The sequence below is a fragment of the Pyrus communis genome, chromosome 2, assembly GCF_963583255.1.
Source record: "Pyrus communis chromosome 2, drPyrComm1.1, whole genome shotgun sequence".
Taxonomy (NCBI): domain Eukaryota; kingdom Viridiplantae; phylum Streptophyta; class Magnoliopsida; order Rosales; family Rosaceae; genus Pyrus; species Pyrus communis.
The window spans coordinates 31256402-31328130 of NC_084804.1; the positions used below are offsets into that span (position 1 = coordinate 31256402).

Below are 71729 nucleotides of genomic sequence, written 5' to 3' on the forward strand. Positions count from 1 at the left end.
TTGTTTAATATCAACAAAGAGGGTATGATTTTTATATGTTAAAACATAAGGCTAATTATAACCAAAAAAAAAAAAGGAAAAAAGAAAAGAGCTTAGTTTTAATATGGTAAAACAAGGCAAAATATAAGGGTATTTTTATTCTTTCAGTTAAAAAAAAAAAAAAAAAAAACTAAATACTAGCAAATCTTGAACCATGGCCACTTGGAATTGCAAAATCCCACTAACCAATGAGTCATATGCTCATTTTTGCAAAAACTTGTAGAAAGTATGTACAAACGACTAATATTCCAAGATAGGTCTGGGCCAATAGCAGATTCTACGTGGACCACTTTGACGAAGCTTGGTGTTACATTTAAATGGAGAAGTTGTGAATGTTGATGTGCGTAATGAAAAACTACCATTGACTTGCTTCATGTGTGGTATGATGAACCATATTGAGGAACAAAGTGAGAAGTAAGTTCAAAGGAAAAAACAATGATGATCGTTCGAAACCATATGGTAGGTGGTTTCAAGATGATCTTTTGGTCTCGGATTACAAGAAACCTCTGGGATGAAGGTTTGGCCTTGGAATTAAGAAAGTGCAGTCCATAAGGGCTCATTGTCCTGAGAATGCTGATGAAGTGATGATGGACTTTGAATTGGAGGTACATGGGTGGAATGCGGAGGACCACATGTAGTCACTAACGTTCGAAGGAGATTTAGTAGACATAAATGGTATAACTGAGCAGATTCAAGGAATGTTGGATTAGTGTGGGTCACAGCCTGATCTTCCAGACTTTAATGAGGCACCGTCATTAAATGATACAATTAAGAATCATTTAGCAATTATTTCTTTTGGGGAAGTGAATGGGTTCACTGAAAGTCTTGACAAAGTTAATTCTAGTGGATCATTATGTGTAGAGCACAACTAGGAGTTGAAACTGTTTGGTGCATCAATCTTGGTGAAAAAATCTTAGGCACCATACGAGGGGTATCAAGAATAGTGGCTTGGAGGTGAGGGTAGCATCCAGGATTCAACCCTTGCTATTTTTGGGTGGGTCAGGGCATACAAAGCAAGTTGGCGGGCCTAACGAGAAATTTGATTTCAAGGCCAACATATAGGATGGCGCCAGAGCTATCAATGAGTTCTAATCCGTTTAATTTACCACCATTTATCTACGGAAATAATGGGTAAAGGGAAGTAGAAAGCAGTATGGAAGTAGCACTCGAAGGAAAAAAGAAAGTAAACAACGGGGTTTCTCAAAGTTCGGCAAGCGATTTGTGCATGAGAAGGATGAAGGGTGGGATATACATGCATCCAAAAAAAGGTTTGTATCCCATGCTTCTATTAATTTTACAACGGTGGTGGTTGACGAGTCTCAGCCTCGTCGTCAACAATGAGTTGCATCAGTTGGAATTTATGGGGCCATGGGAACCTCTAGGCAATTCATGCCCTAAAAAGACTAGTTTTCGCAAATGACTAGTTGTAGTTTCAATTTATGTTTAAAGTACCAAGTAGGGGGCGTTAAGGTGGTTTGCGTGTGATGTGGAAATATGACGCCAACTTAGCTCTAAGATCTTACTCCCAGATTCATATTAATCTGGAGGTAGGAGGCTTTGGAGTTTGTTACATTAGAGGTTGACTTTTTTTCTATGGTTATGGAAGTTCATCAACATAAGTCTTGCAATTGTTGGAGTTACTGAGTGCCAATTCAACTTTGCCTTAGTGTTGTATTGGGAACTTTACATAAGGTTTTAAGCATATGAACAAGGAAGAGATATACGTGGTGAGCGGCAGATAATGAATTTTCACAATGCAGTGATGCCTTGTCAATTAAAAGATATGGAAGTAGGGGAATAAGTTTACATGCGCAACAACACTTGATGGGGAGTTAAATTGAAGTTAGTTCATGCCTTAGGTACTCAAGCATGACTCGATTTATTTCCAGGGTTCAAAGTGATTCATTTGAACCCTATTTTCTCCGATTAGATTCTGTATTGATTGAATGGGCAACAACAAAAAGAGAAAAGAGAAAGAAAATGTTCAGATATGAGTAAGGGTGGGCACTTGAAATCGAAAACCGAAACCGAAACCGAAACACAAACCAAATCAGACCGCACCAAACGGTTTGGTTTTGCGATTTTGAAACGGTTACGGTTTTGAAACTGAACCGTAGTGTAGGAAACAATTTGGTTTTGGTTTTGACTTTTGAAAACCGTACTGAAACCGAAACCGCACCTTAAATTAGATGTCATGTTTTAATTGGTTATTTGTTAGAGTTCATACATTTAGTATGAACTCAACCACACTAGAATGTCATCCATTTCCACCCCTATTCGACAAACTTTCAAATTATCCCTCAATCGTCATCGGTTTTTCTCTCTCTCTCTCTCTCTTAAAACTCATTTGAGATTCGACAACCTCAGTGCAATGCTCTCGCTCGCTGCTTTTATCCTTCTCGGTCTCATATGAAACTCTGAATATCCTTCCCCTTCACGGAAGCTCTGCAACACCCAAACCCTAACATACATAATGCTAAATTATGTCAATACATCAGCTTTCTGTAGAAACTAGAAAGCTGATTCGTTTAATGAGGATACATTTATATATATGTACATGTGGATTATTTTTCCCAAGTTATAACACTCATCAAGCTTGGCATCTTCAATCTTTCAAATAATATGCCACAACACTCTATTTGGGTGCTTTTTCCTGCTCACAAAGTCTATCATTTGGGCAATTAGCTAGCTAGGCTAAGCTAGTTGATTATATACCATTCTCCCATACCATTTTCTTGCTGTGATCAAATGTACATGAGAGAGTGGGGAGAGTAATAAAGAAAAGAATTCTCATGTGGGTTGGTTAGTTAATGTATTGTGTGAAAAATAAGACTGTCTTATGCATAAATTGGTGTAAATTTTAAATTATACATTTTTTTCACAAAAATTGAACCGCAACCGTTTGAAACCGCACTGAACCGAACCAAATGATTTGGTTTCATTTTGGTTTTGGCTTCAAAACCGCACCTCAAAAAGTTTCAGTTTCGGTTGTGGTTTCACTCAAAACTGAACCGAACCAAACCATGCCTACCCCTAGATATGAGTGTTGAATAGCGAAAGAGGTTGCTTAAATCCCACGAGGAGGAGACGAGGTAAGGTATGTCAGGGTTCTCCTATGTACCAGGTTACTAAAAATATCAAGTTTACCCGTGTTCAGTTATTAGACTGGGCAAATCGACAACGAGAGCACACTCAAGGGAAATTTGTGACTACGGAAGATAAGTTGAAAAGTTCATCTAGGCAACTATTCACTAATATAGTTATTGCTCAGGGGCAAGAATTATACACACAGATCCATTTCATGCTTGCTCAGGAAAAAGTACTTTTGAGACAATGATCTTAGGAGAATTGGTTATGTCTTAGGGATCAAAACACCAAATATTTTCACCAAAAAGCAAATAGACAGCAACGAGAGAATTACCTTCATGGGTTGTTCGATGAGAATAGAGATATCATGACGACAAACCAGGTATGGAGAAAATTATTGTGGATTATTTCACTAAGTTATTTGACTCACATGGATCAATTGTGATGACAGAGATGATTGAGATTGTAAGCCCAAGGGTTACAACATAAATAAATAAAGAGCTTATGGTACCGTTTATAGACGAGGAAATCAAGCATGCGCTCTTTCAGATGTATCCTACGAAGGCTCTAAACCCTGATGACATGTTTATAAGGTTTTACCAAAAACACTAGGGGATTGTTGGTGATGAAGTTTGCAATGGTGCGCATTCTTTGCCTTCATCAGGGGTTATGTTACAAACAATTAACTACACCCTTGTGACCCTTATTTCGAAGGCAAAAGATCCTACAACTATGACCCAACTCCGACCAATTAGTTTGTGCAATGTAATATAAAATATATGTTCAAAGGTTTTAACAAAGAAATCGAAGCTCGTGCTACCGAAGATAATTTCACATATACAAAGTGCTTTTGTTCCAGACAGGTTAATTTCTGATAATAGTCTAGTTGATTTGGAGATTGTTCACTTCATGCACAAGAATAATGGATGGAATAGTGTTTTGAGAAAAATGACTTTTGTGGTGGATGGATAAATGTGACCATATTGTGTATAACTATTGTCACACACTCATTTAAATTGAATGGTGATCATGGGGGCTATGTTCATCCAAAAAGAGGTATAACATAGAGGGACTCATTCTCACTGTATTTGTTTGTGCTATGTGCAAAGGAAGACTCCAAGTGCAAATCATCTTCTTTTTGCGGACAATAGCCTTATATTTGAGAGAATATGCTTTAAAAGTGTATCCAGGTTGAACTCTTATTGAAAACCTATAAGGAGGCATCGGGTCAAGCAATAAATTTTGCAAAAAGTTGTGTGGCATTTAGCGAGAATCTCGTTGTGTTTGACAAATAACTGCTTGCGAATTGTTTAGGCATGACAAGAGTGAAGTACTATGATCGCTACTTGGGTTTACTGGTTTTGTGAGGAAAGCGAAGAAAGTATCTTTCTCAGGACTGTTTATGGAAGAAATTGCACGATGAAGAGGAAACCTTTTGAGTAGTGCCGGAAAGGAATTGCTCATCAAGACGGTGGCTCAACCGGTCCCTAACTATATTAGGCACATGTTTTTGTTGCGTAAGACTTTCTGTGAAGAGTTAAATCAGATGGTAGCCCAATATTGGTGGCGAAATGACCTGGCAAGAAAACAATTTATTGGACTAACTGGCGAAAATTATGTAAACCTAAAGGTGAGGGAGGATTGGGATTCAAGGATTTATATGTACTCAATTTAGCTTTACTTGCTAAACAAGGGTGGAGATTATTACAAACGCCTAACTCATTAGTCTTTCAAATTTTTAAAGCTAAGTATTACCCCACGACTGATTTTTATGAATGCTCTAGTTAAGCCAAATTCCTCGTTCTGTTGGAAAAATGTTGCGGAGGCACGCAAGATCATTCGTAAAGGCGCAAGATAGCGTGTTGGAGTTGGTTTGTTGATTAAGGTGTATGGTGATAGATAACTGCCTAGTCAAATTTTCTTAAAAGTTCTCAGTCCTATTCCTTCATATTTGAATAGAACCATACAGTAATCAATTTAATTGTTCAGGGGGTAATCAACTCAATTGATTCAAAGCATTCCGTTAAGCTTCCTCCAATCACCTGATGAGTTGATTTGGCATACAGAAAGAAATGATAAATTTTTAACTAAGAGTGCTTACCATCTAGCTCGTGCTTGTTGATAGGATTTTATCACATGTGCAAAAGGGTTAAAAACATCTATGATACTTGTAAGAATAACAAGGATATCGTAATATAAATGGTTATCATAAGGTTGTTCTCCACAAGGATTATTAAATAATTCGTATCAAACAAAATCTCAATTATTTATTTAAAGGCAAATATTTGGGATGATTGAATTTATGACCTAATTAAATAAAGCGAATTTAATTAAAAAAAAAGTAGAAAAATCTGCAATATTAAAGATGAGGAGAAAGAAACAATTTTTTAGAAATCAAATTGAGAAAGCACTAGGGTTTCGCCGTCATCTTAACAAGCCTATATAATTCTCCCAATTACTTATGACCTATACATGCATATTTTGAACATTATGTCTTCCTAATATATGCCTACTTGGACCCCTAATATAGAGTGTATATCAAACATGCAATCCGTCTGTGATATTCAGATCAACTCTAAATATGCATGACTCATTACGTTTTGTGAAAACCCTCTGAAAAACCATGCAACCCTTAAGACGTGGTATTCATCCTAAGTGAAGTTGCACATATTAACCACAAGAAGCTTTCGTCATTTTCTGGGATTGGCCTCCGACCAAAATTGCATCTAAATATCCTAATTGTTTTAAATCATCAAGATATTTAGATAGTTTAAACCGGTAATTAATAATTCAAAAATATGCATGCATATTATCATAAGCAAATTGAAAAGAAACTACATATTCTTGCTAAGACTCATGGCCTCACCCTAGCAAAAGAGATTAGTTACGCACATTCATAATTAAAATCAAAAGGAATTATATTGAAATAATAAAAGATCAAAAACACCTTGAATGTAAAACTTTGAAAATCTCTACGCTTGGCCAATTTCCTCTCTTAGATATCGCATAGAGAAGAAGGAAAAATAGGGTTGGCCAAACTTATTTAAATTGCTATAATTCAATTCTCCTAAAAAAAGGTCTTCCAATCAGACTAGGAAACCAAATAAACCAAAAATAAATTAGGAAACATAACCCTAAATTAAATAGGAAAATTTGCCCAAAATATGCACAACCACGTTTTGGACCCATATTTGCTCCAAAACTGGCCCAAACTAGCTCAATTTAAAGCTTGGAATATTCTAAACACTTTTCCAGGAGGCAATGAAAGCAAAGTATCAAAATTCTACCAAAATAATTACCAAAACATACTAAAAATAGGGTAAAATATACAATATGAAATTGACTCATCACTTGTGGGGATGAGAATGACAATGTATTAAGTGGATCATTGTTGGGGGTTGATATCATTTTTTTGCGGAAAGCTTTATGGATAGCTTGTGTGTCAGGTAAGGCTAAGGTTTGTTTATGGCAAAGTTGTTGGAATGCAACGCCAACATGAGTAACTTTGATAAAGAGGAAAATCCCCAATGATATTGCTTGTTTGTTCTATGACATGGCAGACAAAACAGTTGAACACACATTGAAAGATTGTCGAAGGGCAGCTACAATCTGATTATTGAGCTCGTTGAGATTTGAGTGAATAAAGCACGACACCATAGTTGGATGGATTAGATTGCAAGGCTGGCAAAGTCTCTGTTAAGGGACAATTTTGATCTTGTAATGATTCTTATATAGAGCATTTGAAAAGACAAAAATGACTTTTGCTGGAATGACACTGTCATAAATCCGATGAACATTAATTACAAATCATAAACATGGCTGCAAGAGTTTAAAATATGGCATGGGTGGGAAAAAAAATCACACATCATGTAGTTGTGTAAAATGGGAAGAAGTCGGAGTTTGAGTGGTTGAAATGCAATTTTGATAGAGCTTGGGTTGAGCATGGTTGTGTATGAGGAGTAGGTGTGGTAATACGAGATGAAACTGGGACGTTTGTGGTTGTGATGGCGTTGAAGATGGCTAGGATTTCATCACCATTCCATGCTGAGATGGAAACAATGAGAACGGTGGTACTATTTGTACGGGAAGTCATTACAGAGTTGGTGGAATTCGAAGGTGATGCGCAAGTGGTACTTACTAGGCATGCTAAGATGGAAACAATGAGAATGGTGGTGCTATTTGCACAGGAAGTGACTGCAAGGTCGGTGGAATTCGAAGGTAATGCACAAGTGGTACTTGTTGCGTCAAAGATGGATGAGGCCAATGATACTTATCTGCTGGGACATATGATGAATAACGCTAGTCATTTCTTGCATACTTTGAATCAAATTAAGCACACTTATATGATAAGGCAGGCAAATAAGGTGATTTACAAAGTAGTAAGATTGTGATTGTCGTTAGAGCAACAGTTAGTTTGGTTTGAGAAGTCACCTGATGTAATCATTAATCTCATATTTGAGGATAGTACTTTTTTGTAATATTTGGTGGCAGACACTTTTTTTCCTTCGGTCATGTTGAAATCCTTGGCAAGGCGTATTTGTTTCATCATATCAATGAATATAGTAGTTATTCTATATATATATATATATATATATATATATATATATATATATATATATATAATTGTTCTCATCAGTTATTTAGCCTTATGAGTTTCCATTTTCGGGAGGTTGCAATTTTTGTCTAATTGATATTTTTTTTGTGGACAATATTTCCACTTGTGGAATTTATTGTTATAAGAACATCTTTAATAGGCTCTCTAAATGAACTCCTAACTAGAATTTAGGGAGAATTAAAAAAAAAAAAAAAATCAACTTCAATCATGCTTCTTATCCACCAAAGATCCCCTCAATGTAGGGAATGAGAAAGTATAATTATTTTAATATTGTTTAAACAATTAATTAAATTAATTGGCTAATTATTGACATATACGGTTCGTTTGTAAGTGCTTTTAGTGAAAATGTTTTTAAACCAATCTCTAGTAAAATCCAAGTTGATCCTGAAAAAACACTTTAAGTGTTTCCTATAAGAAATACATATCTGATATGCTTAAGTACTTTTGGAATCCAAAATTAATTTCACCAAAAACGTTTTTAGTTATTTTAAAAGCATTTCCAAACGAATCATAGTCACTATGACTCTTTAATGTAGGAGAAATTTCCTAGTATGCCTGAAACACAAGCACATACACCATATATCATCATACAAGTAGAGGGACACTTGAAAGAAAAAAAAAATCTTTGCACTTGAATAATGACATATTGTGTACCCCTCGTGTTCTGGTTACAATTAAAAATCTCTCATAAAGTAGGGAAGTATGATTGAAGTACAACTTTTAGAGAGCTCCTAAAATAGATTTTTGATTTTGTCTTTTGACATAAAATAACTTTTTGATAGTTTTAACTAAAACATTGTTATAAAATAGAGAGCATGATTGAAAATGTTATAAGCAATAAACTTTTGTTTCGCAACCTACTTCATAACATTCATCTAATTGCATAGTTTATTGTAATCTAACCGCTTTATGAAATTATAATAACATTAATGAAGAAAAGGAGATTTAAGAAAGATGAAGAAATAAGCCAACTCCATAATATTCAAATTCAGCTTTAATGTTACCCTTGCTACTGCTTGCAAACTTTTGATTCCTATTGTTAGGGGAAAGTGTATTTTATTAAAGCTTAGTTTTAGCTAATCTCGCTGAAACTCGATTTTGATCCAATTTTGCCTTTTGAAACTCAAAAGTCGTCATTTTGCCTTTGATACTCGGCTTTTGTTCCCACTTTGCCCTTGAAAATCTAACGTCACCACTTTGCTCCTTGCAAATCGATTTCAATCTCGCTTTATCCCCTGAAACTCAAAAGTCGCTATTTTACTCCTTGAAACTCAATGTTCACTCCACTTTGGCTTGTTTCTATGTATTTTTTTAAATAACCGCTAAGTTACATCTGTGGCAATTATGGACAACCTATGACCGACGTAGCACAAGTATAAAGCTCACATATCCAATCAAATGGTGACACATAGATTGAAACAAAAATAAAACAAAAGAAAGAAGGATTAATTTTAAAACATTGTCTAGCGTATTAAAAAGAGGAAAAGTAAGAAAACTAGCAACAAACAATATGTTCTTACTAGAGGTGACTGGTGAAGAGTAGCTGGGTTTTTTTTTTTTTTTTTTTTTTTTTTTTTTTTTTTTTTTTTTGTTCCTTCTTATTATTCATTTATTTCAGGGGAAATTTGGCATATTACCAATTATAAGTTTTAAGTGAATGCTTATTTTAAAAACATAAACAAGGCGCTATAAAAGGAATTTTAAGTTTTAAGGACTAAAGTAGCGAGTTTTAACGTTCAGGGAACAAAGTGGGATCAAAATTGAGTTTTAAGGAGTAAAGTCTCAACTTTTGAGTTTTAGGAGGTAAAGTGGAATCAAAATTGATGTCCAAGGAGTAAAGTGACGATTTTTTTGTTTCAGGGGGCTAAATGAGATCGAAATCGAGTTGCAGAGAACGTAGCTAAAATAAGCCTTTTATTAAACAGTCAAATAGACAATCAAAGGTTGGCACAAATGCAAAGAGTCAAGAACCCACAAGCATAAGAACAAACACATTAGCCTACAACAAAATACACAAACCCACTAAGTTGAACCAACTAAAAAAGCCCAATAGTTCAAGATACCCTAGCATCAACAATCTCAAAACCAAAACAATCATCATCGCTGTCCTTGAGGACTCCACCATTAATGAAACAACATAAACGAAATGTCAAAATACACTCGAGAAGGTGGTCATGTAAGGATGTGGACGTCGCCATGCGCATCCTGAATTGACCAATTGGAGACATAGTCATCAAGACACCACAACCCACCAAGACGTTTCATGGGGTAAAGTGTCGACTTTTGAGTTTTAGAGGGCAAAGTGGATTCAAAATTGAGTTCCAAGGAGTAAAGTGACGACTTTTGAGTTTCAAGGGGCTAAGTGGGATTGAAATTGAATTTCAAATAGTGTAGCTAAAAATATCCTTTTATTAAACAATCCAAATGGACAGTCAAAGGTTGGCACAAATGCAAAGAATCAAGAACCCATAAGCATAAGAACAAACACATTAACCCAAAACAAAATAGACAAACCCATTAAGTTGAACCAACTAAAAAAGTCCAAAAGTACAAGATACCCTAGCATCAACAATCTCAAAACCAAAACAATCATCAACACTGTCCTTGAGGACTCCACCACTAAAGAACCAACATGAAAGAAGTGTCAAAATACACTCGAGAAGGTGGTCATGCGAGGATGGGGACGTTGCCATGCGCATCCTCAGTCGACCAATTGGAGACATAATCATCAAGACACCATAACCCAACAAGGCGTTTCAAGGAGTAAAGTGTCGACTTTTGAGTTTCAGAGGGCAAAATAGAATCAAAATTAAGTTTCAAGAACTAAAGTGATGACTTTTGAGTTTCAGATGGCTAAGCGGGGTCGAAGCCGAGTTTTAAAGAGTATAGCTAAAATAAGCCTTTTATTCAACATTTTTATTAAACATTTAAAGGCTGGCACAAATGCAAAGAGTCAAGAACCCACAAACATAATAACAAACACATTAGCTTAAAGCAAAATACACAAACTCATTAAGTTGAACCAACTAAAAAAGCCCATAAGTACAAGATACCCTATCATCAACAATCTTAAAACCAAAACAATTGTCACCAATGTCCCTAAGAACTCCACCACTAAAGAACCAACATAAATGAAGTGTCAAAATACACTCGAGAAAGTGGTTATGCAAGGATGAGGACATCAACATGCGCATCCTCAATCAATCAATTAGAGATATAGTCATCAAGGCACCATAGTCCACCAAAGCATTTCAAGGAGTAAAGTGTCGACTTTTGAGTTTTAGAGGGCAAAGTCAAATCAAAATTGAGTTCCAAGAGCAAAGTGACGACTTTTGAGTTTCAAGGGGATGAAATTGAGTTTCAGATAATACAGCTAAAAATAGCCTTTTATCAAATAGTCCAACTGGACAGTCAAAGGTTGGCACAACTGCAAAGAGTCAAGATCCACAAGCATAAGAACAAACACATTAACCCAAACAACTGTTGTTGTCGTCCCTGAGGACTCCACCACAAAAACCAATATAAAAAAGTGTCAAAAGACATGCAAGGATGGGGATGTTGCCATGCACATCATCAATCGACCAATTGAAGGCATAGTCACCAAGACACCCTAGTGATGCAAAATATATTAAGCACACAAATTAAACCCTCTTCTGACAATTGTAGCAAAGTATGTAAGTAGGGATCGTTCAAAACCGGGGATTAGGAGGGATTGCTAAACTCTTGAAAACTGACCTAAGAAGTCCAAAACAAAGTTAAAAACACTAATTTGGACTCAAAGAATGAAAAACCAAAGTTAAAACACTAAAACAAAACAAAAACTCAAAACAACAACTAGAAGACTCAAAACTGCCTAAAAACCACTTTCTGGGCAGTTTTGAGCACCTACACTAATTTGGACGAAATTGGTTGAAAACATGACTCAAAACACTTAAAAACATGAACCAAAACAATTTCTAACTAAATTGAGACTTCAAAGTAAAGGGGGATTTGATTTGGACGAAATTAAAGTTGAGAAAACAGATTGCAAAGTAAAACTGATCTTGAAACGTTTTTGGGGTTTTTAATGGATGATGGACTAGTTAGGGGTTCTTTCTCCACACATGACAAGTATGCAAATGACTCGATTTCCAGTTATTCCTTCATAGAATTATGAATGACAATGCCCCAAATTAACCGTGACATCACTAGTTAATTCTCAAGTTTTCCTTGTATTATTGAATTGGATGACATCATACGACAACCCAAAGCATTCTTCAAAAGTTCCTTACATGACATCATAATAAAGATACAATCAAAGATCATTACGTTCAATGAAAACTATAAGCATTAACAAAGCACTTGTGACTATGACATCATGACACTTATGCTAGGAATTGAACTTAACGCGATTGTGACTAGCAATCTTCACTACTTGTGCATATAAGTGTGTGACAATTATGTGAAACAAACTTATATTCTAGCATCATATTCATGCAAGCCAATTAAGTGTCGACCCCTAATTAACAAACACAAATACGTTATTACTCGCACAGTTAAGCCAATTGCATTCACGATTCAAGAACTCATAACTGGAATTTATCAAATCAACTTGCACACATAGTTATGGCTTCGAAATCACCCCTAACCAATAGGGGTTTAGCCACTCATGTTCATAGCAAAATGAAAGGAAAATAAATTAAACATTGAAATCATAAAACGAATTACACCTAGAATGCACCAACGACGAAGCTTGAGCATCCAAGAGTCCTTCCTTCTTTCTCCTTGCTACGGCACAAAGGTGGATGGGATGGTTGGGATGTGTTTTAGGATCAGGGATTATGGAATTGGATGGAGGATAGGCACGGCAAGGTGTAGTGTTTGGTTGGAATTGTGTTTCTAGGATTTTAGGATGTGGAGAGTGGTGTGGCTAGATGAATGGACGAAAATTGGGTGAATGAGTGATTCCCCTAGTGCCTTGCTGCAAACCCTTATTTATAGGGCTAGGAAAGGTTTTGAAACACTTAAAGGATATATGTGTGTAGCTTGGACAAGGTAGGACGGCTAGTGACAAGCTAGGAAGGCTAGGAGACAAGGTAGGACGGCTAGGAGACAAGCTAGGACGGCTAGTGACAAGCTAGGACGGCTAGTGACAAGCTAGGACGGCTAGTGACAAGCTAGGACGGCTAGGAGACAAGCTAGGACGGCTAGTGACAAGCTAGGACGGCTAGGAGACAAGGTAGGACGGCTAGGAGACAAGCTAGGACGGCTAGTGACAAGCTAGGACGGCTAGGAGACAAGCTAGGACGGCTAGTGACAAGCTAGGACGGCTAGTTCTTCCAATACAGAAATTAGGCACCATGTGTGAATAGATAAAGCCTTCTAGAAATAAGGTTTTTAGGCCCCCTTGCAGCTCCCTAACTGAATTCAAGCCTTCAAATTCGTCCATCCTCATGCCTCCATGCTTGCACTATCCAATCTTGGCCCAAAAATGCTCTAGAATGCTCCAAATTGCTTCTTTTTGCATACTTTGACACTAAAACCTGAAATTGCACGAAAATGACTTTAAACACTAAACTAACTAAGGAAAAACAACATAAATGCATGAGAACAAGCCAATTAAGTCACATAAAAATGCTCCTATCAAATTCCCCCACACTTAGCTTTTGCTAGTCCTCGAGCAAAACAAAGAAATAAAACAAGACAAAACAAACAAACATAATCTAAACCTTCCAACGTTTGCCTCAGGGATTTCCAATGCACATGACATGTTAAAGATTATCATTCCCACAGATTTGAGTCAATTTAACACTTAAGCACATGCTTAATCATAGTCACTACTTACTAGTTCACAATTAACCAATTAAAACAATGTTTTGAATGTAGTAACATGCCTTAGAGAATTCCCTCAATCCTTAATAGATTTGCACTCTATTTTCACTCAGATTTTCTAACTACACACCCTATACTAGTTATATGTGAGAGAATTGATGTAGATATAAAAACGAATGCTCACATATATGTATCACAAAGAACGCAATTTCCGGACTTAATAGGCATGTTTAGATATGATCTCATGAATGGAATGCTACTACTTAGATGCGAGAACCAGTGACACCATATGCTCATACCAAATTCAAACTCAACAAATTGAAACACATAACACTCAAGATAGAAGTTTAAGGGTTGCAACGGGGCTTGGGGTATTGGTTAACAAAGAAAGGATAGGGAAAACAAACGTTCTTCAAGCATTAGTAAGCAAAGTAATGAAGTTAAGACTTAGAATTCACTTAGTTTGCAGAAATTAACTTAAAAATACAAGGGGAAGACTTTAAACAACTTCTTGGGGCCGAATTCAACTTTTTGGACCCTTTCTTCAACAAACAACACCTTGGAACTTTTTTTCTCATATTGTTCAACTCTTTTCATACTTTATTTATTTATTTTTTTTTCACGAATTTTTCTTTTCTTTTCTTTCTACCCGTGCTTATGGCACATAATTCTCAAAATAAAAACTTCCCCCACACTTGGTTTCTGTCATAAAGGAATTCCATTTGAATCATGCTTACTATACTTTAAGAACGAGGGTATGGATAGTCCTAATCTAGGCTAGGTGAGGGTAATGTGGGTTAACAAAGAAAAGGCTAAACAAGGCTCAATGGGGTTAACACCTAAACATATAATGGAGTAGGGCACACGGCTTTTTGGCTAAAGTGGTGGTCACTACACAACTTCATCTTGAATATGTGTTATGCTAATCAATACCATGCTTTGAATGAAATGGGCATGACTTCTAGTGTTTGGAACTAAATGATGAAACGCCTTCTAAGTAGCAACCAAGCAAAGAATAATGAGATCATGCAACGATTTTAGAAAACAAAGAATGCACAGATTTGAACTCTCCAAATAAACGTTTAGGTTCAAGTCTCACAAGGTTGTAACGTTAATTTGAGTTCCTTCCTTCAAGCATGTTACAAAAACTGATTTTTTTTTTTTATTTTTTTTTTATTTTTTATGATTGCATGTGAATTCATAAGTTATAACCACAACCAAGCATAAACATAGAGTAAATCAAACTTTCATCCATGTTAATCACTCTCTTTAACAGCCATGTATTTAAAAACCAAATCCTCATCATTGTGTTGGAAGGTACCCTAAGACACAAACAAACACACAAAAACAACTCTTTTTTGGGTTTTTTAAAACAAATTTTTCAAATTTTTCTTTGATTTTCGGATTTTTACTTCAAAACATACTAAAACACACCAAAACTGCTTAAAAACACTTAAAAACAGCAAGGAACAAGTTTTGAAATAATGGGTGATAAAATCCCACGAATTTGAATGAAAAACACTTAGTTACCCCCCCACACTTAAATCAAACATTGTCCTCAATGTTTTAAGCATAGAATCACACAAAGAAACACACAAACAGCAAGTAAAACAACTAAATAGGCAGATTAGAAGGAATCAACAAAGAGAAGGGTTTAGGAACGCAAATCTGGAATTGGAGTGCTTTCTAGGTCTTCCTTTGTTGAATGGCATGGGTTGCCTCCCAAGTAGCGCTTTCTTTAACGTCTTGCAGCCGGACGAAGAACACGTTCAGGCACCATTGGTGCCCACGGCATGGAGTGAGATCTCCTCCACAACCTGCCCCATGGCATTCTCATAGTATGGCTTCAATCTATGTCCGTTGACCTTGAATTCCACCCCATTCCTTAAGCTTTGGACTTGAACTGCACCATGTGGGAAAACATTAGTAACAACAAAAGGTCCAATCCATTTAGAACGTAACTTTCCGGGAAATAAACGTAAACGAGAATTAAAAAGTAAAACTTTCTGCCCAATTGTGAAGGTTTTGCCCCTAATCATCTTGTCATGAAACGCCTTCGTCTTTTCCTTGTAAATACGGGCATTCTCGTAGGCTTCATTCCTTAGTTCCTCAAGCTCATTCAATTGGAGCTTCCGATGCATTCCAGCAGCATCTAAGTCCAAATTGAACGTTTTGATGGCCCAATGTGCCTTATGCTCTAGCTCCACGGGTAAGTGACAAGGTTTTCCATAAACTAGCCGAAATGGAGACATCCCTAGGGGTGTTTTGTAGGCAGTGCGATATGCCCATAGTGCATCGTCTAAACGCATGCTCCAATCCTTCCGAGGCCCCACGGTCTTCTCCAAGATTTGCTTGACCTCTCTATTTGATACTTCGGCTTGGCCACTTGTTTGTGGGTGATAAGGTGTTGAAACCTTATGCTTGACATTGTACTTCTTGAAGAGTGCCTCAATGGTCCTATTGCAGAAATGTGAACCTCCATCACTTATAAATACCCGCGGCATCCCAAATCTAGAGAAAATGTTAGTCTTGATGAAATCTGAAACCACTCTAGAATCGTTAGTACGGGTAGCTTTTGCTTCTACCCATTTAGAAACATAATCAACCGCAAGCAAAATATAAGTGAAACCAAATGAAGAAGGAAAAGGACCCATGAAATCAATACCCCAAACATCAAAGATTTCAACATTGAAGATGGGTGTTTGCGGCATTTGGTCTTTTGCACCAATAGAACCTGTTCTTTGACATCTATCACATGTTAAGCAAAACATTCTAGCATCTTTGAACAATGTAGGCCAATAAAAACCAGATTCTAACACTTTACGAGCTGTCCTTTGGGTACCAAAATGGCCTCCACATGCATAAGAATGACAAAATGCTAGAATTGAGTTAAAATCAGAAGTTGGCACACATCTTCTAATAATCTGATCTGGGCAATATTTCCATAGATATGGATCATCCCACACATAAAATCTTGCATCATGTATCAATTTATCACGTTGGACCTTGCTTAGGGTGTTAGGAACTTGCTTAGTCACCAAGAAATTGACCAAATCGGCATACCAAGGGGTACTTACCTCAATGGACAGAAGTTGTTCATCCGGAAACATCTCAGAAATGGGGAGGGACTCTTCTTCACGCACCAATCTACTCAAGTGGTCAGCCACCACGTTTTCACAACCTTTCTTGTCCCTAATTTCAATATCGAACTCTTGAAGTAGGAGCATCCAACGAATGAGCCTTGGTTTGGCCTCCTTTTTGGTGAAAAGATACTTCAAGGCTGCATGGTCAGTGAAAACAATTACTTTAGTGCCAATAAGATATGATCTAAACTTATCTAAAGCAAATACAACCGCCAAGAGTTCTTTTTCGGTTGTAGAATAATTCAATTGAGCATCATTTAAAGTGCGGGAAGCATAATAAATAACATGTGACTGTTTATTTTTCCTTTGACCCAAAACAGCCCCAAGTGCATAATCCGAGGCATCACACATCAATTCAAATGGAATGGACCAATCCGGGGGAGTTATGATGGGTGCCGTGGTTAGGAGCTCTTTGAGATGCTTGAATGACTTCTCGCATGCCTCGTTGAACTCAAAAGACACATCTTTTTGGAGGAGGCGGCATAGGGGTTGTGCAATCTTGGAAAAGTCCTTGATAAATCGTCTATAGAATCCTGCATGACCAAGAAAAGAACGAACCTCTCTAACCGAAGTAGGAGAGGGTAAGTAGCGTACAAGATCTACTTTAGACTTATCAACTTCAATTCCTTTTTCAGAGATTATATGACCCAAAACAATACCTTGTTTAACCATAAAATGGCATTTTTCCCAATTTAAAACAAGGTTTGTTTCAACACAACGTTTCAAGATTAACGTGAGATTATCCAAGCATTTATCAAAAGAATCACCAAAAACACTAAAGTCATCCATGAATATTTCAATAATCCTTTCAACATAATCAGAAAATATGCTTACCATACACCTTTGAAACGTGGCAGGGGCATTGCACAAACCAAATGGCATGCGTCGATATGCAAATGTTCCAAAGGGACAAGTAAAAGTGGTCTTTTCTTGATCATCCGGGGCAATGACAATTTGATTATAACCTGAATATCCATCAAGAAAGCAATAAAAAGAATGACCCGCTAACCTTTCCAACATTTGATCTAGGAACGGCAATGGGAAGTGGTCCTTCCTTGTGGTGGCATTTATCTTCCTATAATCGATGCATACACGCCAACCGGTTTGGATTCTCATGGGTACAAGCTCATTCTCGGCATTCTCCACAACCGTCACTCCGGATTTCTTAGGCACACATTGGATAGGTGAAACCCAACGACTATCGGAGATAGGATAAATGACTCCACAATCAAGAAGTTTGATTATCTCTTTTTTCACAACTTCCATCATTGGAGGGTTAAGACGGCGTTGAGCCTCTCTAGTTGGTTTGGTCCCCTCCTCAAGAAATATGTGATGCATACAAGTTGTGGGGCTTATACCTTTGATATCGGCCAATGTCCATCCTAGGGCAGATTTGTACTCCTTCAACACATGCATGAGTTTTTCCTCCTCTTGTGCCGTGAGGGATGATGATATGATGGCAGGCAGTGTCTCATTTTTTCCCAAGAAAATGTACTTCAAATGGCTTGGCAAAGGTTTGAGTTCAAGGATAGGTGCCTGAATTATGGATGGAAGCAACTTGTTAGTCGAAATGGGAATGGACTCTTTGTTAGGAAACTTACCATCATGTATTGGTGATGACTCAAGGGCAGCAACTACTTCAAGAAAATCCTCACTAGGAGGCACGGCATAGGATAGTGTATTTGTGCCGTGGGGTTGCATGGATGTTGCTCCCTTGGTTTTGACTTCTACACCACTTGTAATGACTTTTTCAAGCATATCATCATTCAAATCTTCAAGGTATCCCTGCGCCAAAGAGTCAACAGTATCAATAGAGAAACATGAATGATCTTCACTAGGATACTTAATAGAATCGGAAAGATTGAAATTAACAACTTCCCCATCAAATTCCATGGACAAAGTTCCATTAAACACGTCAATCTTAGTCCGGGCCGTTTTCATGAATGGCCTTCCAAGTAGAATGGGCAGCGAGGTTGCATGATCCGATTCATCCATCTCAAGGACATAGAAATCCGCCGGAAAGATCAAATGATTAACCTGCACCAAAACATCTTCCAAAACTCCTTTTGGATAGGCATTAGATCTATCGGCCAATTGTATGATAACACCATCCTTTTTCAATGCTCCTAGGTTCATAGATGCATATATGGAATATGGCATAACATTTATAGAAGCACCTAAGTCAAGCATGGCAGATTCAAATCTAGTGTTACCTATGACACAAGGAATGGTGAAACTACCCGGATCTTTGCATTTGGGAGGTAGTTTGCGTTGCAAGATGGCGGACACATTCTCACCTACTTTTACCACTTCCTTGGTCGACATCCTCTTCCTAGTGGTGCACAACTCCTTCAAAAACTTGGCGTATCTAGGGACTTGCTTGATTGCATCCAACAAGGGTATGTTCACTTGAACTTTCCTAAATGTCTCAAGGATGTCCTTTTCAGCTTCTTCCTTCCTTGTTTGCATAAACCTACTAGGAAAAGGAGCATTCGAAGGAAAAGCATTAGTAGAAACTGAATTTGACACATTCTTACCCTTTTTGGCCGAATTAGACAGTTTTGGGGCACTAGGAACTTGCGGCAAAGACTCTCCCACCTTTGTCGTGGGTTTGCTTGATTCTTCCTCTTCAATTTGCAAGTTTTCATCACCTTTAGGACCTGATTGTGATGGTGTAGGATCTGCCCCAATCTCTTCTCCACTTCTCAAGGTTATGGCCTTTGCACTTTCGAAGCTTCCCTTTGGATTTGGAACGGTGGAACTAGGGAGCTTTCCTTGTTCACGAAACTGCCCCATAAACTCGGCAATTTGCCCCATTTGTTTCTCCAATTGATCCACCCTTTTGTCTTGGTTTTGCATAGCCTTAGCTTGATCGTCCTGCCCATTAGACAACTTAGTTAGTATCTTAAGAAGTGCATCATTGTCAAGGGACGTACCTGAGGCACTTGGGCCGGATTGGGCTTGATTTTGGGGTGGGCCGTAGGTTTTGGGAAAGAACCCAGGGGGTTGTTGCCTAAAGCCTCCTTGGTTTTGAGATTGTTGGGGCTCCCTCCATTTGAAATTTGGGTGGTCTCTCCAACCGGGATTATATGTGTTGGAATAAGGATCGTTCCTTGGTTGGTTTTGGCCTTGAAACCCAATTGCATTGGCGCTTTCCCATCCACCATTTTCAATCAACTGTGGACATTTTTCAGAGGCATGTCCATGCATAGAACATACGCCACATACAATTGGTCCTTGCATCTTCATGCCCTCGGCCAACTGAGACACAATAGAAGTAAGATTAGCCAATTGTGAATTAATGTCAGAAGTAGAACTTACCTCATGAACATGTTGTCGTGGGGGTCCTCTTTGGCCTACTCCTTCGTATTGTTGATCGTTCAACGCTCGATTAGAAATCAAGGTCTTGGCAGCCATAGGTGTTTTGTCCACTAATGCTCCACCTGCCGAGGCATCGAGCATTTGACGTTCTAATGGTAGGAGGCCCTCGTAGAAGTATTGCAAAAGTAGCTCCTCCTTCATCTGATGCTGTGGACAAGAAGCAACAAGTGATTTAAAACGTTCATAGTATGCAGGAAAAGACTCACCTTCATCTTGTTGAATTCCACTTATTTTTTTACGAAGAAGAATGATGCGAGAAGTTGGGAAAAACTTCTCCAAAAACGCTCTTTTCATACTCTCCCATGAAGTGACAGTGCCAGGAGCCAACTCGTATAACCAATCCTTAGCTTTATCCATTAAAGAGAACGGAAAAGCTTTCATCTTCAAAATACTTCCGTCAACATTGACGGGAGTCATGCTTGAACAAACTACTTCAAACTCTTTAAGATGCTTGTTTGGATCTTCCATGGAAAGCCCATGGTATTTAGGAATGTGGTGCAATAAGCTTGACTTCAACTCGAATTCATCGGTCTTGCCTTGGGCAGCCGCGGGGTATTGAATGCATAATGGTGCGGCATTGGCCAACCCTGAGGCCGAAAGCTCTTTAATGGTCCGATTGTCCGCTGCCATAACTTCTTCTTCCACTTCTTCAAACTCAGATTCGGCCTCTGAACTTGAACTAGGTTCACTATGTTTGGGATGCCTCCTCTTTCTTCTCAAATCACGTTCAAAATCGTCGTTAAAGTCTAAGATATGTGCATGCACAGTTTGAGAACTCCGCGTCATGCACTAGTACCTAAAAAAAAACAAGAAACAAAAATAGGTCAGAAACTAAAACAAAATCAGAAACAAAGTGAAATAAATGAAACAAAAACAATCCAAGGGATTTAGCAAAGTTGCTAATCCCCGGCAACGGCGCCAAAAATTTGATGCAAAATATATTAAGCACACAAATTAAACCCTCTTCTGACAATTGTAGCAAAGTATGTAAGTAGGGATCGTTCAAAACCGGGGATTAGGAGGGATTGCTAAACTCTTGAAAACTGACCTAAGAAGTCCAAAACAAAGTTAAAAACACTAATTTGGACTCAAAGAATGAAAAACCAAAGTTAAAACACTAAAACAAAACAAAAACTCAAAACAACAACTAGAAGACTCAAAACTGCCTAAAAACCACTTTCTGGGCAGTTTTGAGCACCTACACTAATTTGGACGAAATTGGTTGAAAACATGACTCAAAACACTTAAAAACATGAACCAAAACAATTTCTAACTAAATTGAGACTTCAAAGTAAAGGGGGATTTGATTTGGACGAAATTAAAGTTGAGAAAACAGATTGCAAAGTAAAACTGATCTTGAAACGTTTTTGGGGTTTTTAATGGATGATGGACTAGTTAGGGGTTCTTTCTCCACACATGACAAGTATGCAAATGACTCGATTTCCAGTTATTCCTTCATAGAATTATGAATGACAATGCCCCAAATTAACCGTGACATCACTAGTTAATTCTCAAGTTTTCCTTGTATTATTGAATTGGATGACATCATACGACAACCCAAAGCATTCTTCAAAAGTTCCTTACATGACATCATAATAAAGATACAATCAAAGATCATTACGTTCAATGAAAACTATAAGCATTAACAAAGCACTTGTGACTATGACATCATGACACTTATGCTAGGAATTGAACTTAACGCGATTGTGACTAGCAATCTTCACTACTTGTGCATATAAGTGTGTGACAATTATGTGAAACAAACTTATATTCTAGCATCATATTCATGCAAGCCAATTAAGTGTCGACCCCTAATTAACAAACACAAATACGTTATTACTCGCACAGTTAAGCCAATTGCATTCACGATTCAAGAACTCATAACTGGAATTTATCAAATCAACTTGCACACATAGTTATGGCTTCGAAATCACCCCTAACCAATAGGGGTTTAGCCACTCATGTTCATAGCAAAATGAAAGGAAAATAAATTAAACATTGAAATCATAAAACGAATTACACCTAGAATGCACCAACGACGAAGCTTGAGCATCCAAGAGTCCTTCCTTCTTTCTCCTTGCTACGGCACAAAGGTGGATGGGATGGTTGGGATGTGTTTTAGGATCAGGGATTATGGAATTGGATGGAGGATAGGCACGGCAAGGTGTAGTGTTTGGTTGGAATTGTGTTTCTAGGATTTTAGGATGTGGAGAGTGGTGTGGTTAGATGAATGGACGAAAATTGGGTGAATGAGTGATTCCCCTAGTGCCTTGCTGCAAACCCTTATTTATAGGGCTAGGAAAGGTTTTGAAACACTTAAAGGATATATGTGTGTAGCTTGGACAAGGTAGGACGGCTAGTGACAAGCTAGGAAGGCTAGGAGACAAGGTAGGACGGCTAGGAGACAAGCTAGGACGGCTAGTGACAAGCTAGGACGGCTAGTGACAAGCTAGGACGGCTAGGAGACAAGCTAGGACGGCTAGTGACAAGCTAGGACGGCTAGGAGACAAGCTAGGACGGCTAGGAGACAAGGTAGGACGGCTAGGAGACAAGCTAGGACGGCTAGTGACAAGCTAGGACGGCTAGGAGACAAGCTAGGACGGCTAGTGACAAGCTAGGACGGCTAGTTCTTCCAATACAGAAATTAGGCACCATGTGTGAATAGATAAAGCCTTCTAGAAATAAGGTTTTTAGGCCCCCTTGCAGCTCCCTAACTGAATTCAAGCCTTCAAATTCGTCCATCCTCATGCCTCCATGCTTGCACTATCCAATCTTGGCCCAAAAATGCTCTAGAATGCTCCAAATTGCTTCTTTTTGCATACTTTGACACTAAAACCTGAAATTGCACGAAAATGACTTTAAACACTAAACTAACTAAGGAAAAACAACATAAATGCATGAGAACAAGCCAATTAAGTCACATAAAAATGCTCCTATCACCTAGCCCACCAAGGCGTGTCTTGGAGAGTTGAGGAGAAGGAAATCGTAATGAGAATCCAACAACAAAAGAGGAATTTGATGCAAGGGTAAGATATTTGGGGCAAAAGATAGACATAAAATCCAAATTTGAGACGAAAGCTTAAAACAACTGAGATAAAAGTTTAGAAGAACTAAAACAAAAGGCTTAGAAAAGAGAACAAAGAAAACGAAATTAAGGACAAAAGAGATGAAAAAGACCAAAAATAAAGGGCTACCACTAACCCTAATCAAAATTAGGGTCAATGGCTAGAGGAGAAGGTTGGGTTATTTGTCACAAAGGTGAGAGAAAATAAGGCTAAGTAAAATTTGAGCAGTTGTTGATAAGACTTTTTCAGCAGCTTTTATTTTATTAGTTGTTGTATTACTAAATAATTGAGATGTGTTGTCACAAAATTCAGTTGTAAATCTCTACATATAATGAAAAGGTACATGGTGATCTTTGTTTCTAGCAAAGCAATAGTCCTAAGCTTATAAAGTAAATTTAAACTAGAATAAGTTATCATCTAAGTGCTATGTAAACTACACACTATTAAAGAAAATTTATGTGTGCACTGTGTAAGTATCGTCTATGACATTGAGTCACCATCTATTCTTATTCTATATATTTTTCTTTGAGTTGAAATTTCCAATATTATCTCCTAACTGATGCAAAAGTGGTAATGATAGGTTGTTTAATATTTAGAAAAGTTGATATCAACTTAACGTTATTAGAATATTTTAGGAAAGCTATACACATTCTTTGATTATATTTTCATGATAAAAAACTTACCATAGTAAGATGATAATGTCAATTAATAGCAAGGGTTTTCATATGTCACTTTGTTTCATGCCTTTTATATCCTCTATAATTTTATTTTATTTTGCCAACCATCATTTTTCTAATTTAATGTTATTTATGTGGAACAAATTAATTTTTGGCTAAAAAAAAATTGCATATTCGAATCTTATTCATAGATAATGAGGATGAGTATGACACCGAATGTGTAGGTATATGTGGATGAATTTGACACTGAATGTGTAAGTAATGTTGATATATAAGTTTTGATACGTATTGCGTAGGTGGTGTAGATATAATTAGCTTACCTATTGATAATGTTTCAATTGACAAGCCTAAGCGTCCATGTGTTGATGATTTTTGGGTTTTGTTTTTTGTTTTGTTTAAGTGACATTTTATTCTACCTCAACAATATGTTTATGACTGACAAGTTACTTCTTATGGATCCAAGCTTTCAAACATTAAAATCTACAATTTGATCAAATAATGGATTTAGTCAAGATTTTAAAATTGTTTTTTGTGCGACCATGACATGTAGAACTTCAGGTGGCAAGAATGATCGGAATGACAATAACCCATGATGCGTAGTCCAACAACCTTGGTCCAACAGGCTAGGCTTAAGCCCATTGAATATATTACTTATCTCCCAAGTAAGGAAGCCCTAATTCTAGTGAAATTATGATATCTGGGGGATTATGCATCGTAAGCATAATCTTAGGAGAATTGGATATCTTATCCTAGGTTCTCTCTAAGATAATATGTCGATTTAATTGGAATTACTCTTCCTACAAGGACTCTCAATGTCTCTATAAGTACTACAGCTGGATGTTTATCAGATGACCTCTTCTACACTCTTCTCTGGATTCTCTAATTGATCACAATTGAAGATACATCTATCCTCTTATATATTCTTTATGCCTAATAGGAGCTCATCCTGCACACACGCTGTTGTTGACGAATAGGCACGTCCATGGAGAACCCATCTCCTTAACGCCTAGCCATAGCTTATTCGCCAAAAATGATTCACAATATATTGCACATCACACCATTATTTCTTAGAACTACACTTGTGGCTTGATTCTTCTTCCCAGAGATATGTAGGCAATCTGATCTGGATTTAACCAGACCCCCTATCAACCTCATTCTCCTCTTGCAGAGATCATGGGTAATTCAAATGGAACTCGCTTCTGTTCTTGGATGTGCGTGAATCTGGTTTCAACATTTTCCTTATTTATCTAAAAAAGTAAATTCATCACTAAAATCATTCAACCCTAACATAATAAAATCGATAAACAGTAATAAACTAAACATTTAATTTGAGTTTTCTCTAAACTATGAGGTGTTGACTGGGTCTAAATCAAAGACCCCTTTAACATTTATTGTTCTGTGACGTGTATACACTGCATTTATTGATACCATATTATGTTGTCCATTATGTAACTTCCGAACTCATTCTCCCGTTAGTGTAAAATATATCGTTGTATTAAAAAAAAAATGTATTTAGGGGGAGCCAAAACATTTTTTGGGAGTCCTAACATTTTTGGGATTAGATTAGCCCTTCATTGAAAATGACGGTCTTATAATTACATACTTGGTCAAAGAAAATAAATATAGAAAAAATGATCCAAATAAAAGGAGGAAAAATAATATATAAATATAATTCTCGTACATCCATCTCTACTGTGTTGACTGACTCCTTACATAAGATGATGACTTAAACAAACTTTTATTGTCTGTAGTTTGAATCAATTTGTGCTCAGCTCAGCTTCCTTGGCTTCAACCGGTCTTCCCATGGCGGAAAGTGGATCGTACCCTCAGGGCCCTCGATTAGGTCAGATTTCCAACCCTTAATTATCTCGAATTTCAATTCCTATGCGATCAGTTTCTGATTGGTTTGATTTCGTTCGTGTTTTGCAGACTTTCAGCAATTACTTGTTGAAGCCCAACACCGATGGCTGCGCCCTGCTGAAATCTGTGAAATTCTTAGCAATTTTGGGAAGTTCCAAATCTCATCGGAGCCTCCGAACAAACCACCTAGTATGGTTAATTGGTTATTGACTTTATAATTAATTAACTAAATATTTGTTTAATTTCATGTTTTGCTCATGTTTGCGTCATTTCCTCTTAATGGGTTTATTTAAAAAAAAAAAGATTACCAATTTGTTTAGGGCTTTTACAGATCAGCTATCTGTAGACCCCGGCATAGTCAAGTTGGCTAAAAAAGCGAGCTTGCCCCTCTGCACCTAAGTTCGAATCCCCATTTCCAAGTTTAAATTAAATTAGCGAAAAGCATATTGAGTGCCCCCTGAAGTCTCTGGATATCATTTTCGTATCTTTTCTATTGAACCCTTTGATCATGTTAGGCAAAGTCCGATGTAGCTTTTTATGTACTCTTTATGTACATAAAATGTGATTATGATTGTTGTCTCAGTTGTAGTATTTACACATAGAGAACATTCTGGTGTGGAACTTTTTCCACCATGCCAGGTGGTTCTCTTTATCTTTTTGACAGGAAGGTTCTGAGATACTTTAGAAAGGATGGACATAACTGGAGGAAGAAACGAGACGGCAAGACTGTGAAGGAGGCCCATGAGAAGCTAAAGGTAAGCTAAAGGTATCTGGACTCTGAGTGTTTGTAATAAATTTTTGCTAAAGATGATATTTATTTCAGTATGCCCTGAAAGGACACTCATGTAAATAATTGAAATCATTAAACTCAAGAAAGAGTTACTGGAGTCTGTGAGGTAACACTCTTCAGTTTATTTCAGGTTGGCAGTGTTGATGTTCTACACTGCTACTATGCCCATGGAGAAGATGATGAAAGTTTTCAAAGGCGCTGCTATTGGATGCTTGAGCAGTAAGTCTGAGTTATAGACGTTTATTTATATATTTAGATGCACACTGTGTTTGGTAATTAAAATCATGTATTTCACATTGGACTGTTCATGCCTTTCCATAAAGATCCAAACTTTTATGCTTATATTTCTTTTCGGAATGCACAAATACAGTTAGATTTCTACAGTTTTCTGTTTTTTAAAACTTCTCTTTTCTTTTTCAAGGTTTCTGTTTTTAATTTTGTGTACTTGTTCAATGTGCAGGGATTTAATGCACATAGTTTTTGTTCATTACTTGCAAGTAAAGGTATTACTATCCTCCTCCTAGTTCTTAATCTGCTTTTCATTTCCTTTATTGTTTATGTTATTTAGACCATCTTTAATCCAGTTAAAGTACTTGATCATGCTACTCTCTTGAGTCTTCCTATTTCCTAACAGTTAATCTAAGGAATTAATAGCAGGGCTGCAATTTTTCTTCATGTAAAAATAATACTCTAGTTGGATTTCGAAGTTCCAATCATTGACCTCTCTGTAAAGCATAAGATGTTGATTGAGCCACATTCTTGGCGTAATACTATATATTTATTTATATAATTTTCTTGGATCTCTCTCTCTCTCTCTCTCTCTGTACTGGTGTAAGTTGACGCAGTATATGCCCTTGGCCCTGCTCACCATTTTTAACATAAGCCAAGGCTCAGGAACTATTGATACGGTGTTTTTGGAAGACCTGGAACAGTACTAAGTGGCTTGAAAAAGAAAAGAAAAAAAAACCAAATGGACGTTGATTTGGAATGGCATTGCGGTTGACTTGATCCAAAATTCCAAATAGCAGCAATTGTTGTAATTCTTCAATTCTCAAGAAAGACAGAAATTACAATAGGGGTGAAACCTCATGAAATCTTGATCTGAAGGATAGGTTTATAGAAAATAGAGGGGGTGTACAAAATAAAAAGGTGCAAAGGAAAGAGAGGAGGGCCAGTAGTTTCACAATTGCAGTTTGCATGATAAAAATGCCTTGCACAGTTCAGATATTTGACCTTGGCCACGTACTTTCTCAAAATTGCATTTTTTTTGACGTTAAGACATTTGAGTGTAAGTTTTTTCAGAGTCAATACTGAAATTTGTCTGAGTTTCTCAAACCAGTTTATCTCACCTGTGCATACTTTTTTATTGTTGGTGCTTTCTGAAATTTTTTATGCATAAAATATATTTGCTTGTGATTTACCTTTTGGTTATTTTGTTATTAGGGTCATAGGGCAAATGCAGGAGGCATAAGAGAGAATGATGAGGTTGCACCGGATCTGCAAAGGGGCAGCCCCTGGACTTCTAGCCCCTCTAATAGCAATGGCAGAGCACCTTCAGGATATACAGATTATGCAAGCCCAAGCAGCACCCTTACATCATCATGGGAAGATGTTGATTCCGGTATTCTTTTTCTCTGACTTTATTAAAAGAGGTTATCTTTTACATGTCATTTTTCTCTTATTTTGGGTCGAGAATATATGGTCTTCATTTGGGAAATGATGTATATAATAATGCCAAATTGACTGCGAAACTCGCGCACTTCTTAAATATGCACAAGATCTTCCACTTAACATGTGAGTTGATGCAGGAGATAGTCGCCAAGCGAGTTCCTTATTTCACTCAGTTTTTGAGTCACCAAAAATGGGGAATGGTCCTCTCGTGGACAATGCAGAGATTGATCTCTCACTGCATTCAAGTTCAAGTAATGCACTTTCTTTCTTCTTTTTTCCTCTTTTTTTCGCGGGGTGCGGGGAAGGGATTTTGCCTGTTTATTTATCTTCATTTGAATGGATTCATCGAGTAACCTCTTATGTGGTGTAACACGGTGATTTGATTTTACAATCTTATCAGAAAATCATGATGGCCAGTCATCAATTCATGGAGTATACAGGCCAGAATTTGACAAAGATCAATGTCGTTTCACTGATGACTCTACTAGTGTGATTGATTCTCAAAAAACACTTGGTGCGGGATCTTGGGAAGAAATATTGGAACAATGCACAATGGGATTCCACGATGGAACTTCTCATGCATCAATGTCTTCCACCCAAATTAGTTCTACTGGAGTTCCCCTTGAACAACAAACTTCTGGGAATAACCTGTTAAAGGAGGAGTTTGGGAGTTCTCTGCCATTGCAAACAAATTGGCAGGTATTTAATAGCTTCTGTGGTTTTTTTTTTAATCTGTAGTTGGCGTGCTCCTTAGCTTATATCATTTGGGCTTATTGATACAGATAATTGCTGAAATGAGGTGCAATGCTTCTTCCATGTGTATGCCCTGGGTTTTTATGTTTTATTGAACTGCATCACTACTTATTGTTTTATATATAGACATCCAAAAGGGCTGAGGTATTGAATTTTATAAGGTTCAAACAATAATACAAGTATACAGTAAAAAACCTGGTCTATTAACAAGGAGCATCTCTGCGTGGTAACCGAATGCTCAACAATTTTAATTTCATTTTTTGGTTTGCGGGATTTCAACAATGGATTCTCTGATTTGCTACATATATTTATTTGTCACCTTTTTGTATCTTATAAACAGCATGGATTTCTCAAATTATGAAATAAGAATTACGTTAATTTTCTAATTGTCACATTCTTTATCCAGTTTCCTTTGGGAGACAATTCACTGCAGTTGCCTGAGTGGTCCCTGGATCAGTCGATGAATTTGCAAAGAACTCCTGATGCGAATCTGAGCAATGCTCCAGACCTTGGTAGTGCTTATCTCAATCAACGAAATGAGCAGCTTGTGCAGGACAACCTTCAAGCACAGCTTACAAATGCAGAATCTCAATGTTTAATCATATCAAGTCCTGAGCATGATGTTCCTAAAGATGGGAATATCAACTATGCTTTCACTTTGAGACAGCAATTATTAGATCGAGAAGAGGGTTTGAAGAAAGTTGACAGCTTTTCTAGGTGGGTTTCCAAGGAACTTGGAGAGGTAGATGATCTGCAGATGCAATCCTCATCTGGTATTTCATGGATCACTGCTGAGTGTGGAGATGTAGTTGATGATTCCTCGTTGAGCCCCTCTATCTCCCAGGACCAGCTTTTCAGCATAGTTGATTTTTCACCAAAGTGGGCGTACACAGACTCTGAAATTGAGGTACAAAATAGGGAAGAAAAATAGTAACTGGTATCTTGGACTGAGTTTCTGCCACGTAAATATATCTAGTCAGATGCTCACTAGGATGCATCCTTAGAGATGGTTTTTGCGCCAAAATAATTTCCTTGATGAAAATGTATTTTATAACATGCCATTATTCCATAAGCATGATTACTCTGATCAAGTCTAACTTTTAGTTAGACATTGTACATTGTGCTTAGGACTTCTTGCAATACTAACATGTACCACTCACGGAGCAGAAAAGAAAGAAACCGCCTATTTAATTTCTATTACTTTTATACTTGAGATTTTATACATATTTTGGTTTTGCTTCTCCTCTGTTCCCACTTAATCAGTTTTACTGTTATATATGTTCTTTGGTATCTGTCTTCCAACTCAATTTCAATAATTGAGTAAGGCTACTATCAAATGTTATATTGTCTCCATTTATTTGTAAAGGGCTACAGAATATGTTGACATGTCTAATGTAGATCTGATGGTTGTCATTTATTTGTATATGTTCCCGATGTGTTAGTTGTCATCTCATTCTTCTTAATGTGAAACAGGTTCTGGTTTTTGGAACATTCTTGGTAAGTCAAAAGGAGGTAACACAATACAGCTGGTCTTGTATGTTTGGGGAGGTGGAAGTTCCAGCAAAGGTTTTAGCCAGTGGAGTTCTTTTCTGTTTTGCTCCACCTCACAGTGCCGGGCAAGTCCCCTTCTATGTAACTTGTTCCAACAGGTTAGCTTGTAGTGAAGTAAGAGAGTTTGATTATCAAGTGGGCTCCACTAAAGGTTTAGATATGACAGATATATCCAATGACACTGCATACGAAATGCATCTTCACTTACGTCTTGAGAGTTTACTGTCTCTGAGATCTGTCAGCCCTTCAGGTCACCTGTTTGGAGGTGTTAAGGAGAATCGAAACATAATTAGTAAAATCATATCACTGAAGGAGGAAGAGGATTATTTACATGCAGCAGAACCAACAGTAGTGAATTATTTGCTCCAAAATGAAGGGATGGAACATCTTATAAAGCTGATGAAAGAGAAGTTGTACACTTGGCTCCTTTATAAAGCAATAGAAGATGGTAAAGGACCAAGTGTATTAGATGCTGAAGGACAAGGTGTGCTACATTTAGCAGCTGCCCTTTCCTACAATTGGGCCATAAAACCCACTGTAACTGCGGGAGTTAGTATCAATTTTCGTGATGTTAATGGATGGACTGCCCTTCATTGGGCTGCATTCTATGGCAGGCAAGGACATCAGAACCCTTTCCATTTTATTTTAGTCTAGCTTCTGTTGAATCTTCTCTACCTATGTTGTCTACTAAGGGACTTGGCTTATACACTTCCCTCGGAGCCCATTAAAGCATCCCAAGTTTGTTTTACCATAACTGTTGCAAAGCTTGATCTCATCTAAAATATGTGAGATGAGGATGCCATTGGACAATTGACTTTTTTCTCTGAGACATGGAGTAGGTGCCACTAGTTAACTAGTGATTTCATAGTAACCCGCACTTTTTAAGCTCTGAGCTATATATGTCATTTATCTTTAACCATTATAAATTTCTTGCAAATTTCCAACACCTTACATTTACTCTTTTGTTTTTTATTTCCTGAACCTATGCCAAATTCAGAGAGCAGACAGTTGCAGTCCTTGTCTCTCTTGGTGCAGATCCTGGAGCACTGACCGATCCGTCTCCAGAGGTACCTTTGGGTATAACACCAGCAGACCTGGCATCTGTGAATAGTCACAAAGGAATTTCAGGCTTCCTCGCAGAGTCTTCCCTGACCACTTACTTTAAATCCCTTAAAATGAATGATGCAAAGGAAGATAGTGCTGCAGAAATACCTGGAACAAAAGTTGTCAAAACTTTTTCAGAACGGATAGCTACACCTGTGAGTTACGGTGATATGCCCGATGCACTGTCACTGAAGGACTCACTTACTGCTGTAACTAATGCTACCCAAGCTGCTGATCGTATACAGCAAATGTTAAGGATGCAGTCATTTGAGAGGAGACGAATTATTGAGCATGACATTGATGAGTTGGGAATGCCGGATGAGCGAGCAATTTCACTCATAACTTCCAAATCACACAAGGTGGGACCGGTCAATGGGTTTGCTCATACTGCTGCAGTTCAGATACAGAAAAAGTTTCGTGGTTGGAAGAAAAGAAAAGAATTCCTGATAATTCGCCAGAGAATTGTTAAAATCCAGGTCCGCTACAATTTTTTTCCTGTTGATTATTATTTGTTATTATTGTTATCATTATATACTTGCATCATAAAAAAAAAAAAAAAAACCAATCTTATTGTGGCACAAGTGATCTATATAAAGCTCTCGATAAAAGTACTTTGACCATGGGTTGTTTCGCATATAAAAGTTAATACTTTTAGTTTTCTTAGACAAATGATGGAATTAATTTTGGGACCACTTAGGGTTTAACTGGATCCCGGTCTGATTCTCCGCTTTTATTAACTATTTGATTTCAAGCGGGCTCCTAATTGTATATTTTCTCCATTTCCCATGCGTTAACTTTTGCAGCGGTTAAGTAAAATGAATTTCGAGATGAACTTTTGAAAAACCCTCTTTATCTTTCTGGTTATTACTTTTCTGAATGATTTTACTACGGCTGTGAATGCTAATTTCCCATTTTGTCATTTTATAAAGGCCCATGTAAGAGGACACCAGGTAAGGAAACAATATAAGGCAATCACCTGGTCAGTTGGAATTCTGGAGAAAGTTATTTTGCGTTGGAGACGTAAGGGGACTGGTTTACGAGGATTCCGACCAGATGCAGTTGCCAAGATTCCGAGCCCACAACCTGTGCCCTCAAAGGAGGATGATTATGACTTTCTTAAGAAGGGAAGAAAACAAACAGAGGAAAGGTTACAAAAAGCACTCACTAGGGTAAAGTCTATGGTTCAGTATCCAGAGGGAAGAGCTCAATACCGTAGACTGCTAAATGTTGTCGAAGGATTCCGTGAAACAAAGGTATTGATGGATCTAAACTGGTGCATTTTGCTTTCATAGTCTTATTATTTGAGTTACTTTTTGTAGGACCGAATTTTCAATTGCGCTTCATTTTGTCTTTAGTTAGTTTACTTGTGTTCTTGGTGAACCCCGATGACATTTTTAGATATAGTTTAGTGATACTATGTTATGGTCCTCTGTCGCTAATGTTTGCATTTCTTGTCGATCATAAGGATGTGCTAATTAACGTGTTTGTTTTTGGTTCAGTTTTCTGTTCTAAAGTTAAATATTCCTTTTCTACCTTGCTGTGTCTGAATTCATTGTACAAAAAAACATATACGTTTATTGGATGTCGCTGTGTCATTTACTATTAGACGATTAATGGAACCGTTAAGCAATACCAATCCACTTTGATAACACGTTTTGCGTGTTATTGACTATCGGCAGGTAAGTGGTATGGCTGTCGAGGGATCAGAAGAAAAGGCCGAGGGTGGTGAGGATCTAATCGATATTGACAAGTTGTTGGATGATGACACTTTCATGTCTATAGCATTTGACTGAGCCGACTCTGAGTTACTCGACCTGTACATTACACATGACTGGCATCCTTATACTGGTTTGGAGATCCTGGTTCATCTGTGTATATGTTTAATGAACTTAGGGAATTGTTTACGATATTCCGCGTTCTGCAGGAGCAGGCGGGAGTGTAGTGAGGACAACCAAAACCTACTCCTCCTCACAGAATTTGAATGTAGTTGTAATTTTATGTATGTTTTTCACCCCAGTGGGGGGAAATGTGTAGTGTGTATACTCGTTACAATTTGTTTAGGACGTTGAATAAAGCTTCGTAATCGCTAATTTATTTATAACCTGAATGTTTTCATATGACTAAGCTTGGCAAATCAGCATGTAAACATTAGATTTCAGACCGGCGGATACTGTCGAAATAAAAATAATGCCCCCAATCCATTGAAATCTGGTACCGAATTGGATGCGTATCGGGCTGCTGGATTCTGATAGCATTGTGCACGTCCAAATATTCTAAGTTGAACTGAATGAGAGAGAGAGAGAATTGTCTTTGTATTTTCAACGGCCCCTGAGGCCCCCTAAACACCACGCGATGTGCGGTGCTCTTCCAGACTTTGGAGCCTACCTCTAGCCGAGCCGTTTCTAGAATGGGCGGGCTGTTAAACAGAGAAGTTAACCGGAGGCCCACTAGACACCACGCGCGTGCGGTGCTCTTCCAGTCTCTAGATTCTACCTCTAGCCGAGCAGTTTCCAAGGTGGCGGGGTGTTAAACAGAAAGGTTAACTCTTCCCCAGGCCTCCCCCGACGTCTCTCACTGACGATGCCGTCAACCACCGCGTTCCAGTTTAGGAATTTTAACCCGGTTCCTTTTGAAGTTTCCATGAGGCGCGGTCTAAATTATGTTTATTCTTTCCCCATCAATGAGAAAAAGCAAGTTGTATTACGAGAGGGAACTAGTCGGTTTGAACGTACCGGCATAATTCTTGCTGAATTCTAGAGGGCGTTGATAGATAGCTTTCCCATTGCTAGAAAAAAGCATATGCAGGAGAAATAATAAGTAGAATACAAGAGAAATATTAAGTACGGAATATACATGTAATTGACTGAAGCAGTTCACACAATCATCAAACAAATTCAGTTTCAGTATTGGCTTAAAACATCCTGTCATCACACAAAGGTGATACGCGACCAAGGGAAGCACTAACCGTGCAGGAACGAGGCTCTCCTCTTAAGAGTACTACTTTTTTCCTCTTCCTTTCCCTGAATAGGTTGCTAGCGGCAGATAGAGCTTTCAACTTATGGGTTGGTATTGATCAGAAACACGTCTTGGGGGCAGCTTTCGCAGGATGAATAGCACCAAAGCTGATGGAACAATCTCCGCCAACTGCCAAAAGAAGTGAAAATAATTTATGACAGATAAAAGCGCTTATATAAGAAGCAGTCAAAGACACAAGTAGTCCATCGAGGTTTTGGTCCTTCCCTACGGGCGATAGATTCTAATATTTTCACCCAGGAAGTCCCTTCCAAAGTGTGAAACAGATATAGGTAAGGTACATTAGATGATCCGGTGAAGTAAAGACTACAGTGGCTAGACAAATACACTACATGAAACTCGCGTTGTGGTAGCAGCAATATATAAAATTCCAAAGTTCAGGATTTAATACTTGCCATGTAATAAACAAGGTTGAGGATGGGATGATCAATGACATCGACATCTGCATCTTTGTCAAATGCAGAAGCTGCGAGCTGGAATGCAATCACGAAAGAAGTCCTTGGAAATTAATAACTTTTCTGGTTACATGTGCTTTGCAATTGAGAAGGACTTACCACAACGCATCTTATCAAGAAACATGTGCAGCAAATGCCTGTGACCCATCCAACCTGCCACGTGAATAAGTTAGGAACCGTGATTCCTAACACAAATTGCAAGAATTGCGTTTGAAAACTGCCACTGATGAGCAAAATATAAGCACAAACCTCCTCCAGCTTTTTTTGACGTCCTCTTGACTCAATGGGGAAGTGCCTTAGCATGATAAACAACCTAAAGTGATAAACAAGTCAAAGTAAACACTTGTTTTATTAAAAACAGAATAAAATTAAAGTCCAAAAAACTTGGATGCTTTCTCAGAGCTGACAAAAGTCCTTGCCTTCCACCATATATCAAGAATCCCAGAGCAGTACAAAATGAAATAACTGCAAACAAAATGAACATAAACGTATATAGTTTAGCTTTTCCGTCTGCATAATAGTTTTTTTTGCAAATGAAGTCACTGTCGACTTCATGCGCTGACTAGGGATAATAGTTGCCTACTGCAATGAACTTATTATTCAAACTGCACAAATGTTTGATAAGCACTTGAAATTAGAGGGAAATAAATTAACGAAAGGCAAAAAAATTAATATAATATCGACTTTTGACCTGAAAAGAAGATTCTAGCAACTTCTACAGCAACAGGACTTCTGCTTAATCTCAAGAAAATCCAAATGCACACCTATCATCATAACACAATGACCAGGAAACAGTGATGCCCGCAGTGTAGCAGCAAAATAAAATTAATCCAACATTGCGTCCAACCATTTTCAACAGGAAATACATCGTTTTGACTTACCTGTGCGAAGTATATAAATCCATTTATAACATAGTATGCAGGTCTAAGTTTATCTGTTGGAAGACTTCTGGCCTAAAAAAGTCATAAAACGAATTAGATGACAGTAGTTAATGGGGAACAGTGATTATTTCACATCAGAATCGAAGGCAAAGAAAAGTTGGTATACGTACCTGGTGATAGATCTCAGCCCAAAATAAGACAAGTAATGTATACGTGGAGAAAAATAGAAGTCCAGGAAGATCCATAAGTAGCATTTCAAGAGCCTACAAAACAATGAGGCAGTGTCATCAGAAGAAGTTATATATCAAGATACTGCAAAGCATCGAAACATAGTGATGTTAGGGATCAAAGCTACAATAAATCGAACTCCACTTTCAAATCTTAGAACTGCAGATGTATGACCCGTGAAGAGTATAATACATGATGCATGCTACTGGAGAACAAAACCAGTGCTATTGAAGGCTCATTATCATGCATTTCTAATTTAACTGCTCCAACAAATCTAAAAATATCAGCCTGGTCAAGCCCGAAGCCTATTTTCACAGTGCGGGAGAGACAGAAACTTATACGTACGTTATCATTGCATTTACCATACAGAAGAGAAAAACTAAACAATGCAGTACGTGGTTGAAAATGTGGGAGAGCAAGCACAATATACTTGAGATTTTCGTACAAGTTTCATGTATCATCTTAATACTACTACTACAACTCTTCAGTATTCGCGTTCTGACTGGATAAGCTGCACTTTTTTCTAAGATAAATTTATACACTTATACAAGGTTGAAGGTTCATATTTCACCAGTCAAACTCATAAGGGAAAATCTATATGATGAAGATGGAAATGTATTCCTGTGCTACGTTCCATGAAAGAAGGAGACCCTGCACATCCTGTTTATAATTTTCGAACATACTTAATTGATGGACCTACGCATTTTCAAGTATATTTTTCCATACTAAGCATGAAAAGAAGTTGGGGCTCTGCCCTAAAAGCAATAAGCCTTTGCCAGGTTTCTTAACTCTATTAGGTGAGACAATTTTCACATCCTCGTGAATCACTATTGTTTTCCATGGAATATTAAAAGTCCTAAAAATATGAAAATTGTTACTTAAACATCATACACTCGTCACTAGGCCATTGTGTCCCAGGTTCAAACCCTCACCGCTCCCCTTAATGTAGAGATTAGCTTAGAATATCGTTTGTACTAGAAAAAGCATCGTCCATACGCTCGCGAAAAACACATTTAATAATCCTAGAACAGGACAACATTTATATATGTATGTGTGTGTAAAATTATACATAAATAATTGAGGAGTGCAAATCACAAATATAATATCATACCTTCGGTTTAATAAGGAAGACAGTTTTGAAGAGACCAAATAGGAGAGCCCTCACTGCCCAAATGCGTTTTGGTTTTCAGACAAAAAGCTTATACAATGAATTAACAAAAAAAAAAAAAAAATGAATAAATGAATAAATTAAAAACTTACATCCGTTCACTAGAAAGTTCATCAAATGGAAAACCTTTTGTATTGTCCACCCATATTCTGGCACTCTTAACTGAATGCGCACAAGTTGTACCTGAAAATCATCTTTTTTTTATTATTATTATTCGAGCACGTTGCTATAGCCAGCTTCGCTAATTAATATTTTCCTTCCATAAAAAGAAAACATGATAAAAATGAGAATAACAATGTTGTTGATTGTACCAGTGCAACAAGGGAAACCAATCCATAAGAAGCACACAAGATATAGTAAGTGCTGCTGCTGCCACCGCCACTCCCCCATTGTTTCTGGTCCTGATTCCACCAATCCTGTAAGCCTCCGCCTTCGCCACCGCCACCGCCACCGCCACCTCCACCGGACCCGCTGTAATTAAACACTAAGCCCTTCCTGGCTATCATCATCACCGCCACCTCTCAATTCTCTCAAACAAAACAAACAGACTATGTTTACTTCTATTTTGCTATTCACAGAGGAAACTAATTAGATTGGAATATGATTTCTGTCTGGAGATGCAGAGAAAGTTGGCAAAATGACGGTGCCAAGGGGAAATGACACGTGGAGAAAGGAGAACTAGGACACGGCGATGGGTTAGGCCACACGGCGATGGGTTAGGCCACGTGTGGGTCAGCCATGTTCGTCGCTTTCGCAACGGACTCCTCCTCACCGGATCGGATCTGGATTTTTAAGTGCGTGCATTCACCATTTGGTCTGCATGCACTAAATAGCATCTAAACCACCCAAATAATCCAAGGCCTCCTATAAACCACATCACTCCATCATTGCTCACTATCGAAGCACCAAGTTCCTTTTGGTGTTTGCTATCCACACATTAATTTTACATCCACGTTGTTCTATTAATGTATGTCATTTGATTATCTTTAATTCATTTAATCCGACTATCGAAATTTAAGAGAAGTGTGTAGAAAATAAAGAATAATGTCTGAATAGCACCATCTTATTCACTTAAGTTACAGATATAAAGTCAATCAACGGCCTCTAATACACCACATCACCATATCTTTGATCACCACCTAAGTTATATTCTATGCTAAATTTATTGAAGTTACGGAAATAAAGTTTTAAAATTGAGCTCAAAAGTAAGAACACGTTGCTGAAACCAACTCAGCTGAATGTAGATATACGAATGTCACATGTACATTAGTTTTGAAAATTTGAGGGTTTTTCTTTGGACATGAGTTACCCCGAGGAGTTAACGGCAGGTGACAAATTTCAGGGTTATTACAACATGAGATAACCGTGTCTCTTAAATTTATCTTTCAAGGCGACAAATCCCCAGGTGGCATTTGGGGACGTTTAAAAGATACGGATTTAGGTAACTTGGTGTTCAGGCAACCAGTAGGTCACCTTCGGACCTTCCGGAAACCCGACCAGGTGACGGCCAGCTGCTGTGATCACTGTTTCAATTATTTTCGATGAACTGGAGCGGTCACCTCTATTGAAAGATAAAAGAACCAAAACAAAAATCATAAAACCTGAAAGATGTTATGCTGCTCCAGGTAGGATAACATCTGCTGGTCAAACTACTGTCGAAGATGCATTTCCGTTTCACTTTTCCATATAGCATGAGACGACTCGCCCTTCATCCTCTTACTCTTCTCGTTATCTTTCACGGTAGATCCCTTCTTCTTGGAATCGTTGGTTGGATCTACAGGACCATCACCGCATTCCGGGCAGACCATTCCCCGTGCGTTTGAGTAGGTCTTGGGTACAAACGCCTCAGCCAAATTACCTACTTCCTAAACAAAAATATCTCAACCAGCCATTGTCTCTCAGCACTAGAAGGAACGAAAAAAAAAAAAAAAAAAAATCAAGGAAAAAAAGGGTTGGAAAGAGGGAGATATAGCAATACGTACCTAAGAACTACCGGTTTGGATCTGATAAGGACCAAAGTTCAGGACATGCATCTCAACCATAGATGCACTAAGATAAGATGCATATCAATGAGTGTGCATATCTCAGTAATCCATATGTAGTAGCTAATTGAATATACAGTAACAACATATCCAATTCGTATTCCGACATCAAATTTTGCCACCGTGCCTAGCATGTGGCTAGAATTGTTTTTATGGACTATCACGACCTTGTTAGCTGTTGCTATAACTTGAAACCAATTTTTCTCATGGGGATTCAATGTGCAAAACGACTACGTGACGCCCTTCCCCTCTTACTTTATTCGGGCTTGTAACCTACCGCATAAGATGAATTAATTTTTCTATGAATTGTTATATCGATTATGATATTTAGTTTATATCATTTATTATTTTTCTAGCAATTTAATAGTATTTTGGTGGCCCTTGTAACTACAATTTAATTAATGATTTTGCAGCCAAGAATGCACCAAGAATCATTTTTAAGTGAAACTTCAATGTTGTACTTTTTAAAGGTTTTGTTCATTTGATTTTTTTTTTTTTTTTCAAATTGAACTAACTTAATTATTAGTAATGATTATTTTTGTAGCTTTCTTTACTTTTGTTTTCGGTCCGTCACTTTCTTTACTTATATAATGATATTTTGAAACCTCACCGGCCCATTCGATAGCAAGTAGCTAGCAACTGAGCAGTGTTTGAAATATCGGTATATGGAATATCGATATGCAAACTTATGAAAATAAAGATGGATATATCAAATATCAGTTGTTTTTTATGGAAATGATGAAAATTTAAAATAAAACTTTTGAGATTGTCAAATATTGGTTTGGACGAAATATAAGAGTTTCTCAGATTTCAATAGATGTGTTAGAAATATCGACGATACTTGTTGATTATAACCTAAACTTAAGACTTTCTTCGATATGAGGTGAAATTTAGACTTCACCCTGTATTTCCATATTAACCCTCTATTTTCATATATTTCTCTCATTTTTTAGATAATTTCATGGACCGTATCGAAGAAATGTTAAACATTGCAACTAAGAAAAGAAAAAGGAAAAAAAATCAAAAAGAAAAAGAAGAAAGAAGAGTAATCGCGCGTCAAACCCACGGTCGCCATTAAACTACAAGTTACTGATCAAACAAAATAAATGTTAATAAAATGAAAGTGAAAATGTAAAACCCTGCCAAAACCCAAACCCCCCAAAACCCTCGCTGCTGCTCACTGCTGGGCTCACTGCTGACCTCTGACCTGTCCCTGTCGTGATCGTTGATCATGTGGAAGCTTCACCCCCAGCCTCTGCTGGCGATCAAGGCCAATGTCTCCTCCAACCCAAAAACCTGGATCGTTATCGGTTTCACCGTCGCAGGGATCGTGGTCCTGGCCGAGACCCACCGCCGAAGACGACGCCGAACGGAACCATTTATAGAGCCCCGCTTCCAACTCCTTCCCTTCCCTCAGCCCCCTCTCCCCGCCGCCACTCAACCCCTCGCCTCCCTCTCCTTCGCTATCTCCGACATGTCTCTCTCTCTCTCTCTTGTTATTTTGCTTTTACTAGCAATATTTTTTTTTATTTTTTTGTGATTCTTTCTGATTTGGTTTATGGGTTGGTGGGTTTGTTTCAGATTTGATGTGAAGGGTTATGTGACGGGGTTTGGGAGTCCCGATTGGGCGCGAACGCATGAAGCGGCGACCAAGACGGCGTTCGTTGTGACGGTTCTGCTAAAAAATGGGGCTACTTGCGTTGGCCACACCGTCATGGACGAGCTCAATTTTGGGTACTGATCATTTTTCTCTGTCACTTTGTATTCCCTTTTGAATTTAAATGGCGAAAACAGTTAAGAATAAATGAAAGCAACGACCTTTCGATACCTTGTTGTTTGTATCACTATCAGGATCACTGGTGAGAATGTGCATTATGGAACGCCTGTGAATCCCGAATTACAATCTCACATTCCGGGAGGATCTTCCAGTGGTTCTGCCGTGGCTGTTGCAGCCGGTCTTGTTGACTTTGCTCTTGGTAAGCTTCTTTGAGTATTTCTACTTCATTTTACTGTCTTTGCAGAATTTCTGCTTCATTTTACTCTTGGTTTGGTTATAATTTTGCCTTATCTTTTAGAATTAGATTCATACACTTTCCATGTTTCGTCTCAAGTCGCAATGAATAAAGGTTGTAGGTATCAAGTCACCTGCTCACTGAAATCGGACTAACTATGTGATCCTGGACTTATAAACTTACCCTCGTGGTTTGGCTTCTTTATAATATCGGCTGATCCTTTCAAGTTCTTATACTTTTATAGGTACTGATACAACTGGATGTGTTAGAATTCCAGCATCATTTTGTGGTGTCATTGGGTACCGACCGTCTCATGGGGCTGTATCTATGCTTGGAGTTTTGCCAAATTCACAGAGTTTAGACGCTGTTGGTATGCTTGGGAATAATTTCTTGTTTATGGTTTCTCTTTTATATTTCTTTCATCTTCTTTAATTTGATATTGTTGTTGTCTTTTAGGAATTTTTGCCTGCGATCCATCTATTCTACATCGTGTTGGACATGTTTTGCTTCAACTGAATTCTGTGGAACCTAAAAGGGCGAGACGCCTTATTTTTGCTGATGATCTCTTTCAGCTTCCTAAAATTCCTACTGAGAAGACAGTACATGTTGTCAGCAAAGCAATTGAACATCTATCTGGGTGTAAGTAACCTCACTTGAGAATATACACACACACATACACACATATACGGCTCCGTAGTGATTGCCTTTTCTTTTAATCTTTCATATATCAATGGTAAAATGCAATCTCTCTATTGTCATAATGGGATGGGAGTTCATAAAAAAGTAAACCAAGTATAACTATGTTGAAGTTGCTTCTTTTACTGCTTCTGCAGACCAACCTCCAAAGCATATGAATTTTAGTCAGTATATTGCTTCAAATGTACCCAGTTTAAAAGCATTTCGTGAAGAATCCACAAAACATCAAAATGGAGTATTTACTTTGAAAGCTCTCTCTTCTGTGATGCTTTTGATACAGAGGTATTCTAAGATTATTCAGGTCAATTAAATCTTCTCAAATTCCTTTGGGTTACCTTTATGGGAAAGGAAATTTGACAAGCTCTCTCTCTCGCTCTCTATTAATTTGACATCTACAACTTTATTTCAGTTGTGAATTCAAAACCAATCATGAAGAATGGGTTAAATCAGCGAAACCAAAGCTAGGGCCAGATGTATCAGATCGTGTTCGTGCAGCAATTAACTCTACAAATGAAAACATGAAAACCCTATATAAAGTAAGGACTGAGATGAGAGCTGCCCTTCAAAGTCTTTTAAAGGTATCCCAACACTATGCAAATTTTTATATTCATTTGGCATTCTATCGATTTATCTACTTCACTGGTGTTAAGTAGTAGTAAAGTGACTCCCAGATTTTTGTTACTTTGGAGTCAACTTGGATAATCTTTGATGCTCTTGGCTTCTCCCTTTTCTCTTTCCTGTATCGCTTCGGTTGGACTATTAGAGATAGGAACTATATTTGAAACCTTTGTCAGTTTAATAACTTTGGCTAACATATCTGAGAATCTCTCCAACCTTGTAATATGTACAAGTCAGCTAAGTTTGTTCCTTTGATTTGTTTTGGCCAAAAATTTGAAATTATACAAATATTGAAGAGGTGGGTCAGCTGTAGCTTTCTTGTCTACTTTCACTGGCGTGTTGAGATTCAACAACCTGAGCTTCCTTATATTGTTATTCCTCCCACCCCTCCCTCTTCTGAAACCAGAAAAGGGGGAATAACTGCTGCAGCTCCAGTACTCCTGCAGAGTCTGCATTTTAAATTGTTTTGAACAAGATTATTTGGTGAAAATATTGAGGTTGCCTTATTGTGAAACCGATTGTTTATATGTACAATACCTCATTTTATGTATCTCTATTTCTTACAACCTCTTGCTGCCCCAGGATGATGGAATATTAGTGATTCCAACAATCGCAGATCCTCCATTAAAGCTGAATACAAAGAAAGGGGGGTCATCTGAGTTTAATGATAGAACATTAGCATTAACAAGCATTGCCAGCATGTCTGGGTGCTGTCAGGTAACTGAGTACTTTCAAGTCTGAACATTCACATTTATCCTTGAGTATCTGTAGCTTTGAAACTTATTTTCACGATTATATTTGCACATGGCCAGGTTACAGTACCAGTGGGAAAGCACAATGACTGCCCCATCTCTGTGTCATTCATCGCGTTCCATGGTGTAGATAAATTTCTCCTTGATACAGTCTTGGATATGTACTCTTCAGTTCAGGAGAAGGTCAGCATTGCATCCCATTCGTTGCCATTGCCAGATACCAATGGGAACATGGATGCTTCAGAACTCTTAAAAGAGAAGGTTGTTCCCTGCTAAAATCTTTTCATCTTAGTTTTCAATGCTTCATTTTGTCGAGTCTTCTTCAATATTTTATTATTTTTTGTCATCTTTACACTGGCAGTGTTGCAACTGCATTCTCTACATGAATGGTACTTCCCACCTTTATAGACTGATGTATTGGGTCTGAATCTTCGTCCTCTCCTGTTAACGATAACCTTTAGTGTGCATAATGTCACATTTTCCATTCGCATAAAATATGAACAAAATTGAGACAAGGGTCAAAGATCAGGGGGTGTCGTTCTTCCCCTTTGCTATGTTTGTCGAATATTTTGCTTAGTTCTGTTAATTTGATTTTCTACCAGCAAAAGAGTTTTGAAATCACTGTTTCAATTAGTATTATTTGTTATATCAATTTCTATGTGTACACTTTTTGCAGGGAAATGCTGCATTTAAGGGAAGGCAATGGAATAAGGCTGTCAACTATTATACTGAAGCTATCAAATTGAACATGATGAGCACAACTTACTACTCCAACCGCGCAGCTGCTTACTTGGAGTTGGGGTGGTAAGAAATGCCCATCTGATCTGTCAATTCCTTCTGTTGCATTGCATTTGTATCTATGTGCTTATCAATTTCAATCATGCAGCTTCCAGCAAGCTGAAGAGGACTGCAGCAAGGCAATATCACTTGACAAAAAGGTAATAAAATCATTCTATTGCATTTATATTTTTAGACTCTTTGTTTTTATAACTATTGGTCGAAGCACTACGAACCATTTCATGTTATATTGTAACCAATTCTGTTAGTAAAAGGGCAGTTGGAGTTCAATTTACCTCCTCCTGATGGTTACCACTAAGTCGTTTAGGTATTTGCTTTGTTCAACAGTATTATGTTACCACTATGTAATTTAGGGATTTCCTTTGTTCAACAGTGTTCTATAGTGGAGTAAGGTAGCAAAAGTGGATGAGCAAGTATCATTAGGAGTTATTTGTTTCTGGTAATTCGTTTCATTTGTTTGATTGTGGTTCTTTACTCTTCAACGCTTACTGTTTCCAGGAGAATCTTTTCAATAGAATGATCCAAAATTACCAATCAAGCTAGTCAATGAAATTCATAGACCTCCCCAGTACACTCCTGGCCAAGGTGGAAATTTGGGCTCAACTGAATTCTTAAATTACTTGTGTTGAGAATAGAAATCTCACAGAGAATTTGAAGCCTTGCATCACAGATTCATAAAATTCTGGGCTTCTCCAATGAATGGCAATTGGTTGAGTTATATGTTCTAAGTTTCACATGGTAGTGAACATATCGTTTACATGTCAGGCTAATTTGACCACACAAGTTTCATGTCAATCAGTGTAGTTGATTCACGTTTTCTGGTCAGTCTGGCCACGTGTCAGGACTGGAACAGGAAAGGTTGTGGACTAGGGATTGAAGTGACAGTGGTTACTGAAATGACTTACAGATAGTTCTTTGTGTGATAGGCCAATAGTTGATCCATATGTTTAGCTCAGTCGTAATTGTTTTTATCTAATCTCTTGTATTGCTTGCAACCCTTTATTGAGTATGTCTACTTTATGAGGGCCAACTCCCTACTTCTAACAGATTTGTGCTGTGTATATCGTTGTGAATGTAGATTGTTTCTTCAAAACCATACAAACTTTTCAATATCTGTGACCTTTTTTTATCTTTTCACTTTTTGACTTTTTTGCAGAATGTGAAGGCATATCTTAGGCGTGGAACAGCTAGAGAATCACTTCTTTGTTATAAGGAGGCTGCTCAAGGTCAGAACCCAAATTTCATATGCTTTGTCGCGTTCTGTTGCTTCTTCAACATTTATGAACACTGCTGTGATATATCATTTATGACATATCTTGTATGATCACTTTTGCTCAATTGTATGATTATAAGATGAACTACTTCTGTAGTCATGCAGTCTTCTCAGTTCGTTGATTAATGGAATACTAGATCCATTCTAGTATGTTTGGTCACCCTCCTAGTTAGTTGCCTTAAGCCATCTGCATTTCTGTTGGGTAAATACTTGTGAATTGGATCCAGTCTTTTAATATAGAGATGGTTTTAGAACCTTTTGTTATTTGAAAATGTGGTCAAATCCACAAAAATTGCGACTGAATTGGAACACCGTGGAGCATGGACCTCTTGTCATCTGCATCAAAATCATTAAAACCATTACATATTTTTGATTGGGTTGCCATTCCTCTTGCTTGACGAGTGGTTGAAAGGGAATTCATAAAGTTGGGTTTGGGAAAGGAAGGTGTTTTTGGTGATGTCTAGTCCTAGTAAAAATTTGTAGTATCTCATGTTTAGTGCCATCCACTTTTGTAAAAATAAATCCAATAGAACAAACTGTGAAAGCTAGCGTATTCTTACTGATAAAATAGAAAGAGAAGTTACAATACTTTAAATAGATAAACTTTGAAACCTTCATGATGCTAAAACCCAAAATTAACCCAAACGTCATGAAATAAACCTAACACAAGACAAACTGGCTCTCACTTTTTTCAAATGTCTAGTTTTCTATCTAAAGTAAGAAATTTGACCCACACCAATCCTTTGTCAAATATGCTAATCGAAAATGTATTCTGCTGGTGGCTTATTTTGAATGTCACATATTCCATTGACCTTATCCATGAAGTCATACCATTTCATGCTATGTCAAATATTGTTTGGAAGTTAAAGTGTGCCTGTGTTAGGATTACATGTGAAACATACAGTTACGGAGTTTGATTAAAACAAAAATATGCAGTAGTTATGGTTGGTTTAGCTTCTTTCTTATTTTCGTGTTTGGTATTTGCAGATTTCAAGCATGCCCTTGTTCTTGAACCTCAAAATAAGGTTGCCAGTCTTGCTGAAAAAAGACTAAGGAAACTGCTGAGTTGAGTCCCTGCCAACAAAAATTATGTGGCACAATACTCGTGCAGAAGAAAACTGAGAGAGGTGATTCTTTGTTTAGCGGCTGCGACAAGTTTTTATTTCCTCTTATGTGTATATTATTTATCTTTGTATTAATCTGTTTTAGAGTGATGTTGAGAGGCCCTATATATACTTACATACTTTTTATATCATCCCCTTTTGAGAAATGAAAAGTGCATACTTTGTTTGTCTCACAGAAAAATCGTTATAGGGAAAAAGAAAGAGCCAATATTGTACTTGTTAAAAATTTCCTTTGTCGATCAATGAAGAAAATTTTCTTTTCTGGTGGAAGATGTTTTGTCAAATTTTTTATCCTGACTGTGAGCTCTGCTAAGCACTGCCTTAATAGCCTTTAGTATTATACAGATACGTTGGTTCTGTCTAGACTCTAGTCTGAGTTCATCATCACTTGCATTCAGTTTTCACTCGCTTTCCTGATTTATTATGTTTTTCATAGCCAAAATTACGATTAACGTTAACAGAATTGGCGATTCTCTGTGCTTTGAGTATATTTTTGAGATAGTATATCCTTTTTTACTTGTGTTGTTTTGACCCTTAATTCTCTTGATGACTTTAGACCATTCAGACAGAGAGTTGATGTCCTTATTACTTTTAGGACATAGAAGTTCATTCGGTCAGAATTGTTTTGTTACAAGTTCATTGATCGGATCCGATTAAGCGTTGCAGCTTGCGCTCCCGCAATCACAGGTGTAAGATTAACTCAAAGCTTGTTAAACATGAAGCCATGAAGGCCGTATCAACTGCCGTTGGATGAGTATGAACTTCGAAATTTGTGCTGCACATAGATTAAATCACTCATTCAGTGACAATTAATGTGATGCTAATGCAATTTGTTAAGGCCGGTATTGCAGTCATTTTGTCATTGTCTTTAGTTTTCAATTTTTATGTTAGGGATAGAGGTGAAATTATATTGGAAAAGGATAAGTTGAAAGATGGGTCATGGGTGCGAACGTGAGAGGGAGGGAGTAATGAAGGAGAATGTATGAAAGAATAACTCAATTGAAAAGCAACTTGAGATTGTTTCCTTTTTTTTTTTCATTGGTCTAACATTTTTTTATCCCTTCAATTATGCTTTTTTCACTCCTCCAACTCTCATTTTATCCATTTTTTTTTTTTTTTTTGTACATCTTTGTAAAAAAATGTAGAAAATTGAAAACGAAATAGTTATCGAACAAATTAACTGCCACTGAGGCCATGACAACATAGCCAAGTTGGCTATAGTTATACTCTCCTGTCTACACTCAAGTTCGAATTTCATTCTCCCTTGTTTCTTAAATTGTTAGTATCTATATTTACCATACAAAGATTTTTTACAATACGGTTAATTGTGCTGGTTAAATGCAGATATATTATCGATATTGTTGGTATTGCAAACTTACAATTGCCAGTATATGGTTAATATGGTTGTTGACTGGCCGTCGGTAAATTTAACTGCAAGTACAATTAACCACACTCTGGAAGAACCCTGCCATATTTGTCAATACTCTAGAAACGAAAGAGGGCACGTGTCCCCTCTTTTCCCCTACAACTAATCTTGCATGCATATTAGAAAAAGATAATGTTAGAGAAAATAAATTTTGTAAATCAAATGATGTGGTTATTGATGATTGGATTATCAAGTATTCAGTAATGTGCTTATTTCCTATTAATGACACATCATTTAATTTACAACCCTGGTTTATAAATTTAATCTCCCTTGTGTTATCCTTAAAAAAATTGACCATAAATTCTTAACCCCGCCTCTACTCTACTCGTTGTTTTCTCTGCACTATCATTCCTAAATTCCTTTTGAGTTGCATGTATGATTAGTAACAGTATGAACGAGTATTAGATCATTCATACAACAAGTAAAGGGGGACAAAAATAGAAAAAGTAGGGATTTTTGAAAAATTAATTAATTACCCTTTTTTGGTTAAAAAAAAAGATGAAAATTAATTTAATTGCATATATTTTCTATATATGTAACTTTTACACTTTGTACATCCAAACGAAAATTCCAACAATATGTTTTTGCCAAATATGTGAAAGTTGCATACACAAAAATAGCACAATTGGTTCAGATATTTGATGATCCCTATATATACATATAGCACTTTGGGATTACATGGTTCATACACATAAATAGTAGTTTAATTACGTACACACAAGCACCCTACGGGTCCATAGCTTCCACCTCTTTTGGCCAACCAATGTTTTAGAGCTTTTCTACTTTCTTGTGATGACGTGTCACCGTTTTCCTTAATTTCCCTTGTTATTCTTGTTCTATATAGCCGAAATCTTGGTTCCTTCATTGTGGCTTATGAGGAATATATCAGTTAAGCCTCTCTGTGCTTTCCAACTAAATAATTCAGTTATCTCATCACCAAAAGCATTCTTTCTAGAACATTAGTTGGTTAGTTATATATGTGTATAATTGTGTGTATATATATTGACTTCATACAAATTTCCATATCCTAGCAAGAACATTCCATGCATGCAACATTTGTACGTAAATTTTGTGTTAATTGTTTTGGTTAAATTAATCCCATAGTTTAATTTCTTACAGAAAAACTTTTCGATCGATTATGTTTCCGCTTAAGCTTCCGAAACGTATCAGCTTTACGGCTTCCGTTGATTGGTTTTATCGGCATTATTTTGCCAATGCCGGTCTCCGCTCAGTTTTAACAAATCTGGGTGACGGCACCACCATCCATTGCTGGGTGCCTAAATCCCCCAAATCCTACAAACCCACCCTTCTCCTTCTCCACGGCTTTGGAGCCAATGCTATGTGGCAATACGGCGAGCATCTCCGCCACTTCACCACCCGCTTCAATGTGTACGTGCCCGATCTCCTCTTCTTTGGGCACTCTTACACGTCACGCCTGGAACGTACAGAGTCGTTCCAGGCACAGTCCATAATAAGGTTGATGAAGTCACATGGGGTTGGGAAGATGAGCATGGTGGGGATAAGCTATGGTGGTTTTGTGGCGTACAACGTGGCTGTGCAGTGTCCGGAGATGGTAGAGAGGGTGGCGCTGTGTTGCGCCGGGGTGTGCTTGGAGGAGAAGGATATGGAAGAAGGGTTGTTTAGGGTTTCAGATTTGGATGAGGCTGCAAGCATTTTGTTGCCTCAGACTCCAGAGAAGCTGAAGGAATTGATGAGGTATTCATTTTTCAAGCCCGCCAAGGGTCTGCCCTCCTTTTTTCTCGCGGATTTCATTCATGTACGTAAGCAGCCTTTAAATCTATTTTCCTACTCTGCACATGCTTATTAGCTGAATTTTTGAAGTATACTTTTCAACTAAAAAAAAACATAAATTTCTGTAATATTTTTATAGGTCATGTGTACAGACTATGTAGAAGAGAAGAGAGACTTGATCCGGGCTATACTAACGGAGAGAAAGCTGTCTGATCTACCCAAGATCTCACAGGTGACTATTTCTCCCCTTATTGCTTATGTAGACTTGAAGTTATTTAATTGGAGTTGTTTGATAACCATTTCAGTTTTTAGTTCGTAAAAATTTAATCGGTAGCTATTTTTAATTTTCAGAAGGCAAATTTTGAATACTCAAAACAGTTGATGTTGGTTTTTGGTTTTTAGTAGGAGCTGTATTTATCACACCCCTCTTGAATTATGGAGATTGAATTAGATAAATCAACGAACATAATTTAACATAGGTGTTTGTTTATTATTTTCCTTTCTAAAAACTGAAATAGTTTTCAAACAAATTTTTAATTCTAGTTTTTACAGATAAATTGATTATCAACAGGCCTTGAAATTTTCATAAATAATGCTCAATGCTTATGTACTATTCCATTGTAAACACAGCCCACACTGGTAATATGGGGACAAGAAGATCAGATATTCCCGGTGGAACTGGGGTACAGATTAAAGAGGTAAATGAGAAATCTGATGGATATATATAATAATACAGTTCCTCATTGCTCGATCTTTCATTTCTCTTAACTAATTATTTGCATTTTGGTTTGAAATATATAGTCATGTAGGTAAAGGTGCGGAACTAGTCGTTATAAAGAACGCAGGACATGCTGTGAACCTGGAAAAGCCCAAGGAGTTTGCCAAGCACCTAAAATCTTTCCTCTGCGACTCACATTCAACTCCACCGTCACCACCAACATGGAAAGATCACTTTCATTTCACATCAACAAAGTGTATTAATTCATGACTGAAGATGATTTACACGAACACTTTGTTCGTTGAGCCGATGATTACGTAATGAAAGAAAGAATGTTACACAGTTTTGTTCGCACATGAAGATGTTTAGGACCTCTATATAGAGGATTGCAGACAGAAATCAGTCCTATACTATAACAGTATACAGAAGCGCCAAATTAACTCAGTGCTTGATGATTTAATGAGGTAAAACCGTATTAGGGAAACTTTCTCGGGCACTTGACCAGTCAAAATCCAACAAAATCGTACTTGGTATCTGTGGGCATTATGATCATTAGTAAGCACAGATGCATCCATGGCCCTTGACCCCAATTTTTATGGTGATTGAATTGTATAATTAGAATTAGTATGATTCAACTTGTGGTTTTTAACTTGACGTGAGATTTATACTCTCAATATGCCTCTTCGTGTGTAACGAATTTTTAAACTTAATATGTGAACGACACAGATCGAATAATGTAAAGCAAGTGCAACTGTTGTGTTTCACATGCAAGACAACTAAGAATATATCTGAAAAAAGTGATGTTTTACCACAAAACTAATTAATAATATGAAAAATAACCTAATTATATATTGTTTTCCTCAACGTGGGACTTGAACAAATGATAATGCCTGCCAGTGCGAGTGTGATGTACGGCACGCAAAGAGATTAAAAATTGGCAATTTGGCATAGGTGCAACATTTGACGTTCCTTACGACGTCGAGAACGTACACAGGAAAGCAACACAACCGCGGAACAAAACAGAACAAAACGCGGTCATGGTCCAAACAACTGGCCGGACCACGGACCACCACCCATTCAATCCCTCCAGTACTCGATATCCTAATTCATTTTCTTCCTCTCAAGTTTACATCACACACTTTATCTTACTTATATATATTCACGCAAGTAATCAAAATCAATAACTTTCTCACCAAACAGAAAAAAGAAAAGAAAAACCCTAATTAGGACACAAAAGGAATTAAACTATTTGATTTCACATAGGAGGATGGTGATGATGGAAGGCTGGTCTCAAACTACCATATCTCCTTTGCTTCCCCGCAGCCTCATAGCCTCCCTCTTTATCTTCGCAGACAAATCCTTCGTAAACTTGTCTCAGAAATCTAAACTCCTCCAACTCCTTCGCTATACTTTCGTCACTTCCTTCCTCTTCCTCCTCCGTTTGCTTCCTCCTCTAAACCCTAACAATAACCAACCCTACAAGCCTCCCAACAAGAATGCTAGTAATCACACTAGTGATCATTATGATTATACGCCCGCCTCATTCAGCGGCGGTGCTACTATTACTGGCGGCGGCGACTCCGCTATCGCTCGAGCACTATCGCAGCTCTTGTCCCTCGTCAACGACATCCCCGTAAGCTCCCGCAAGTACCAAGTTGTTCGCTCTTTAGCGGAGAACCTCATCGACGACAACCACAAAGAGGGCGTAGAGGCTTTACGTCAAGTCAACCGTACGGTTCTATCCGCGGCTTTTTCCACCACTCTGAGCCAGCTTGAAGCTGCCGCCATTCTCGAACAACAAGGAGAAGTGCTGCGTGGTGATGGCGTCGATTTGTTGGGAAACGCTCGGCCGGTGGAGTACCGGTGGAGCCCTGTTCTACGGGTGGTTCGATCGATACGGGACGTGTCGTGGATAAGGGAGACGAGGGCGAGCGGGACGAGAAGCTCGGCGGAGAAACTGGCGGCTGAGGTGCTTTGGCTGGCTGAGAAGCTGGCAGCTTGTGACTCGGCTGATGAAGCAGTGCGGAGATGGGCCGCTGCCTTTAATTTGGCTCGTCTCTCTCTTTCGGTTGAGCCGCGCTTACAAGCATCCTTGGTGAAGACTTCGGGTAAGTTTTTATTTATTTATTTCTTTTATTTCAAATTAACGAATTTTTTTTCTCAAAGTAAAATCGAAAAAAAAAAAAAAAAGACTCAGATAAAAATTAAAAATTAAATAATTGTAGAAATTAAGTCTAATACTAAACACTCGTAGCAGTGCATTATTAAAGTTTTTACATTCAACAATAAAGAGCACGACTTGATAATATCGTATTTTGTGAAGGATAATGTAGCTATGTTTTGGTTTAAATTTATTAATAATTAGTTTTGTTTAGGCTTTTATTTTTAACTTATTTTTTCAAAAAAAAAAAGTTGAAGAATAAAGAGCAACACAAAATTGAAGAAAATAAGAGTAACACTTGTCCCATATATCATATATATCTTTACGAATTATTGTATAGGGGTGATATATTCCTATGCATGGTTTAATATTCCTTTGACTATTAATATTTTATTTTCATGGTTTTCTACTGGCGTGACGGCACCAAAATTTGGATATCTCTTCTTTTTGCTTTATATTTGTCGTTATTGGTGATTGAGATCACATCTAAATTAGGCGTGGTGGCTGGAAACTTCATGACGAATATAATTATGCATGGCTCCAATTATTTGACTTTTCAATTTGTGAAGTTAACAATTTTTTTTAATATTAATTTAGGGGTGTGATATCCACACACCCCATTTTACTTCTCACACACCTTTCTAATTTTTGGCCATCGGATCGGATGAATTAAAGAAGATCAACGGACAAAAATTAACAAGAAGTGTGTGAGAAGTAATTTGGGATGTGTGGATAGTACATCCCTTAATTTATTGCTATTTATAAACCAAAATGACATTGGTTTTGAATTAAGGTGAGTGTGGAATCAAATTCAGTATTCTGAGTGTAACGGTGAATACTTTTAAGATTTATTTTTGAGTAATGCTATTTATACCATGTTTTTATACCACATTCTATACCACCTTAGGTGGCATCTGATGTGGACAACCACATCATTTGAAAAATTTGCAAAACCCAAGGAAATGAAGGAGAAAGACTCTTCGTATACCACAATCATCATTTAATTAACTAGTTTTCTTAATTATTAGTTTATTAAATAATGAACTAAATTTAAAAATTTAATTAATTCAAATGATGTGACTATCCACATCAAATGCCACCTAAGGTGATATGAAAATATGGTACAAAAACATGGTATGAATAGCATTACTCTTTATTTTTAATTATATTCTCTGAAATTTAATTTTGATCTCACATTGTTCTTTATAACTCAAATATCACCTCTTTACTTTCTGAAACTGTAAATTTGTTCCAAAACTCTCTTTTCTCCGTGAACTCAAAACTCACTCCTAAAACATATATATATGTTCGACCCACCACTCAATAAGACAATGCCACATATGCCAATGAAGTTGTTTATAAATCTCCACTATGCGTTAACATTTAATAATAATACTAAAAAATAATAAAATCGAGTTTAATAGAATAAACTGATGAAATTAACATAAAATATTATAAATATTCATTATGCATTAACATTCAACAATAAAAAAAAATATTAAAATGGAGTTTTATAGAATAAAATGATGAAATTAACAGAAAATATTATAAATCTCCACTATGCGTCAACATTCTACATAACGGCATAATTAAGGCAATGTGGAGAAAATGCTGAGTTTTTATTGAGTAAAATGACGACTTTTGAGTTTCATGGAGCAAAATGAGATCCAAAAGTGAGTTCCAGGAGTCAAAGTGGAGCAAATTTTGAGTTTCAAAGACTAAAGTGGTGATTTGAGTCATAGGGGGTCAAAATGAGATGAAAATTGAGTTCCAGAGACGTACCTAAAAATAAGACAAAATTCTACAAGCTTGTAAATTCTTATCCTGTGTAATTGTTTTTCGACTAGAGAAACGACTTTATTAATAAAACATCAACTCAAGTACAAGAAAAGTCTTGGAAAAGAACGTTCTGTACATGGTTGGGAGGTTTCCTCAAACCAAATAGACCATCACTAATACTAAGGCCAAACTTAGCTAAATAGTATGGAACTCCATAGCAAACTAGGCCATCAAGCGTATTGTTAGTTGTAAAACTAGACTATATTTATTTTTTTAAGAAACATGGCATGTTCTACTTACCGTATCAAGATATGCATATCATTTTTCCTTGGTTCTCACATAAATGTATATATGCGTGTCACGAAATTTCAATTTAAAATATATAACATTAATTCCGCTTTGCATGTGATGATTAATCAACTGTTGTGTTCGTGCAGCATTGTTGTTCAAGCATGCCAAACAGTTGGGAAAAGACGAAGCTGACGACGGAATCAAGAAAGAGCAACACAAGCAAACAAAGATGCAAATGTTAATGTCGTGGTTGCCATTGCTATGCAGAGCCAGCAACGGAACCGACGTCCCGGTTTTGAGCATCGCAGAAAGGACCGAGCTGGAGAGAGTATTGGAAGAGACGATCGAGATGCTGGAAGACGAAGAGAATCAAGAGAAAGTGCTGTCTTTGTGGCTCCACCACTTCACACATAGCTCGTTCTCTGATTGGCCCAACCTCCATGCCTCCTATGCTCGCTGGTGTAACACTTCTCGGAAGCTCTTGCTGCACCACCATGCATGATGTATAGGAGTGATGCTAGGGAGATTACATTTTGTAAATCATACCTAAATCATATCTGTTATAGAGTTAAGGTCCACAATACAAGTAGATCCCACGTCTATTAGAGAGAAGTTAGATATAATTTGCAAAATGTGATTTCACTAGCATTTTCTAGTTTATAATTAACGACCTCGACCAGTACTGGTACGTAGTAGTAGGGCAGCTGCTAGGTAGTGTATCATATATAGCTTCTGGTCTTCCTTCCACATTATACAAAATTCCATTATATTTTTTTGTGCTCACTACTCACTCTCTATTTCAAGGTACATTTAGTTGGAGTTGTGCCTAAAAAGAAATTTTATAATATTAGATATTATGTAATAACATCATTTTAATTAATTATACATGTTTGTACCATACTTGACCAATCCCGAAACTACTGAGCATTGGTCAACATTATACCGTCAAGGACCCATAAGAGTTTCCCTCCAACCAGGAGGCTAATCACAAAATGACACGTGTCAATATAAGAGGCCAATCACAGCGCAACACGTGTCAACATTGAAGGCCAATCACAGCATGACACGTGTCAATGTTAGAACAGAGCTAGAAACTTTTTTCTATAAAAAAGGATTCTCCCACAATAATCCTTAATGTCATTTGTACTAAATCATTCACTAGAACTCACTAAAGGAGAGCTTGAACCTATGTATTTGTGTAAACCCTTCACAATTTATGAGAACTCCTCTACTTCGTGGGCGTAATCAATCTGAGTGAATCACGTACATCTTGCGTTCGCTTCCTTGTCTCTATCCATTTACATACTTATCCTCATTAGTGACTGGAGCAACCAAGCGAAGGTCACAAACTTAACACTTTCTATTGTACCAAAGTCCTCGCTGATTTTGTGCATCAACATTTGGCGCTATCTGTGGGAAACACACTTATTCTTACTCTTTTCAGCTTTGTCAAGCTGGTTTCCACCATCCATACACTCTCTTTTGACCAAGCATCCCTTTCCAACATGGGGAGCGAAGGAAGCCACATCACACAGAACGACACCCCCTCGTGCCTAGTGTGAGGCAACGAAAGAAAGAACGAAAGAAGTTCGCTCTTCAAACTAAAGTCGAATAACTGAAGGCTTAGAACAACAAGATAACAATGAAGAATGAGGTCCTCTAGGAGCAGCATAAGAAGCTCTTCGAGATGCTTCATGAGGCTAGGTATACTCAAACACACAAGCTCATCGCCCCCGTGGAACTCTACCATCAACTGGGTGCCCTACAACACAAAGGGTCACCGATCTTCGACATGGCTGTTCCTAATGAGGAGCGAGTTAATCATCAAGGTGTTGATCAACATGTGGCCTCTCTTAACCCAGATGCTTCGACCCGAAGCAGGAGAAGTGGAGGAAGGCACCTTCTTGCAAAGGGAGCGGAATGATCGAAAACCGTTTATCGCGACTGTCGAGACTTCTTGAGACAATGTTGATAGAATCCCATCCACATAAGCTCAAAAATCAATGACCCAAGGATTTCTGAAAGATTCGGTCCCCTCTCACGACCCATGCCAGCTGCCAATCTAGGGAAGGAGTGACAGGTCCCAGAGGAAGATGAAGGTATAAGGAACTCATAAGTATTCTGACAGACTTGCTCTAGAAGTCAATACAGCGAGTCTCAGGAAAAATCACGCCCTCTTGATCAAACTTTCCTACTCCAGTAGTACATGACTCCACTCAGGACCCCCTTATCATTCGGCTCCTTGAGGAAGTAAACAAGTTGAAGGCTGAAAGTTAGGCTGAGATACCTGACTGTAACCAACCCAGGCCTGGCTTTCTTACAAGGAGGATCCTCAACACCCCCTTCAAGCGAAGACAAAACAGAAGCTCGGCTTACAACTCTAGACTGGAAAAGAGGATCCGATTGAACACCTTAATCTCTTTGAGTAGACCATGGCATACCAAATACATACTGACGAAGAGCGATGTCTCCTCTTCCTCTCCACCCTCTCTGGTGGAGCTCTAAACCGGTATTGTCGTCTTCTACCTGAGACGGTAGACTCATTTGAGGAATTAAGGAAACTGTTCGTTTTTCAACACATCTTCTAGACCGATCGCTTGCATTCTGCAGATGACTTGTACACTATTCACCAGAAGCAGGACAAGTCACTGCGAAAGTATGTCAGCCGCTTTAGCCATGAGTATTCTTGCTACGCTGAGGCAGATGACAAGACCGCCCTCAAGGCCTTCACGGCAAGCCTACGTGACTGTGTCTTCAAGTATATGATCAATGCCAGCCCTTGGAAAACTTACTCAAAGGTGATGGCACAGGCTTACAACCACGCCTTCATCGAGGCAATGACATATCAAGGGAAACCCCCTACAGCCACCCCTTATCAGCAAGTGGGGAGTGGAAGCTAGATCCAACCAAATGAGAAGACCTCAACCTTCCAAACGGCAACGACACCCCCCTGCCTTGCTTAATGCTTCACCAAGTCAACAGATATATTAGTTTCAGGGAAAGAGGAAATATTTCCATCCTTACCAATCTCATTTTAGTAAAAAGAGTAAGGGGCATTATCGCGATAGCCAAGGATATCACCACGATAATGCCCGCCCCTAGGAAGTCAACGCAGTGGGCCAAGCACGTGTCAAGACAGGCCCTACCTCAAGGTATGATACGTACACACCTTTGAATGCCACATGTGCGGCCATTTACGCTAGTATAGCTCACTTGATACCGAAGCCAAAGCTGAGGCAACCAGATTACAAGTGCACGAAGAACACAGGCATGTTTTGCTGCTACCACGAGTATAACGGATATGATGGCGAGAAGTGTATCACAATCCGTGATCATATTGAAGCTTTAGCACGTGAAGGAAAAATTGATCAATTCCTCATTCACCCTCAAAGGGATAACCATAAGCAATGCCAAGTGAATGTGATATATTCCATAAGCGGCGGCACACCCATATCTGAATCTTCCAACAGGGCCATGAAAAACAGTGAATGAACTTTGAGGCCTGACCACCAAGTGTTTCATGTGGAAGACATCAGGGGAGTCAAGTATCAAAAGCTTAACTGGGATCCAATATGCTTCTACCTTGAGGAAGAAAGAGGTATCACCTTCCCTCACAACGACCCACTGATCACAGAGGCTCACATAGCTAACTTTGACGTACGATGAATCCTGGTAGAGACGGGGGCTTCAGTTAATATTATGTTTGCTGAAACTTTCAGGGCACTTAATGTAGCTGAACACTTACTCAATCACTCAGTTTCTCATCTGATAAGTTTTTCCGGTGATGTTGTGCAACCTTTAGGGAGTATACATTTACCTTTCACCATCGGTACAGGCCCTTACATAGCCACCGTCATCACTAACTTCCTGGTGGTTGACTGCCTAACGGCATACAATGTCATCTTTGGGCGCACGGGCATCAATGATCTTAAAGCCATGGTATCCATATATATGTTGTTGATAAATTTCCAACCCTCTATGGCAACGGTTACATCAGAAGAGATCAACTTAGTGCATGATCATGTTACAACACTTCAGTCAAGCAACTACTACACTTGCCTGTGCCCAAAGAAACACTTTCTATACATGACTAAGTCATAAAGACCAGCTCGAACGAAGCCAACTTGGATCTTCATGGTGGTAACAATCAACCCGACGATCCTCGAGATGACTCTTTCACACAGCAAGCACAACCTGCTGAAGAGTTGGAGAAGGTCTCTATCTCAAAAGATTATACAGACTGCATAGTGAAGATTGGCACCACCCATTTGGTTGACATTGATTTTTTTTTTGCAAAAGAACATTGAAGTTTTCGCCTGGTCATACGAAGACATGTCAGGCATCTTTCCTGATATCATCTATCATTGCTTGAGTATTGATCCCAAGACCAAGCCGGTGAGACAGAAGCGAAGATCTTATGACCCTGAATGATACGAGGCAATGAAGGTAGAAGTTGAAAAACTCAAAAGCATAGGCTTCGTTTATGAAGTCAATTATCCAACATGGGTAGCAAATGTGGTCCTTGTTAAGAAAAATCCGACCAAGGAAAGTCTCTTGATTCAAAAGATCTTGCGGAGAATATGTGTCGACTACACCGACTTAAACAAAGGATGCCCGAATGATAGTTTCCCCTTCTTCTCATTGATAGACTTATAGACTATAGCAGGGTGTGAACTCTTCAACTTCATGGATGCTTCCTTAGGGTACAACCAAATCCTCATAAACCCTTCGAACCAAGAACACACGGCCTTCACTACTGACAGATGACTATTTTACTATAAAGTCATGCCATTCGGCCTAAAGAATGCAGGGGCGACTTATCAGAGATTAGTCAATTCAATGTTCGTTGAATAGATTGGGAAGAACATGGAAGTTTATGTTGATGATATGTCAGTCAAAAGCAAACATGCTGACCAACACATCACCAACCTGTCTGAAACCTTCACCATTTTGAAGAGGTATCAAATGAGGATGAACCCTAACAAATGTGCCTTTAGCGTGGGCTCTGGGAAATTCTTGGGCTTCATGATTAGCCAATAAGGCATTGAAGCCAACCCCATGAAGGTCAAAGCAATCATTGACATGAAAGAACCAGTAACTTCAAAAGACATCCAGAACCTTATTGGCAAGGTGGCAGCCTTGACCAGGTTCATCTTTAAGGCCACAGACAAATACACTCATTTTTCAAAGCGCTTAAGGGAAATAAGAAGTACATTACGTGGACTGATGAATGTGCCGAAGCATTTAAGAACCTCAAAGAATACATGAGTAAAGCCCCTCTACTCTCTAAACCTGAAATTGGTGACACCCTCATTGTTTATCTGTTCGTTTCAGGCTCAGCAGTCAGTTCCGTTCTTATTCGAAGGGATGGTAGTGTCGAATGGCCTATCTACTACGCTAGTAAGGCTCTACAAGATGTGAAAATATGATACTCTAACATTGAGAAACTAGCTCTAGCATTAGTTATGTCTACTCAGAAACTTTGCCCCTACTTCCAAGCACACTTTATCATCGTACTTACCAATCACCCTATTCGACAGATACTTCAGAGTCCTAACACTTCGGGGCAAATGATCAAATGGGTGATATCACTAGGTGAGTTTGACATCTCATATCAACCAAAGCCAACTGAGAAGGGCCAAGCAGTTGCAGATTTCATCGCCGAATTCACTTATCCTGTTGATGTGGCTTCTACACCTAAATCGGTGGCTTTATTACCCACGGAAGCTCAGAACCAACATTCCCAGTATGGACTCTATATGTTGATGGCTCATCCAACCAACATGGTTGTGGAGAAGGACTAGTACTGACAACCCTCGACAAAGTGACAATGAAGTATGCTCTTCGTTTCAAATTCAAGGCATCAAACAATGAGGTTAAGTATGAAGCCATTCTAGCAGGCTTACGTTTGGACAAACACCTTGGAGCTAAAAAAATTGATATCTTCAATGACTTCCAATTAGTGGTTAACCAGGTCACAAACAACTTTGATGCTAAGGATAGCTCCATGGTAGCATATCTTGTGCAAACACAACTTTTGCTCAAGCATTTCCACTACCAGATCACCCAAGTTCCTTGAGCGACAAACAGTCATGCAAATGCCTTGGTTGGCCTAGCCTCAGCGGTGGAAGACAAGATTGGGAGAAAAATTCATGTCAAATTGTTGGCAGCACCAAGCATCATGTTCGCAGAAGTGTGCAACTTACAACAGAGGGATAGTTGGATCACCACGATTTATAAATTCCTTGCTCATGGCACCCTCCCAAATGATAAAGTCCAAGCTAAGCAGATTCGATACAAGTCTACCCGCTACCTAATTATTAATGACCAACTCTACAAGCAAGGTTTTAACCTACCATACTTAAGATGTCTTACACCTGCAAAGGTGGAAATTATCCTTCGGGAAGTACATGAAGGAGTATGCGGAGATCATGCTGGATCTCGGTCATTAGCACACAAGGCTTTTCGCTAAGGATATTACTGGCCAACACTCCACTAAGATGCCATTAGAATATCTCGCTCATGTGATAAGTGTCAATGCTATGCAACTATTCCTCACTCTCCTCTCGAGCCTCTTACTCCTATGATTAGCCCTTGGCCCTTAGCCCAATGGGGACTTGACTTAATCGGCCCATTGCCTATAGAGAAAGGCAAGGTCCGTTATGCAATTATTGCAGTTGACTACTTCACAAAGTGGGCTAAAGTAGAACCCTTGGCAACCATTATTGAGACAAAAATAGAAGACTTCGTATGGAAGAACATCATTTGCACATTCGGCATTCCTTATGCTATAATCACTGATAATGGGCAACAATTCGATAACAAGAAGTTCAGGATGTTCTGCTCTAAGTTCAACATCAACTTATATTTTGCCTCCCGAGCTTATCCCTAGTCTAATGGACAAGTTAAGGCCATCAACAAGATAATCAAGCGCACTTTGAAAGCCAGCTTGGACAAGGCTAAAAGCTGTTGTCCAGAATTTGTACCCCAAGTTCTTTGGTCATACCACACTTCATATCGGACTTCAACAAGAGAAACTCCATTCTCACTTGCCTTTGGTACAGAGGCAGTTGTCCTAGTTGAGCTTGAGCAAGCAACGTTTTGAGTCCAGAACTACATGCAAGGTGAAAATGGCAAACAACTCACTTTTAACTTGGATCTACTCGAGGAACATAGAAACCAAGCTCACTTGAGAAATGTTGCCTACAAGCAGCACATCTTCAACTACTACGACTTAAGGGTTAAACCTCGCTCTTTCAAAGTAGGGGACTGGGTATTGAAGAAAAGATTACTATGCGATAGAGTCCCGAGTGAAGGCACGCTCAGTCTAAATTGGGATGGATCGTTTGAAGTTGTTGGCATCAGTCGCCCTGGCTCTTATAAGCTCAAAAGCTTCGATGACAAGACCCTTGACCATCTATGGAACGCTGATCACTTGAAGTACTATTACAAGTAGACTCACATTGTACAAGTGCTAAGTTACAGCTGTCCGACATCCTATGTAACTAAAACCATTTGGCATGAATTCAATAAAGAGGTGATTTAGACAACTCGGTCTTAATTCTTTTACATTCCTAGCAATGAAACACTCAAGTACAAAGCTTCAACATGAATGCTCTCAACATGAAATAAAGTGTAAGTATATGTCAACAAGACTATACCAATAAACGAGCAGCTCCACAATATATTCGTTCAATCATACCCAAGTCATGGCTTATATCCAAACAAAGGATCTATTCAAACATAGCCAAACATTCATCAATGATAGTGCAAAACACTTGGCATTTAACATCAGATTATATGGTGCAAAGTCATAAACATCCATAAACAAAAAGCTCTCAGGCTTATAACATGGCACATGCCATACAAACAATAAACTAGTACATCCAGAGTACATGTCACATGCCATACAAACAATAAACTAGTACATCCAGAGTACATGTCACATGCCATACAAACAATAAACTAGTACATCCAGAGTACATGTCACATGCCATACAAACAACAAACTAGTACATCTAGAGTACATAGCACATGCCATACAGATAACAAACTAGTATATCCATAGTACGTGTAGAAAATGAAGTCATTACTAGTCATCCTCATATGAGGTCAAACCCTTGACAATATCACCCTGCATCCCACCACCATCCTTTTTATCTCCAAGATCATCCTTACCCTGCTGAGTCTGCTCATCAACATTAGCCTCATTGTCAGACTCCTCTTCACTACTAGGATCGATTGCGAGGATGAAGGTTTCACCCTTTTGTTGATACTCATGTATCTCCTCACGATACTTTCGAATAATGCTTCCATCGTCATAACGCTCAAGGATGGCCATCAATTTCCTTTTCTCAAAGTGAACCTCCTGGGTGCAGTGAGGTCTAATGGCACAGTGAAAGACCTGGGAACCCAAGAACTCTTGCAAGGCAGTTTCCCTCTAAATTGAGATACTCCCATTTAGCTCAGAAACCTCGACCAAGGCACCATCCAACTTCTCCCTAACCTTGGATGCCTCAAGGGTAGCCGCCTCTAACTATTTCTTAGTCGCCTCAAATAGTTTTTTGAGTCTTACGTTCTCACCGTTTCGCTTCGTCAACCTCTCCATGGTTTGGTCCTTGAGCTGGACGGCCTTAGTAAAAAATTTCTTATTCTTCCTGGCATCATCCACTAGCTGCTTATTCTCTTTCAATTTTGCCTTATACCGCTCAGCCTCTCGAAGTCTATCGTCGTACTCAGTCATGACCTGCATGACAAGATGATCATCACTACCCAAAAAAAAATAATAAATAGGAGAAAGTAAGGAAATGGCAAAGTAACACTCATATAAGAAGATAGCTTTAAGATCCGGTCGCGATCTGATTCATTCTTAGTTAGTGGCTTTTCGAGCTCATCAAAAGTGAATCGACGCCTTGCCAGGCAATTGTTGACGTACCCAAAGCTCTTTGGTTGCATAGCAACCTTTAACACTGCTAGCCTCTTCCTTGTCCTTCCTCTTGCGAGTGGAACCATGATCACTTTCTTGGCTAGTGTGCTCCATAGTTGAAGGGAAGATGGGATCAATAGTAAGAAGATGAGGCAACAATCATTTCTCCTCCTCTGCAACTATGGCAATAGCACATCCGATAGCCTCAGCTTCAGCTTTCCTCGAGGCAGCAATCTTGAGGACCTCATCTTGAGACTTAGGTCTAATGGCTAGTCTCACCCAGTGCTTGCGAGCTTCCTTGTGAAACGGAATGTTTTTTTAGGAAACTAACATGGGTGCTTTCCTTTTCTTAATCCTAGCCTCCCCTTTCTTGCTCACCTTCTCCACTGAACAAGGAAAATCAAAGTAAGGAATACAACTTTATAAAAAAAAAAAAAAAAACCAAAAAAAGAAGAACAAAGGTCAAGTGAAGGATACAACTTACTCGCTCGTCTCTAACACTCGGGTTGGAAACCGTACTGTCAAAATAAGGGTCGCAGCTTGCCCAGGTGTCTATCTTTTTTGGGCACCCTCAACACCTTCTCTACATCAGCTAGCTCCCGTCTAGACAGCTTGATGGTGCCTCGTGTCACTGCATGAAGAAAAATGTTAGAAGTAAGAGAAAATCACAACAAATAGCAAATAATGCGAACAATGGATACATTACAACCTACAGTCTGGAAGTGCGTAGGAACACGTCACTCAGGCGTGACACCCTTAGCATGTTCCTAATTATTATAAAGAAAGCACCAACGATTTTTCCATGCGCATTACGCATTTTTCTTACCAAAGACAATACGTTCTCTCACGCTTCGACATGCACACTCAGCATAACCAGCGCATGATTTCACCGGGCACATTTTATAGCAGTAACGCCATTGATGGAAGGAAGTCACACCCAACCCACACTTTATCCAAATGATATAAAACCCGATTAAGGTATCCCAGAAACCAGGGTTGATTTGCCCAGGCGCATATCCGATAAAAGATAACATCTGTTGCAACCACCGGTGCAAAGGTAGCTTTACCCCTAAGGTCACTAGTATTTGGGTGTAGAACATAACATGACCCTTGGGCGGCTCAGAGGGCAATTCTTCACAATGTACCAAATGTATTCCTACACTACGGGGGATACTACATGACTGCCTTAGGGCTTCAAGCTGTTTTTTGCTATCTAACACGTTGTTCTCTAAATGGTCTGCTGCGAACTCAGAGCGAAATATGGGTATGGTGTTAAAAACAACCTCCTCATCCACGAACATGAAAGAGGAAGAACTAACATTAACTAAGGTTTGACAGTTGTGAAGATCATCTAAAGTTTCCGACATTGTAGGCTCAAACCTAGAGCTAGAGCTAGGGAAGCCCTCATCACTAGGACTTCCAGGCTTTGACATCTACAACAAACAGAAACAAACTCTATCACTACATGAAGGATCGAAACATAAGGAAGTCCCTAGGGCATGAAGAAAAGCTCAACCAATTCACCATGTTCTCAACCAAATACATGAACACTGAAACAATTCAACAAGAATGAAAGCATTTGATCTAGTAGAGAAGACTACTAACCTGAAGATAGTGCAAAGCAGTGCTGGAATTCCTCTCAACTAGAGAACACTTTGTCTTAAAAAATTACTACAAAATGAGCGAATGAAGGCAAGGTAAAGAGTGGAAACTTATCCTTTTTATATAGTTCAACAGGGCCAAAGAAATTCAAAATTCAAATTCAAACCATGAGAAAGCCCCACATAGAAAGTCTTCAAACTTCCACACAAGCTAGGGAGTTTCAAATTTCAAATTTTCAGTTCCCTCACTCCAAAAAAATAAATAAATAAAAGGCAAGGGGGAACGCAGTAGCTTCATCAAGAAAGGGCAACCGCAAATCTCAAAAGCTTCACACACTCTTAGTCAAGATAGTGTGAAGCAAAACCAATTTATGGTGCCAACAAAAGCTTCTACAAATGAAGGACAACTACAAATGTCAAAAGCCTCACACACTCTTGATCAAGATAGTGTGAAGCAAAACCGATTTATGGTGACCAACACAAAGCTTCAACCACAAAGCTTCACCTACAAAGCTTCAACCTTCAACCACAAAGTTTCACCTACAAAGCTTCACTACAAAACTTCAACACGAAAACATGTGAAAGCTTCACACACTCTTGATCAAGATAGTGTGAAGCAAAATCAAGTTTTGTGTTCTAAAAATAGCTTCAACTATTCAAGTTATATACCCAAACAAAAACCCATTACCAACAAACCTTACCTATTAAACTATTTTCCAAAAACAAAACTTTGCTGCAAATAAATAAATTTGGTTCACAAAACCCAACATTCTCTTAAGTTTGTACAAAAACACGTGGGTAAACATAAACATTTTTTTTGTTTTACATCCACAAAGTCCTTGTTATAAATAGACATACATGCCTATTACCGTAATAGCTCATTATTTAATGTTATTATTATTGCTATGTATGTGATATCACATACCACTACCAGAAAACATGATATCACACCTACTTCTATTATTTGACTATATATATATATATATATATATATGTTTTCAAACATGTTATAATAGGTGAAACAAGACGTCAAAGTTCTAAGTTTCATGGTGGAACAAAAGTACAAAAAGTTCACCAATGGTGAAGGTACTACAACCTGCAACCAACATCATCCATAGACCGACTTTACCTGTTGCTTCACCTAATCCCTATTGCAGCTTCCCTAAGTCCCTAGGCCTCATACATAAATACACTAACTGCAACTTGCAGCCCAGATTCCCCCAAATCTCAACAGCAAAATTCACACAAAGACAAAGGTTCCAGAGATGTGAAAATGGGGCTTATCTTAAGCTAGGTCCCAAAATTTACGAAACAAAAGTTTATAAAAAAACAAAGAGGTGAAAGAACACTGGGGACGACAGACACAGACAGCTATGCAAGGGTGAGAAAAGTTAGAGGAAATGGGGAATGAGGCAAGGGTGGAACAAGGAACAAGGCTAGGTTTTGAGTAGGCCTTGGGCCGCTTTCAACAAAGGCTAGGCTGGTACTGGGCTTCACATAAAATAGGAGCTGGACCGGACTTAGCTAACAAAAAAAATAATACACACACACACACACAGAGCAGCCCAAAAGGGAGCTAATCTTGTGTTCCACGTACAAAGGGAGTCGGACACAATTTCAAAAGCTTTCACAGCAGCCAACAAGGGCCACTGGTGTTGGGTTGCACATCAAAGGAAGGCTGGGCACGGATCCTCTCTCTCTTGGGCCAAACAAGTGTAAAAATAATAATAATAATAATAATAAAATAAATAAATAAATAAAAAAGGAAGAGGGTCTCAGCCCTATGCAATTTTTTGTGGGACAACATCTAAAATGAAAGCCTTGGGGCTAGGCTTAGAAATCTTTGGGCTTCTAACATAAAAGGAAAATATTGGACCTTTGTGAACCTCAAACTAATTGGAAATATTTTTGGGATGAGGCATACATGAAAGTTTGACATAAAAAAAAAGGCTTCGTTACTTTGACAATTTGGCTATTACCAAAACACCTCCCTCAGCAACTATCCTCGACCAGAAATTTGGGGGATTCCTACCATATGCTACTACACCTTGGTACTCGAAAGTTTCGCGACTACTCAGTGACTTGGATTTTTCAAGTCCCCAACTGAGAAGTTTTCCTCACTCGGGAAATTAAAGGAGCATTGTTTCAACCTACAGGATCCACCCACGAAGTTTCAACATACAAATTTCAACAAAAGAAAAAATTCAAAAAACTTAGTGAATGATGCCTTACTGTATTTAACACAATACATTGAATGAAGTAAAGCTTGTTTATTGATATCTTTGATAAATTATAGATATATGCATACAAATGAATCAAAACAAACGAACAGAAGGGAGCCTTCACAAAGGTTGCTTATGAGAAGTCTCAGTACTCAGCAGAGCCCCAGAAAGAGGAGGCACCAGAGGTTGATCATTCAGAGCCTCAGTACTGGGCAGAACCCCAGAAAGAGGAGGACCGACGGTTGGTAATTTGGAGATTCAGTACATGGTACAACCCTAGAAGACGAAGGCAATAAATTCCTTTTGAACAAACCCACAAACCTTTGATGATCACTTAAAATCTGACCATCGGATTCCTGTAGCCTGTTAAGCTTTCTCTTCATACTTATAACATAGCTATGTGCGAGCCTGTGTAACTGTTTATTCTCGTGCTTGAGCCCTTTGACCTCCTGTTTAAGACTTATCACTTCAACCGCCAATGATTCAACTTGGCGGGTTCGAGCAAATAGGCGTTGGGCCATATTAGACATAGAACCCGCACACTGAATACTGAGAACTAGAGAATCCTTAACAGCCAACTCATCAGACCGTCTGGAAAGTAGTCTGTTATCTTTGGGAGTGAGAAGGTTCCTGGCCACCACCGCAGCGATCATATCATTCTTCATCACAGAGTCTTCAACGATAAGCTGACCAGTAGGGGATAAGAAGGATGGGCGCCATATGTTGTCTTGAGGATACATGGCTGCTTCTTCACCAACGTTCAAGTCAAAATGACTGTCGGATGGGCCAGACATTTGCAGAAATGATGAAGGAAAAATGAGGTCCAATAAATCTCTAAAGTACAAAAATAAGGGAAAATTTCCTACAAGCAATAACTCTCTGAACGTACTTTTTGCACACAATTGGTGCCCCTATAAAAGAAAGGGCAACATGGTCGTTTGTTCAAAAATCGAAGAAGCACCACTCTCCGGATTTTGAAAAGTAGATTTTCCTGAGAAAAATTTGTCGACAATCTTCACATGCAACATCAACTCCTTGGATACCACAAGTAACTTTGCCAAAGATCTCTGACAAAGATCTCTGACAACATCAACTCCTTGTTACCCACAAGGGTAAAGGAACAACACCACTGCTTGATAACTGGAAAATCCCAATGTGTGTCAACCTCCGTGCTCCGTGGCAAAGTAAACTTGCAAAAATGCCCAACCTTTCCTCACATTTGAGAAAGCACTCCCAACAAGATTGCTTGCTCAGAAATCGAAGAGGCACCGCTTGTTTTGAAAATCGAAGGAGCACCATCTTCGAACCTCGAGAGCCGAATTTTCCTGGATAAAAATTGTCCACGCTTTTCATACGTAACATTAGCTTTCCAAGTAACGTTAATAACTTTGTCAAAGATCTCTAACAAAGTTAAAACATGTGAACCTTGCAGCTCCCACTACATTGCTATGACCGAGAAGGGTAAATAAACAACATTACTACTTGCTGTTGGAGGAATTCCTATATATGTCGACCTCCATCCTCAACGGCTACGCAGACCTGCAAAAATGCTCAACCCTTCCTCACATCAGAAAGGAGACTCCCTACATAGCTTCTCGAAATACTCCGTTTTCTTCCCCCTCAATAATTCCTCTGCCAACCAGCCACATGAGAGCAAGAATATCTCATATCATCAGGGTTGAAACAAGAGTATCTTATATCATGCTTTTTCCTTGTCTTTTCCCTTGCCCTTGCTCTTACTTGCAGGACAAGGAGAAATAATGCAATCAGTCGGAACCTGAAATCAAACTTCCGATCTGGAACTGATTGCCGAAAACCTTTGCCTGTTGCTTACATAGCGTTGCTCTCGAGTACTCATCCTTAACTGTTGTCAAGGTCACAAATTCTTTCGGTAAATGCCTCAGAACAGTTGATATGATGGTGGCCCTTTACACTGAAGCTGCCAAGCGTGGATGAGTTGTCAAGAAGTGATGCTTTGAAGGACAATTCAAATGCAAAGGTTGTGCACCACTTCTACTATGCAAAAGATTGAAGCAGAAGGTTCAATGATAAGCTGGAACAGATCACTACAACACGACGCCCTTCCTATAGAACCGTGCAATCCAGACGGATGAGTCCAAGTCAAATCCAAGATCGGCATCGTTGCTTTAATTGAAGAGCTCGAGAAACTTCAATAGCCTTTTGCTAGCATCGACGTCGAAGAACAAAGCCTCGTCATACCACATTCATTGCTTTGTCAACAGCAGAAGTATCCTATATTATCAGGATCGAACATACTTATAGATTTGACGGACTTGTTTTGACCTTCAAATTCTTGAGTCGGCTTATTCTTTGGAGGAAACCGAAAAACCCTCCAGCCCAATTCAAGAATAAGCCTATGGAAAGTGAACAAGTGCAACAAAACACGTGCCCATTCATCCATTACTTCTTCAAAAGCAAAAGTATCTCATATCATCTATTCTCCATATCCTTTTCTTTGTCCTTGTTACGGTCTGTAAGACAAGGAGAAGGAGAACAATAAGTTAGAACCAGAAATAAAACTTCCAATCTAAGACTGATTGCTTGGAACTCTGATTGCTTACCTTGTCTGTTACCTCTTTCAGCAGATCTCCTCGCTCAGAGACTTGGGGGACTTCTACTATAGGGTTTGTATCGCACTTGACCAAGCCCGAAACTACAAATAAGCTTCAAATGAAAATGATACATTACCTTGTGCGTCAACATCAGATAAAGATACCATTCCTGGATGGAGGAAAAGTACTTCCAGAGAAAAGGCCACATCTACCTATGGGGCAGAGGCAAGTGAAAATGATATCACGCTTCGGTACTTAGAAGTTTAGTGATTACTCAATGGCTTGGATCTTGCAAGTCCCCAACCGAGGAGCTTCCCTCACTCAGGAACTTAGGGGAGCACTATTTGTACCATACTTGACCAATCCCGAAACTGCTGAGCACCGGTCAACATTATACCATCAAAGACACACAAGAGTTTCCCTCCAACTAGGAGACCAATCACAACGTGACACGTGTCAAGGCCAATCACAGCGCAACACGTGTCAACATCAGAGGCCAATCACAGCACGACATGTGTCAATGTTAGAACAAAGCTAGAAACTCTTTTTTGACTAAGCATCCCTCTCCAACATGGGGAGCGAATACGGGCCTCCCTGCTAATCCTTGATACTACCATCATCAGTCGTCCTAGCCATTAGTACCAAAACCCTTGATGCCACTTTCTGCGCATGGAAGAAAGCGCGCGGTGCTGTGTGGAGTGAGTTACAATGGGAAAAGTTACAAGCTCCAAGGAACGGTGAACGATGTTCAGTGCATGAAATACTTTCTTGTTGACATATTAGGATTTCCAGCTGCTTCCATACTCATGCTCACAGGTATTCTTATTTAATTAATTTCACACTATCAATCGTGGAAAGCATACTAATATTTCTCTCGAAAGCTATTTCTTTTCACATTTCGTGAGGTTTAAACTAAGAATCAAATTTTTTTTTATTCTTACATATTTTTCTCAATGTTATGATCACCAAAAGTATGTAAGGTGACTTGATATTGCTGTGTTGTAGAATATGAGACGGACCCTTTCAGGATCCTAACAAAACAAAACATGCGAATGACGTTACAATGGTTGATGCAAGGCTGCCAATTAGGAAACTCGTTGGTGTTCCACTTCTCTGGCCATGGCTCAACCCAGCATGACTTTTCGAATGATGAGATTGACGGCAATGATGAAACGATATGCCCTTTTGATTTTGAGACCAAGGGGATGATCATTGATGATGAAATTAACGCCACCATTGTTAGGCCGGTGCCCCATGGTGCCAAACTTCATGCCACAGTCAATGCCTGCCATAATGGAATTGTTCTTGACCTATGATTTGTTTGCAAGATCAACAGGTAATGTTTTGCAGCACTAACCCGGCTACATGTCTTAATTACTATCCTCAACACATTTTCTTAACTATACCCAACTAATTGAGAATTTAAACATGATGTGTGTGTGTGTGTGTGTGTGTGTGTATATCTTTTTTCAATGTAGAGAAGGATATTCGTGGGAAGATCAACAATGCTCGCCTATTTATAGAGGTACAAGTGGTAGACTAGCTATCTCCATAAGCGCTTGTGACAACCATAAAAAATCTACAGACACCACTATGAGTATAATCAATATGTGAGGAAATCAACCCTATAATTTTGATGTGCGATAAACCCTA

General features: G+C 38.4%; 5 protein-coding genes and 1 pseudogene across 7 annotated transcripts; 5 read left to right on the top strand and 1 right to left on the bottom strand.

Annotated features, from left to right (window-relative positions):
* The first annotated feature begins 25516 nt into the window (after positions 1–25516).
* Positions 25517–33664, top strand: LOC137725142 (calmodulin-binding transcription activator 2-like). The gene is made up of 13 exons (XM_068463731.1): positions 25517–25661; positions 25748–25867; positions 26318–26433; positions 26599–26687; positions 26929–26971; positions 27912–28089; positions 28277–28390; positions 28540–28838; positions 29299–29799; positions 30366–31057; positions 31441–32023; positions 32477–32800; positions 33227–33664. Exons 1-13 carry the CDS (start codon positions 25622–25624, stop codon positions 33338–33340), a joined length of 3213 nt encoding a protein of 1070 aa, XP_068319832.1. The 5' UTR covers positions 25517–25621; the 3' UTR covers positions 33341–33664.
* Positions 33665–34269: 605 nt separating this feature from the next.
* Positions 34270–37876, bottom strand: LOC137727027 (tobamovirus multiplication protein 1-like). Its single transcript, XM_068465974.1, has 11 exons — positions 37624–37876; positions 37405–37495; positions 37256–37308; positions 36087–36179; positions 35917–35988; positions 35727–35799; positions 35455–35500; positions 35285–35348; positions 35135–35188; positions 34976–35053; positions 34270–34691 (listed from the first exon to the last, which is right to left on the bottom strand). The coding sequence occupies exons 1-11, from the start codon at positions 37819–37821 to the stop codon at positions 34599–34601; spliced, it is 915 nt and encodes a 304-aa protein (XP_068322075.1). The 5' UTR covers positions 37822–37876; the 3' UTR covers positions 34270–34598.
* Positions 37877–40484: 2608 nt separating this feature from the next.
* On the top strand, positions 40485–47632 carry LOC137726027 (outer envelope protein 64, mitochondrial-like). Of its 3 annotated transcripts, none has more exons than XR_011067581.1 (14): positions 40485–40830; positions 40936–41088; positions 41206–41330; positions 41611–41736; positions 41823–42005; positions 42200–42344; positions 42472–42640; positions 43263–43397; positions 43493–43693; positions 44109–44236; positions 44319–44370; positions 45387–45456; positions 46491–46630; positions 47294–47632. XR_011067581.1 is itself a non-coding variant. In XM_068464884.1 (13 exons), exons 1-13 carry the CDS (start codon positions 40586–40588, stop codon positions 46571–46573), a joined length of 1815 nt encoding a protein of 604 aa, XP_068320985.1. In that variant the 5' UTR covers positions 40485–40585; the 3' UTR covers positions 46574–46897. The 3 variants fall into 3 exon arrangements, 1 of the variants encoding a protein (XP_068320985.1); XR_011067582.1 differs by having other exon boundaries at positions 47184–47304; XM_068464884.1 differs by lacking the exon at positions 47294–47632 and having other exon boundaries at positions 46491–46897.
* A 1546-nt stretch (positions 47633–49178) lies between these two features.
* On the top strand, positions 49179–51102 carry LOC137722942 (uncharacterized). Its single transcript, XM_068462076.1, has 4 exons — positions 49179–49830; positions 49945–50037; positions 50436–50503; positions 50607–51102. Exons 1-4 carry the CDS (start codon positions 49192–49194, stop codon positions 50791–50793), a joined length of 987 nt encoding a protein of 328 aa, XP_068318177.1. The 5' UTR covers positions 49179–49191; the 3' UTR covers positions 50794–51102.
* Positions 51103–51442: 340 nt separating this feature from the next.
* LOC137726446 (uncharacterized) lies at positions 51443–55521 on the top strand. Its single transcript, XM_068465380.1, has 2 exons — positions 51443–52631; positions 54901–55521. The coding sequence occupies exons 1-2, from the start codon at positions 51791–51793 to the stop codon at positions 55254–55256; spliced, it is 1197 nt and encodes a 398-aa protein (XP_068321481.1). The 5' UTR covers positions 51443–51790; the 3' UTR covers positions 55257–55521.
* Positions 55522–70353: 14832 nt separating this feature from the next.
* On the top strand, positions 70354–71690 carry LOC137725048 (metacaspase-1-like; annotated as a pseudogene).
* Positions 71691–71729: the final 39 nt, after the last annotated feature.

Coding starts and splice junctions, on each gene's coding strand:
- LOC137725142 (XM_068463731.1), top strand. CDS start 25,622: ATGGCGGAAAGTGGATCGTACCCTCAGGGCCCTCGATTAG. Junction 25,662..25,747: donor CCCTCAGGGCCCTCGATTAG/GTCAGATTTCCA, acceptor CGTGTTTTGCAG/ACTTTCAGCAATTACTTGTT. Junction 26,972..27,911: donor TTCATTACTTGCAAGTAAAG/GTATTACTATCC, acceptor TTTTGTTATTAG/GGTCATAGGGCAAATGCAGG.
- LOC137727027 (XM_068465974.1), bottom strand. CDS start 37,821: ATGATGATAGCCAGGAAGGGCTTAGTGTTTAATTACAGCGGGTCCGGT. Junction 35,989..36,086: donor GGGCTGAGATCTATCACCAG/GTACGTATACCA, acceptor TGACTTTTTTAG/GCCAGAAGTCTTCCAACAGA. Junction 35,349..35,454: donor TTCTTGATATATGGTGGAAG/GCAAGGACTTTT, acceptor TTATCACTTTAG/GTTGTTTATCATGCTAAGGC.
- LOC137726027 (XM_068464884.1), top strand. CDS start 40,586: ATGTGGAAGCTTCACCCCCAGCCTCTGCTGGCGATCAAGGCCAATGTC. Junction 40,831..40,935: donor TCCTTCGCTATCTCCGACAT/GTCTCTCTCTCT, acceptor GGTTTGTTTCAG/ATTTGATGTGAAGGGTTATG. Junction 41,089..41,205: donor ATGGACGAGCTCAATTTTGG/GTACTGATCATT, acceptor TATCACTATCAG/GATCACTGGTGAGAATGTGC.
- LOC137722942 (XM_068462076.1), top strand. CDS start 49,192: ATGTTTCCGCTTAAGCTTCCGAAACGTATCAGCTTTACGGCTTCCGTT. Junction 49,831..49,944: donor TTCTCGCGGATTTCATTCAT/GTACGTAAGCAG, acceptor ATATTTTTATAG/GTCATGTGTACAGACTATGT. Junction 50,504..50,606: donor CTGGGGTACAGATTAAAGAG/GTAAATGAGAAA, acceptor TGAAATATATAG/TCATGTAGGTAAAGGTGCGG.
- LOC137726446 (XM_068465380.1), top strand. CDS start 51,791: ATGGTGATGATGGAAGGCTGGTCTCAAACTACCATATCTCCTTTGCTT. Junction 52,632..54,900: donor ATCCTTGGTGAAGACTTCGG/GTAAGTTTTTAT, acceptor GTGTTCGTGCAG/CATTGTTGTTCAAGCATGCC.